Source organism: Hevea brasiliensis, chromosome 1 (genome assembly GCF_030052815.1).
Source record: "Hevea brasiliensis isolate MT/VB/25A 57/8 chromosome 1, ASM3005281v1, whole genome shotgun sequence".
NCBI lineage: Eukaryota > Viridiplantae > Streptophyta > Magnoliopsida > Malpighiales > Euphorbiaceae > Hevea > Hevea brasiliensis.
This window is the reverse complement of record NC_079493.1, coordinates 119,016,310-119,087,905: the sequence shown is the minus strand read 5'-3', so window position 1 is coordinate 119,087,905 and position 71,596 is coordinate 119,016,310. Positions and strand designations below refer to the sequence as shown.

Below are 71,596 nucleotides of genomic sequence, written 5' to 3'. Positions count from 1 at the left end.
TATTTTTATTTTTTTCAAGATCATGCCACGGAATTAATAATTCAGCTCCATGCCTCCAATTACATCTTACAGTCATATAATTTTTCATCATCGGGTTTCCCACGGCCTCAATGCACATGCTCATCACAAAATAAGGGTCTACAGTTTGCCCCCCACTTTGGCGAAAGTTGAAATCAATGCGAAAGCATTGCTCAAGTTTCGTCAAAGTGAAACTCAAATTTCTAATAACTATGAAACATTGGCTATGAGGATCAAGTATATCTTGCTCGGTCGACATACTCTATGTTATGAGACTAGCTACGGTCTCATAATAGTAATAATTGTGTCATGTGAAAAACGAGTGTATCTTGCTCTGTCGATACACTCTGCGTCATGAGACTAGCTACGGTCTCATAACAGTGATAACTGTGTCATGTGAAAATTGAGTGCATCTTGCTCTGTCGATACACTCTGTGTTATGAGACTAGCTACGGTCTCATAACAGTGATAACTTTGTAATGTGAAAATCGAATGCATCTTACTCTGTCGATACACTCTGCATCATGAGACTAGCTACGGTCTCATGATAATGGAAACTCTGTGTTTTGAAATGTTGTGGATTCGTATTTAGGATCGCAGTCCTAAACTACCTACGTATCTCCCTCGCTATCCTGAGGAACAATCAGACCCACTCGTAGTTCGACACTTGAAACTGTGGTGATGCATGTTCTTCTACGCCTTACACACCTACAGGTGACATGTTGATGCATGTTCTTCTACGCCTTACACAACTATGCCATGTGCCCTAAACAACGTTTAAGGACTTACCAAAAAACATCTATCATGAAATGTTGTGGGTTCGTATTTAGGACCACGATCCTAAACTACCTCGTATCCCCTCGCTATCCCGAGGAAGAATCGGATCCTCGTAGTTCGACACTTGAAAGCGTGGTGATGCATGTTCTTCTCGCCTTACACACCTACAGTGACATGTTGATGCGTGTTCTTCTACGCCTTACACAACTATGTCGTGCGCCCTAAACAACGTCTAAGGACTTACCAAAAAATATCTAATTCGTGATTTGAAAAAAGTTGGGATAAATTGGTCTCAAAATTCTCTCTGATTTTTGTGCTTCCTGTATGCTATTTCCTATCATGAGAATGCAAATTTTATTGGAGATTCTATAAAAAACATAGTCCTCTGAGGGATCTCTTTTGCAAAAACTTTCTTTTAGCCTTAAAATTTTTGAGAAAAACCATTCACTAAAAAGACTTCCTTAAGGTCACAATACAATTTCCCTCTGATTTTTCTTTTTCTTCTCTCCCCCTATGGTTTCTTCCTTGACTCATTTCTCTTCCATGAACTCCATTCTCTGTGCCCTAACTTTTGCCTGAAATGCCTTTTTCGGTTTTCATCTCAGCAGGCTTGCTCTAACTTTTGCCTAAGCGGCCCTTTCGGGTTTTCCACTTAGCGAGCTCTCTTTTTTCTTTTCTTTTTCTTGTTCTTTTTCTCTTTTTTTTTTCTTTGAAATTAGACAATCATCAGGATATTCATATCAAGCACCTATTCTATCATGCTCACAAGACAATAGGTTAAATCAAAACAATGCAGTTCAATTACTTAATCTTTTGATGTATCCCTCAAGACACAAACATTCACAATCATAATTAAATAAAACCTATTCCTGGTTAATGCAATAAAAACTTCTTTATTTATTCAGGTACACCATTACTCCCTCTTACATTTAGTTTTGCTAAATTTCTAACCTTCAAAGTTAGAAATAAGCTTTATAACTCTTTGAATGGCCTTTTCAGGTTTTCCATCCAGATCTTCTCTCATCTCTCCTTTTGCCTAGACTGCCTTTTGCAGGTTTTCGATCTAGCATTTTTTCTTTTCTTTTCTCTTTTTTTTTTCTTTTTCTTTTTTTTTTGTTCTTTTTTCTTTGACCCTTACTTTTGCCTAGACCGCCTTTTGTAGGTTTTCAGCCTAGCGGGCCTGTCTCACACAAAGTACCATTTGAGCCTGTCTAAATTGACTAGTTCTTGAAATTCATTCCCATCCAGGTCTGATATTCTTACAGTAGCAAGATCTTTTTTACTATGTATGGACCATCCTAGCTTGGGTTAAACTTTCCTCTTAAATCAAAAGGGACGGGCCAAGCTTGTTTCAAAACCATGTCTCCCTCTTTGATCTTTCTTTGCTTCACCTTCCTCTGATAAGCCTGCATATGATACAAGGCTCATATCCTCTTTTCATCAATCAAAGCTAGTTCTTCATATCTCTTCTAGGCCCTACTCATTTTCTAGGATCTTAGCTTTTAGCATCACTCTTAAGGATCTGACCTCTTACTTAATGGATAACATTACTTTAGTCCCATACACTAAAGAGAATAGGGTTGCCCTCATGGATGTCCTTGTAGTACTACGATAACCTTAAATAACATTAAGGAGTTTTTCAGGCCAATCCTTATATGTTTCGAACATTTTTTTCCAACTAGAACATTTCCATTCATATGGGGACCACACATTTCCTGCAAGTATTTCTTTCATTATTTGCTCAGCCTATTTTTCTATCACACATAATAGTTTGTAGAATTGCCCCCCAGCTAAAGTAGGTTGAGTGGCTAATCCATGAATTGTTGCTCTATCTCTTTTGTAGGCTTATTGCGAGTATTCTCTCACTTCCAGAGACCTCCTTATGTCTTCATATCATTTTCCTTCTCCCTCTAGGTCCACATGTGTTACTATTAATCCTTCATAGCATGAAATTTTACTCCTCATTAGGATAACTAGCTAAGTCAACTTTTGATCACTCTTTTCCTATGGGGACACCAGCGTGGCTTGGGAATCGGCCATCTGATTTTAAGCTCAAGGCATGTGCTTCTTGGTACTTTGTTAACAAGGCTATAAATTTATCTCTTTCTTTTTGGGTTAAATCTTCAGCTAACTTAATGTCTTTAGGATTATTTGGTGTACCCAAATTAATAGAGATCGATTTTGATGCATTAACAAAAATAGATTCTAAATGATTATGAATGCCATGCATATGCCCATTAGAATAAACATCAAACAAGTAAGCAGAAGGACTGCGAATGTTATTGATCTTTGTCTCGAAATCTTTATCAAGTACATCAGAATTGGAAACATCAATATCACTACTGTGAGCATTACAAAAGATAGACTCAAACATAGGGGATTAGCTTTAGGTGTTTGGCTTTTCATGCAGTCCTTAGATCAATGGTGCTGATTTTCTGCTTTAGCTCTTTCACATGTGGTAATCCCTAATCATATGTCCAGGTAATTTCCCATCTCTTTCAAGAACTTAGGAGGTTTTGACTCTTTTTCCTCTTTAGTTGGCTTATAGCGTAAACCATACCTTGTGATCTACCCCTTCATCTCAAGAAAAGTCACCAGACCATCTATACTTTCTCCTAGGCCTATGCTAAGAAAAAACTTCATCCCTTTCTTCATAGTAGCCACCTTTAGATCCATCTAGTTTTTATAGATCCCAACAACTTGAAAATCAAACACTAGTGGAACTAAACCATCTAGTTGTAATGCAACTACCTCCTCATCAGAATTAGTCCAGACATCCAAAGGACCCTCATCATAGCTAGAATTATCACCAATGTCAACAACCATTATAGACTGAGGTTCATTAGGCTTTTGGATGGGTTGGATAGGTTCATTGGGCTTTTGGATGGGTTGGATAAAGTCAATAATTCTATTAGGGTTATTTGGGGAGATGAAGATCATGTAGAGACCTAGTGTAGGTGAAAATTTTGGTTAGGCATGGGGCTTTTTGGTTGATTTTCTGGGTCAATTGTTCTTTTGGCATCAATTAGGTCTTTGATATCATGCTTAAGTTGAAAGCATCGATCGGTGTCATGATTGTGAGCTTGGTAGAACCGATAGCATTGGTTGATATCATAGCTAGGTGGGAGTGGATTTGGTAGTGGTGCAGGTGCTAAGAGCTGTAGGAGGTCTTTAGCTTTAAGATGCTCCAAAACTTGAGATAAAGGTTGGTGAATTGGAATAATCTCCTTGGGGTGTGAGACACAATTTGAACCTCAATAACTTTAATGCCACTTAATTGGCCTACCTCGGGGCCTCTTTCTAAAGTTGACTACAATTGTCTCTTCTAGCTCAAACATCTTGGCATTTAATATTTCATCAAGCATGGCCATAGTCTCTTCTATCTTAAGTAGTGCAGGTGAAATCCTTACTAGTTTCTGCCCTTCCCTAACTCAAGTGACCTAATTGAAAGTCTCTTTGGTGTGTTTCGAGGCTATGTTTGCTAAAAAAAAAAAGGATTTAAAAGTTAACCTAAACATGCCATGTACATGAATGCAGTGCATGAATAGACCATTTTTTCTTTACTTTTACAAAACCAAAATCGAACCATACCACTAGAACCAAAACTAAATCAAAACCAGACCATATAAACTGAACTAAAATCGGACCAAAGACTGAATCAAAACCGAAAAAAAAATCTCCAGAACTGAATCTTCGCCCCCTTATACCTTCAACTCTCACGTGCAGGGTAAGAAAAAACTTTATCCTAGGCTATGGTACACTGGACACACCAACAAGGGGTGGTCCAGGACAACCTTTCCTCTATAAACAAATGATTTGTATCCTTAAAGTTTAACCATAAGTAAGCATCCTCTTGCTTAACATGGGTTTTAAAATGGACTTGGGCCTATACACACATTGGGTTTATGCATAGGCCTAGGTTCATCTCAACTACCGCTATGACTTATGGTTTGAATAGTGAGGATACAAATCCAGCACAACAAAAATATACAGAGTACCTAGGGTTGAAATCTATGGCTCATGGGCTTTATTGGGTAGGAAAAGGGTCACCCATGCGAGAGCTTGTCCATTAAGCACAACGGCCGGAGCTGTGGCTCTTTTATATACTCGAAGGTACGGGCATGGGGTGCTAGCATTCACCAATTCGTCATAGCTCGAGTAAAACCATGGTCTCCTTGGCTAGTACTAACGGGGCTAAAAGGGTAAGGGTGATCCGTGTGATAGTGTAGTGCAATGCAAAAAGTTTAACAGAGGAATAATATTAGACTAATAGAAACATGTTGGAGTAACTATCCATTTAGTCCCCAGTGGAGTCGCCAAACTGTAGGGGTGAGGGGGGTGAGGCGAAATATCATCCATTAGAATTATATAAAATGCACCAGGTAATGCCCAGGAAAGATGGTGGAGTCACAATAGTCTCACTTAAGTACCACCTCCTTAGACAGCATTTCCTAAACATGCACTTCATACAATCCTAATAGAATCAAACCACTGGTAAGTACCGTCTTCCCATAACACTACCACGGTACTAAGGATTTATGCCACAAAGGCATAGATAGACAGGAGTCGCCACCCGGGTAATAACCGAGACATATTCAGTGTTTCTTCCGAGGGTCATGGATGGCAACTTACTCCTTGCAGAGTTTCCACAACCGTCATTACCATAGCCCAATGTCTAGGTTCGGGATAGTGGGTACGTAAGGGGAAGGTGTTAGGCACCCCTTACGCCTGGTCTAACCTCGTTAATTCGAGTGCCAGTCCTCTACTAATGTTTCTAGAAGTCTTGTTTATTATTCCTTTATTAAACTTTATCCTAAAAATGCAATTCTAATCCTACACACGCAAGTAATTCACAAAAGGATTGTTGTTTACACACAATTTTCATGCACAAGTAATTCCTATCTATGGGGTTGCTAATTATTTAAATGATATTTACCAGATGACTAAAATTAATTTATTATTGAGAATTTAATTCACAAACAAATTCAATTTCAAATAACCCTACGTTTCTATTTAACATAATTAATTAATTTTCACCAAGTTACCCTAAGGATAATTAAACTAAGTTAATTATGTACATGTGTAATTTATTCTAATATCACATAAGGCCCAAACAATCACAACCTAATAAAGATTTCTAACATGCAAATTTATTTTACAATTACCAAGTATTAAATTAAATTTATTTACATGCCAATGTTAGTTTAATTTACAAACAAGATTAATTTTAATTTACAAAATATTTATTTAAATTAATTACATGCAAAAGTCAGTTAAATTAAAAATAAAGTTAATTTTAATTTACCAAATAAAAGTTCTATTATTACTACAATTTCATGCCAATGGTTATTCGAGAAGTTTAGAGCTACTTACCTGTTGGTAAATCCAGTTGCCATTGGGGCAAGCTACCCTTAAAAAAGGGTCTTCTCTTCTAGTATGGCAATGATATCCCTGGCTTACTCCCGTTTAGCTCCATATAAGCTCCACACAAATGCCCTCTTTGGTACTTACCTTAGGGCTACTTACCAATTTTGTTTGTAATAAAAAATAAAGGAACTAAAGAAAATAAAAGAAATAAAGAAAATATTAATAACAATTTACATTGGATTCTAACTCTAGTCTCCTAAAGGGTTAAGATTCCTAATTAGTTACAACTACCTAATGGTCTAAGTCTTCTAACATGATCCAAACACTTTATAACACTTCTTAAATTAAAAGAATACATAAAATAGATCAAATATCAATTAAAACCTAAGAAAATACAAGAACATGCATAAATATACAATTTTCAAATTCTGGCAGATTAACAGTAGCAAGAAATTCGATTTTTTAAAAATAGTTAAACATGCTTAAAAATCATAAAAAAATTACAGAAGATAGCCTACATATCATACAATAACATAAAATTTATAAATCAAACAAAACCCTAGCCGAATGATCTACATAAATCGTAACTCTTCTAAGTGACAGAATCGTACTACTTTTTTGTAAAATTCATAACTCATTAACCACAAAAGATATGAATGCAAAACCAATTGGAAAAGATTCATAAGATTCTGAAGTTAATTTTAGACACTAGATTTGCACAAAAATATTAAGTAACAAGGAGATATGGGCTCCACAAGTCGGATATCCTGCAAATCAGATTTTACAGGAACCCTAACTTCAAACAGCCATAACTTACAAAATATTAAAGCTTTTTTAGTGATTCTTGAGCCTAAAATTAATGGAATTTCGTGTAGAATATGAATATAATTTTTACAAATTTTTTACAGATTCAGAAAATAAAGAAAAATAATAAAAATACGAGAGACAGAAACTAAACATGTGCAGAGTTGTGTATCCCCTCAAATTAAACATGATTACATGATCAATATGAATGTATAAAATAAATTGAAGACAAAGAGCATAGAATTAAAATATTGTGTGGCATAGATCTTGAATCTTGAAAAGAAAACAACAAAAACTGACCTTCCAGAAATCTTGTATGAAAATCTTCTTGAAGAAAAGAAAAAATAAGGAAAAACTCAAAGAGTCTTGAATATCTCCAAATTTCCTGTAGCTCTGAATTTTCTCTTCCTCTTTCCTTTCATCCCTTTTTTCCCTTCTCTAGTAGGGTATTTATAGGGTTTTGGGAGAGAGGTGTGATAGGGTTTGGAGTCTTAGGATGATAAAGTTTAGATGACTTAAACAACTACAATTCTGAGTCGAATAAGGCGGGATATGGGTGAGGTGTTTCAACCAATAGGAAGACAGAAAAAAATGGAAGGCACCAATAGGGAATGAGGAAGAGGTGTGGTAGGATTTGGAGTCTTAGGGTGATAAAGTTTAGATGACTTAAACAACTGCGATTGCAGAATTCGAATAAGGCGGGATATGGGTGAGGTGTTTCAACCAATAGGAAGACAGAAAAAATGGAAGGCACCAATAGGGAGTGAGGAAGAGAGTGGGGTTAAGGAGGAGAGAGATATTTTGTTATTTTAATTTTTAGAAAATAATTAAATGGGTCCCATTTAAAATTCATAACTAGGCTTTCTTAGGCCCATAGAGCCCAATTAAACTTAATTAGATCCATTTAAGAACTACCCATATTAAATTTAAACAAAATAAAATTTTATTTAAATTTAATTAAATTAATTTCCCCAAAATTTTATTATTATTTTTATTTTTTTCAAGATCATGCCACGGAATTAATAATTCAGCTCCATGCCTCCAATTACATCTTACAGTCATATAATTTTTCATCATCGGGTTTCCCACGGCCTCAATGCACATGCTCATCACAAAATAAGGGTCTACAGTTTGCCCCCCACTTTGGCGAAAGTTGAAATCAATGCGAAAGCATTGCTCAAGTTTCGTCAAAGTGAAACTCAAATTTCTAATAACTATGAAACATTGGCTATGAGGATCAAGTATATCTTGCTCGGTCGACATACTCTATGTTATGAGACTAGCTACGGTCTCATAATAGTAATAATTATGTCATGTGAAAAACAAGTGTATCTTGCTCTGTCGATACACTCTGCGTCATGAGACTAGCTACGGTCTCATAACTGTGATAACTGTGTCATGTGAAAATTGAGTGCATCTTGCTCTGTCGATACACTCTGTGTTATGAGACTAGCTACGGTCTCATAACAGTGATAACTTTGTAATGTGAAAATCGAATGCATCTTACTCTGTCGATACACTCTGCATCATGAGACTAGCTACGGTCTCATGATAATGGAAACTCTGTGTTTTGAAATGTTGTGGATTCGTATTTAGGATCGCAGTCCTAAACTACCTACGTATCTCCCTCGCTATCCTGAGGAAGAATCAGACCCACTCGTAGTTCGACACTTGAAACTGTGGTGATGCATGTTCTTCTACGCCTTACACACCTACAGGTGACATGTTGATGCATGTTCTTCTACGCCTTACACAACTATGCCATGTGCCCTAAACAACGTTTAAGGACTTACCAAAAAACATCTATCATGAAATGTTGTGGGTTCGTATTTAGGACCACGATCCTAAACTACCTACGTATCCCCCTCGCTATCCTGAGGAAGAATCAGATCCCCTCGTAGTTCGACACTTGAAACTGTGGTGATGCATGTTCTTCTACGCCTTACACACCTACAGGTGACATGTTGATGCGTGTTCTTCTACGCCTTACACAACTATGTCGTGCGCCCTAAACAACGTCTAAGGACTTACCAAAAAATATCTAATTCGTGATTTGAAAAAAGTTGGGATAAATTGGTCTCAAAATTCTCTCTGATTTTTGTGATTACTGTATGCTATTTCCTATCATGAGAATGCAAATTTTATTGGAGATTCTATAAAAAACATAGTCCTCTGAGGGATCTCTTTTGCAAAAACTTTCTTTTAGCCTTAAAATTTTTGAGAAAAACCATTCACTAAAAAGACTTCCTTAAGGTCACAATACAATTTCCCTCTGATTTTTCTTTTTCTTCTCTCCCCCTATGGTTTCTTCCTTGACTCATTTCTCTTCCATGAACTCCATTCTCTGTGCCCTAACTTTTGCCTGAAATGCCTTTTTCGGTTTTCATCTCAGCAGGCTTGCTCTAACTTTTGCCTAAGCGGCCCTTTCGGGTTTTCCACTTAGCGAGCTCTCTTTTTTCTTTTCTTTTTCTTGTTCTTTTTCTCTTTTTTTTTTCTTTGAAATTAGACAATCATCAGGATATTCATATCAAGCACCTATTCTATCATGCTCACAAGACAATAGGTTAAATCAAAACAATGCAGTTCAATTACTTAATCTTTTGATGTATCCCTCAAGACACAAACATTCACAATCATAATTAAATAAAACCTATTCCTGGTTAATGCAATAAAAACTTCTTTATTTATTCAGGTACACCATTACTCCCTCTTACATTTAGTTTTGCTAAATTTCTAACCTTCCAAAGTTAGAAATAAGCTTTATAACTTTTGAATGGCCTTTTCAGTTTTCCATCCGGATCTTCTCTCATCTCTCCTTTTGCCTAGACGCCTTTTGCGAGGTTTTCGATCTAGCATTTTTCTTTTCTCTTTTTTTTTTTCTTTTTCTTTTTTTTTTTTGTTCTTTTTTCTTTGACCCTTACTTTTGCCTAGACCGCCTTTTGTAGGTTTTCAGCCTAGCGGGCCTGTCTCACACAAAGTACCATTTGAGCCTGTCTAAATTGACTAGTTCTTGAAATTCATTCCCATCCAGGTCTGATATTCTTACAGTAGCAAGATCTTTTTTACTATGTATGGACCATCCTAGCTTGGGTTAAACTTTCCTCTTAAATCAAAAGGGACGGGCCAAGCTTGTTTCAAAACCATGTCTCCCTCTTTGATCTTTCTTTGCTTCACCTTCCTCTGATAAGCCTGCATATGATACAAGGCTCATATCCTCTTTTCATCAATCAAAGCTAGTTCTTCATATCTCTTCTAGGCCCTACTCATTTTCTAGGATCTTAGCTTTTAGCATCACTCTTAAGGATCTGACCTCTTACTTAATGGATAACATTACTTTAGTCCCATACACTAAAGAGAATAGGGTTGCCCTCATGGATGTCCTTGTAGTACTACGATAACCTTAAATAACATTAAGGAGTTTTTCAGGCCAATCCTTATATGTTTCGAACATTTTTTTCCAACTAGAACATTTCCATTCATATGGGGACCACACATTTCCTGCAAGTATTTCTTTCATTATTTGCTCAGCCTATTTTTCTATCACACATAATAGTTTGTAGAATTGCCCCCCAGCTAAAGTAGGTTGAGTGGCTAATCCATGAATTGTTGCTCTATCTCTTTTGTAGGCTTATTGCGAGTATTCTCTCACTTCCAGAGACCTCCTTATGTCTTCATATCATTTTCCTTCTCCCTCTAGGTCCACATGTGTTACTATTAATCCTTCATAGCATGAAATTTTACTCCTCATTAGGATAACTAGCTAAGTCAACTTTTGATCACTCTTTTCCTATGGGGACACCAGCGTGGCTTGGGAATCGGCCATCTGATTTTAAGCTCAAGGCATGTGCTTCTTGGTACTTTGTTAACAAGGCTATAAATTTATCTCTTTCTTTTTGGGTTAAATCTTCAGCTAACTTAATGTCTTTAGGATTATTTGGTGTACCCAAATTAATAGAGATCGATTTTGATGCATTAACAAAAATAGATTCTAAATGATTATGAATGCCATGCATATGCCCATTAGAATAAACATCAAACAAGTAAGCAGAAGGACTGCGAATGTTATTGATCTTTGTCTCGAAATCTTTATCAAGTACATCGAATTGGAAACATCAATATCACTACTGTGAGCATTACAAAAGATAGACTCAAACATAGGGGATTAGCTTTAGGTGTTTGGCTTTTCATGCAGTCCTTAGATCAATGGTGCTGATTTTCTGCTTTAGCTCTTTCACATGTGGTAATCCCTAATCATATGTCCAGGTAATTTCCCATCTCTTTCAAGAACTTAGGAGGTTTTGACTCTTTTTCCTCTTTAGTTGGCTTATAGCGTAAACCATACCTTGTGATCTACCCCTTCATCTCAAGAAAAGTCACCAGACCATCTATACTTTCTCCTAGGCCTATGCTAAGAAAAAACTTCATCCCTTTCTTCATAGTAGCCACCTTTAGATCCATCTAGTTTTTATAGATCCCAACAACTTGAAAATCAAACACTAGTGGAACTAAACCATCTAGTTGTAATGCAACTACCTCCTCATCAGAATTAGTCCAGACATCCAAAGGACCCTCATCATAGCTAGAATTATCACCAATGTCAACAACCATTATAGACTGAGGTTCATTAGGCTTTTGGATGGGTTGGATAGGTTCATTGGGCTTTTGGATGGGTTGGATAAAGTCAATAATTCTATTAGGGTTATTTGGGGAGATGAAGATCATGTAGAGACCTAGTGTAGGTGAAAATTTTGGTTAGGCATGGGGCTTTTTGGTTGATTTTCTGGGTCAATTGTTCTTTTGGCATCAATTAGGTCTTTGATATCATGCTTAAGTTGAAAGCATCAGTCGGTGTCATGACTGTGAGCTTGGTAGAACCGATAGCATTGGTTGATATCATAGCTAGGTGGGAGTGGATTTGGTAGTGGTCTGGGTGCTAAGAGCTGTAGGAGGTCTTTAGCTTTAAGATGCTCCAAAACTTCAGATAAAGGTTGGCTGAATTGGAATAATCTCCTTGGGGTGTGAGACACAATTTGAACCTCAATAACTTTAATGCCACTTAATTGGCCTACCTCGGGGCCTCTTTCTAAAGTTGACTACAATTGTCTCTTCTAGCTCAAACATCTTGGCATTCAATATTTCATCAAGCACAGCCATAGTTTCTTCCATCTTAAGTAGTATAGGTGAAATCCTTACTAGTTTCTTCCCTTCCCTAACCCAAGTGACCTGATTGGAAGTCTCTTTGGTGTATTTTGAGGCTATGTTTGCTAAAAAAAAAAAGGATTTAAGGGTTAACCTAAGCATGCTATGTACATGAATGCAATGCATGAATGGACCATTTTTTTTTTTTTTTTACTTTTACAAAACCAAAATCGAACCATACCACTAGAACCAAAACTAAATCAAAACTAGACCATATAAACTGAACTAAAATCGGACCAAAGACTGAATCAAAACCGAAAAAAAAATCTCCAGAACTGAATCTTCGCCCCCTTATACCTTCAACTCTCACGTGCAGGGTAAGAAAAAACTTTATCCTAGGCTATGGTACACTAGACACACCAACAAGGGGTGGTCCAGGACGACCTTTCCTCTATAAACAAATGATTTGTATCCTTAAAGTTTAACCATAAGTAAGCATCCTCTTGCTTAACATGGGTTTTAAAATGGACTTGGGCCTATACACACATTGGGTTTATGCATAGGCCTAGGTTCATATCAACTACCACTAGAACTTATGGTTTGAACAGTAAGGATACGAATCCAGCACAACAAAAATCTACGGGGTACCTAGGGTTGAAATCTATGGCTCATGGGCTTTATTGGGTAGGAAAAGGGTCACCCATGCGAGAGCTTGTCCATTAAGCACAACGGCCGGAGCTGTGGCTCTTTTATATACTCGAAGGTACGGGCATGGGGTGCTAGCATTCACCAATTCGTCATAGCTCGAGTAAAACCATGGTCTCCTTGGCTAGTACTAACGGGGCTAAAAGGGTAAGGGTGATCCGTGTGATAGTGTAGTGCAATGCAAAAAGTTTAACAGAGGAATAATATTAGACTAATAGAAACATGTTGGAGTAACTATCCATTTAGTCCCCAGTGGAGTCGCCAAACTGTAGGGGTGAGGGGGGTGAGGCGAAATATCATCCATTAGAATTATATAAAATGCACCAGGTAATGCCCAGGAAAGATGGTGGAGTCACAATAGTCTCACTTAAGTACCACCTCCTTAGACAAAGATTTCCTAAACATGCACTTCATACAATCCTAATAGAATCAAACCACTGGTAAGTACCGTCTTCCCATAACACTACCACGGTACTAAGGATTTATGCCACAAAGGCATAGATAGACAGGAGTCGCCACCCGGGTAATAACCGAGACATATTCAGTGTTTCTTCCGAGGGTCATGGATGGCAACTTACTCCTTGCAGAGTTTCCACAACCGTCATTACCATAGCCCAATGTCTAGGTTCGGGATAGTGGGTACGTAAGGGGAAGGTGTTAAGCACCCCTTACGCCTAGTCTAACCTCGTTGATTCGAGTGTCAGTCCTCTACTAATGTTTCTAGAAGTCTTGTTTATTATTCCTTTATTAAACTTTATCCTAAAAATGCAATTCTAATCCTACACACGCAAGTAATTCACAAAAGGATTGTTGTTTACACACAATTTTCATGCACAAGTAATTCCTATCTATGGGGTTGCTAATTATTTAAATGATATTTACCGGATGACTAAAATTAAGTTATTATTGAGAATTTAATTCACAAACAAATTCAATTTCAAATAACCCTACGTTTCTATTTAACATAATTAATTAATTTTCACCAAGTTACCCTAAGGATAATTAAACTAAGTTAATTATGTACATGTGTAATTTATTCTAATATCACATAAGGCCCAAACAATCACAACCTAATAAAGATTTCTAACATGCAAATTTATTTTACAATTACCAAGTATTAAATTAAATTTATTTACATGCCAATGTTAGTTTAATTTACAAACAAGATTAATTTTAATTTACAAAATATTTATTTAAATTAATTACATGCAAAAGTCAGTTAAATTAAAAATAAAGTTAATTTTAATTTACCAAATAAAAGTTCTATTATTACTACAATTTCATGCCAATGGTTATTCGAGAAGTTTAGAGCTACTTACCTGTTGGTAAATCCAGTTGCCATTGGGGCAAGCTACCCTTAAAAAAGGGTCTTCTCTTCTAGTATGGCAATGATATCCCTGACTTACTCCCGTTTAGCTCCATATAAGCTCCACACAAATGCCCTCTTTGGTACTTACCTTAGGGCTACTTACCAATTTTGTTTGTAATAAAAAATAAAGGAACTAAAGAAAATAAAAGAAATAAAGAAAATATTAATAACAATTTACATTGGATTCTAACTCTAGTCTCCTAAAGGGTTAAGATTCCTAATTAGTTACAACTACCTAATGGTCTAAGTCTTCTAACATGATCCAAACACTTTATAACACTTCTTAAATTAAAAGAATACATAAAATAGATCAAATATCAATTAAAACCTAAGAAAATACAAGAACATGCATAAATATACAATTTTCAAATTCTGGCAGATTAACAGTAGCAAGAAATTCGATTTTTTAAAAATAGTTAAACATGCTTAAAAATCATAAAAAAATTACAGAAGATAGCCTACATATCATACAATAACATAAAATTTATAAATCAAACAAAACCCTAGCCGAATGATCTACATAAATCGTAACTCTTCTAAGTGACAGAATCGTACTACTTTTTTGTAAAATTCATAACTCATTAACCACAAAAGATATGAATGCAAAACCAATTGGAAAAGATTCATAAGATTCTGAAGTTAATTTTAGACACTAGATTTGCACAAAAATATTAAGGAACAAGGGAGATATGGGCTCCACAAGTCGGATATCCTGCAAATCAGATTTTACAGGAACCCTAACTTCAAACAGCCATAACTTACAAAATATTAAAGCTTTTTTAGTGATTCTTGAGCCTAAAATTAATGGAATTTCGTGTAGAATATGAATATAATTTTTACAAATTTTTTACAGATTCAGAAAATAAAGAAAAATAATAAAAATACGAGAGACAGAAACTAAACATGTGCAGAGTTGTGTATCCTCAAATTAAACATGATTACATGATCAATATGAATGTATAAAATAAATTGAAGACAAAGAGCATAGAATTAAAATATTGTGTGGCATAGATCTTGAATCTTGAAAAGAAAACAACAAAAACTGACCTTCCAGAAATCTTGTATGAAAATCTTCTTGAAGAAAAGAAAAAATAAGGAAAAACTCAAAGAGTCTTGAATATCTCCAAATTTCCTGTAGCTCTGAATTTTCTCTTCCTCTTTCCTTTCATCCCTTTTTTCCCTTCTCTAGTAGGGTATTTATAGGGTTTTGGGAGAGAGGTGTGATAGGGTTTGGAGTCTTAGGATGATAAAGTTTAGATGACTTAAACAACTACAATTACAGAATTCGAATAAGACTGGGATATGGGTGAGGTGTTTCAACCAATAGGAAGACAGAAAAAAATGGAAGGCACCAATAGGGAATGAGGAAGAGGTGTGGTAGGATTTGGAGTCTTAGGGTGATAAAGTTTAGATGACTTAAACAACTGCGATTGCAGAATTCGAATAAGACTGGGATATGGGTGAGGTGTTTCAACCAATAGGAAGACAGAAAAAAATGGAAGGCACCAATAGGGAGTGAGGAAGAGAGTGGGGTTAAGGAGGAGAGAGATATTTTGTTATTTTAATTTTTAGAAAATAATTAAATGGGTCCCATTTAAAATTCCTAACTAGGCTTTCTTAGGCCCATAGAGCCCAATTAAACTTAATTAGATCCATTTAAGAACTACCCATATTAAATTTAAACAAAATAAAATTTTATTTAAATTTAATTAAATTAATTTCCCCAAAATTTTATTATTATTTTTATTTTTTTCAAGATCATGCCACGGAATTAATAATTCAGCTCCATGCCTCCAATTACATCTTACAGTCATATAATTTTTCATCATCGGGTTTCCCACGGCCTCAATGCACATGCTCATCACAAAATAAGGGTCTACAGTGAGCCTATTGGGCCTAGCAGGCTTCTCAAGCCCATCTCGTTTGGCTTGGCGCTGAGCTTGCTGGGTCACTTTCTTTTGGCCCAAATCCATTCATGATTTTATTTTTTCTCTCAACTATAAAAATTACATCATACATTACAGGATATGAAAAAGGTTTGATGGGAAATCTCATAGAATGATCATGTCAAAAGCAAAAAAACAAGAAAATGTGGTAATTCCTAAAAATTCCAGTTCTTGAATATCAGAAACAACACCATGCAATGCAATTCACAAATGTTTAACCTCATACAAAGCTTTGGAGGACTTGCAAAGGACATTCATTTTGACATTGAAAAAATAAATAAATAATCTGTCTCATCCCACAAATTCTGATAATTAACAATTAGGGAAAGATTACCAAATAGGCAAATACACATTAGAAACAATAACTTCAAATGACTATTGTGATTCATGTTGTTGAAATTTAAATATACATTCAGCCAATTAAATAAAAAAAAATTGAAAAGAAAAATTAAGGAAAAATAGGAATAAGATGTGGTAACTTGGTAAATCAAAAGATAAACAAATAAATTCTAGATTATACATTTCTTTCATGCCATTTAGTCCTTTACAACATCTTGACATCAATGAAGGAAAACATATCTAGAAGGAGAAAAAAGAGACTAAATCAAGTCAGCTGACAAGAAGACTATTAGCTGGTAACAAATTTCTTAGCACCATCAAGTGCTCATCATCTGAAATATGAAGCATTTGCCGTAGATTTGTCAATTTTGCTTCATCTTCCCAACGCAAAGGCCCCAAAGCATACAAATCCTGAATAGCAGAACAATATGTAGACAATTCTGACCTATGGAGTTCTACTCCCATTCGAGCATCTGAAGAAAGTAAACGTCCTTCTTTCGCATAATCCACTCCTGAAGATGATTCAGCATCACAATAGCAATCCTCTATCTTGTTACTGTGTGGTATAGAAAATCTAAAGGAAAGGTTTTGATAATCATCGCCCATAGAACTGCAACTACCAACAGAGGATGTACAACTATTAGTATGCGCAGGTCTTGAGGGCTTTACAAGAAAACTATCACTTCCCCCACTTTCATCCACTCTAGAAAACTCAGCTGTTGATACATTAAAGGAAGAGAGAACATGATTTCTGCCCATTATTTCATCTGGGTAAACAACCATATCCTTTTCAAGAGTTGGACATGGATGAATTGTACAAATTCGATGATGGCTACCTTCTTTTCCAATCAGTCTCTTCTTTTGAGCAGTTACTGGATGAGCTTCAAGATCATACAAGCCAAGTGGTGATCCTCTCTTCAATGTTCTTGTTCTTTTTTCAACAGGACAGTAATCATCTCCAGCATAGTGATTTAACAGCGTATTTGGCTGTCCTTTACCCATAGGCGTGCCACTGATCTCCAAACCCTGTTTTAAACGCCAACAGAGAGTGATAATTAGGTAACGTAAGTTGAACAGAGGATAATAAATAATTAAACGGATATAATTCTCCAGACGAACAAGTGTAGAATTAGAAAAATTACCCTTCCAACTACAATCCATTTACCATCTTGCCAGCACTGTCGAACCCTTAAATGAGATTTATGGATCCGCAAACCTTCAGACATGCCAAGCATTCTAACCAAAACGTTGTTCTTGCCCATAACCATCACTATCCTTGCTGTTTTCCAAGAGAGGTTGTGAAAAACCTCAACAAGATCACCAGAAACCCAATGATCGACCCCTTGCACAGGAGGTGGGCAGGGCCTAATTGCCTTCCTTGGCACCCTTTCCACAACTGGTTTGTCAGTCGATGGAAACCAGCCATATTTCACACTATATGTATGCCCATTCCCAGAGATCACTTCAGCACAAAGCCAAGCGCCAGTACAGACCTCTTTCTTGCTAAATACCTCCACCTTACTGCCTTTCTTGAATCTCGTGATTGCCATTATTAATGCATAAACAAGAGGTTTGTTCAGAACGAGAATTTGATTTGAGTGAATGAAGTGATCAAGAGGCTTTTTTGAGTCGAATTTAAGTAAATGTTTACGACGATCGGACGATTATCATGTGATCTCATGCAAGCAGGCGGTTTATCTAACGGTGTCTGCTGAACTAATAAGGCCGACTGCAAGAGCAAGTACCCTATTGCTATTGGTGCTTATGCTTAGATTTGTAAATTGTTTAGAAGTTCTAAATTGTTTAGGACTTCAATTTATTATTTTAAATTTAATCCTAATGTATTTAGGACTTGTATTTAATTTATAAAATATCTACAAATTAATTTAATCTTTCAAATAAAATCATATAGAAAAAGGTATTATTAAAATTTAACAATAAAATATTTATTTTAACTAAAATTAAAAATAATAGTGAATGTCTAAAATTTTTTATTATTTAATTATCCATAATTTATAAATGTACGAACGATATAGCGAACTTTTGAACACGCTTTAATATCTCCAATTACTAATTAACTTAAAATATTAAAAATAATTCTTATTCACTTATAATTCTATGATAATACCAAAAATATAGCTATAATTTATAGAGTATAGTGCTGGAATGGTTGCCAAAGTGACCTACTTACATTGCCATTATAATCAAATTTCATCGAAGGTTTTGTTGGAAAATTATACATTTAATATAATTACTTAATTTAATTATTATTGTTACAAATTTATTAATTAATTAATTAATATAGAAATCTTATCAAATAATTTTAAAAAAATTAATATAATAAAAAATCTATTAATATTAGGAATGACAATAAAAAATTAATTAAAATAAAAAAATTAAAAGCTAAATAAAAGTCAAACTAACATAATCTTCCATAAGAAAAATCTAAAGGTCACTTTTATTACATGGTTAGGTAAAGGTAAATTAATGTATTAATTAAATAAGTAAAATTAAAGTAAATACGCAAAAAGTATAAATCATAATAAAAATTTTCATACAACAAAACTATTTTTCATAATTGAAAAAAATTGACATCGTAAAAATGGAATTACAAAGGTTAGAACTTATTTTATTACTTTAACATGATTTTAATTAAATTTTAATAATAATTGAGCAAAAAATTATATCAAATGTACTAAATAAAAAAGAATGAAGCAAAAATATTTGTATAAATTTATTTGTCATATTTTATAGATACATTATATAATTTTTATGTAATCATATGTTTATACACAATTAAATATGTAATACATAGTATATTTATAATAATAAATTATATACATTTTAATATTATATTTCATTTCTTTAATTTGATATATGTGCACTGTTAAAGCTAAGTATTTGATTCAAATCGAACCAAATCGAATCGAATTAATCGAATTATTATATTTTAAAAACTGAACCGAACCAAAATGAATGAAAAATCAAATTAGACCGAACTACTCTATTTCAATTCAATTCAGTTTGAACATATTGATTTTTGAGTTTGGATATTTTTTAATTTAGAATTGATTTTCAAGTTATTTGGTCTGACTTTGACTTGAGTTTGAACCTAATAACCATTAATCAATGAAATTAAATAATTTATATATATAATTAAATATAATTCATAAATTTCCTATAAAAATAAATTAATTTAAAAATCAATAAAGTAATTTAATTCGGTTTGGTTCGGCTCAATCAATTTTTCTTTCTCCAAAACTGAACCGAACCGAAATAATTAAAGTTCTTAAAATGCAAAATCGAATCGAACTGAATTACATAATTAAGGCAGTTTAATTCGATTTATTTAGTTCAAACTGAATAGTGTTTACCCTTATGCAACGCATGTGCTTTAAAGTCTAGTTTATATATAAAGTATGGAGGTTTTTCCTTACTATTGTTATATAGCATTCTAAATTTTAATACTACCATGTAGCATTATAAAGTAAGAATATTTCTATTTTTTCTTACTATTACCACATGACATTCTAAATTTTAGTGCTACCAACATTTACTATATAGAAATTATTATATTTAATAATTATAATAATAAGTAATTATTACTATTACAATTAAATATATTTACTATTACTATTATTACTACCATTTTTATGGCTAACTAATTAAAAATACAATATATATTTTAATAATTTTATAAATTTCTCATTTAAAAATTTTTAAATTTTTAATTATTTTATTTAATTATAAAAGTTTAAAAATTATATATCTTAAAATTAATAAAATAATTTAAAATTATAATATAAAAGTAATCACATAGAGTTAAATATTTTGTCTTCTCTCCCTTTTTATATATTTAATAAATTTTAATTTACTTTAATATTATTTTATTTTTATTTATCTTCTTTTAATATGCATTTAATAAAGACATATTTTCAATTATATATTAAATATTATATATATATATATAATGAATTATAAAAAAATAAATAAAATTTTATTTTTATAATTATGTTAAATAAGAAATTTATATTAATATTTAATTTTTATTATTTTTTGATATTTTTTATAATATAATTAATAAATAATAATTATTATTACTTTAGTTAATATTAATCATATTATATTATTTTATTATTATTTAGAAACTTTTTTAATATATATATATATGCCAATTAATTTCATTAAATTATCTCTATTTTTTATTAATTAATTATATGATTTCTTTAAATAATAATTAAGTTATTAATTCTATAAATTACAAATTATTTAATTATTACACATTAATATTATAATAAATTATTATTTTTATTATTATTGAACTAAATTACATAATTAAGGCAATTTAATTTGGTTTATTTAATTCAAACCGAATAGTGCTCACCCCTATGCAACGCATATGCTTTAAAGCATAGTCTATATATAAAGCATGGAGATTTTTTCTTACTATTGTTATGTGGCATTCTAAATCTTAATACTACCATGTAGCATTATAAAATAAGAAAAATATTTCCCCTTACTACTATCACATGACATTCTAAATTTTAGTACTGTCAATATTTATCATATAGAAATTATTATATTTAATAATTATAATAATTAATGTAAATTATTATTACTGTTACTATTATTCTTAAAACTAATAAAATAATTTAAAATTATAATATAAAAGTAATCATATAGAGTTAAATACTTTACACTATCTCTTTTTATATATTTAATAAATTTTAATTTACTTTAATGTTATTTTATTTTTATTTATCTTCTTTTAATATGCATTTAATAAAAAAATACTTTCAATTATATATTAAATATTATATATATAATGAATTATGAAAAAATAAATAAAATTATATTTTCATAATTATGATAAATAATAAATTTATATTAATATTTAATTTTTATTATTTTTTCGATATTTTTTATAATATAATTAATGAATAATTATTATTATTATTACTTTAATTAATATTAATCATATTATATTGTTTTATTATTATTTAGAAATTTTTTTAATATATATATGTGTCAAGTAATTTTATTAAATTCTCTCTATTTTTTATTAATTAATTGTATAATTTATTTAAATAGTAATTAAGTTATTAATTCTATAAATTATAAATTATTTAATTATTACACATTAATATTATAATAAATAGTTATTATTATTATTATTATTATTATTACTATTAATGCCTAAAAAATTTAATTCAACTAGAGATAAAAAAAATTAAAAATTAATTAGATTAATTTTTAATTATATCCAATAAATATATATACTAATTTTATATATATATTCCATCATATCTTCCTGATGAATAAGTTATCTAGATTTTTGCAAATAAGTTATCTAGATTTTTGCAAAGAGAATATAGGATTTAAAATTTTTCACATTTGTACCGAGTAGCGATTTTTGATTAAATTTATTGATGATAAATTTTTATTTATTTTTTAAATAGTTGTAATATATAATTATTATATATTTTAATTTTTTAAATATAATTTTTAATTATTTTGATATTCTAAATTTAAATAATAAAAAATTATTGATTACTATCACGAGGTTTCATAATTTTTAATTTAAAAACATCAATGACAGTTACTTTGAAGGAAAGTAAAATATTTTTAAATATATTTACTGTAATTAAATTTAGGGGCGTTTAGTTTATCTGTTGCGTGTAGCTGATGGCTGATAAACACCTAAATAGGTGAAGTAGAGTATTTGACAAGCTTAAAAAAATAAAGTTCATAGCTGATGGGCAACTGATATAATACCCATCAGCTGCAGTTTGTATCAGCTATATTTTTAGAACTGTTTCTTATCAGCTGATAGCTAATTTGATTTTATTTTTTATTTTGATTATATTATTATTTTTTATTTAATTTAAAAATTAATATTATTAATACTTTTATCTTTTTTATTTATAATTTTAACATTTTAATTAACGTATTTCAACTTTGTTAAAATATTTTTTATTAATAATATAAAATATAAAATATTTATTTATATCTAAATACTTAAAATTAATTATAAATTTTTTTATTAACAATAATAATTACTTTATTATTTTATCTATATTTTTAAAATTATTTAATTTTTTTTAAATAATTATTTTCTTATTTCAATAATAAAATAAATGATATTATACGATAGATTAATAATTATATATTTATTTTAATAATATAATAAATGATATAATATATTAATTTAATAATTATATATTTAATTTAATAATAAAATAAATAATATAATATAATAAATTTATAATTTTATATTTATTTAAATAATAAAATAAATTATATGATATATATCCTTATTTATCATTTCACATATCAACAGCAACAGCTACATATAGTTTTACCAAATACTTAATATAAATCAGCTATCAGTTAACAGCTATCAGCTAAATATAGTTTTATCAAACATTTAACATAAATCAGCTATCAGCTAACAGTAACAGTTATCAGCTAACAACTATCAGTTGTATTCAACAGTTAAACCAAAACATGTTTTTAGTGTTTAATTGTTGATAATTTGACAACTCAAGACATTTAATTTTAAAATTCAATGAATATTATCATAATTATCCAATTATTACTATAATTGAAAGTTAATTTCTTTCAAAATATCTATTCCAAATTAGAACAGAGAATATTTAAATTTTTGTAAGAAATTAATAATTGGATTTTCTTTTAAACATATATAATTATTAAAGGTAATACTTATCAATTAATTTTTAATTTTTTTTTAAAAGAGACAAGTTAAAATTAAGTTATTTTTATATTTTATAAATAGCTATAATATAAAATTACTAAATATAATTATCACACGTTATTATATTTTCTAATTTTTAATTTAAAAACATAAATAATAGTAAAATTAAAATTGATATTTACTTTGAAGGAAAATAAACATTTAAAAAATTTCTTTCTCCCTCTTATATATTTAATAAATTTTAATTTATTTAAATATTATTTTATTTTTATTATTTTAAGATGATTTAATAATAATAATAATAATAATAATTATTATTATATATATAAAGAGTAAATTATGACCATTAAAAAAGATTTATGGCTATTAAAGTAATCAATTTATTTGATCAAAATTTATTACTAATGTTTTAAAAATAATAAAAAAATAGAGTAAATAAAAAAAATTTAAAAGCACTTAAGTGAAATAAAAATATTTATTAAGAGTCTCTCTTTTATACATTTAATAAATTTTAATTTATTTTAATATTATTTTTATTATTTTAAAATAATTTAATTATTATTATTATTATTATTATTATTTTATATAAAGAATAATTTGTAACTATTAAAAAAAATCTTATAGCTATTAAGGTTATTTATTTGAGAGTAACTGTCAACTTATTTAATAAGAATTTATTGTTAATATTTTAAAATTTTAATATTTTAAATAATAATATTAAAAATTTTTTAATTAAAAATAATTTTTTTAATTAATATTAATTTAATAACCTAATTTTCTTTATATATATATAACACCAGTATTCAGCTAGTAAAATTATAACAAAAAAAAAATATTTATAATTTTATAATGCGCAGACGTTTCAAATCTTTTACCTTCAAGTTCGACCACACAAGTTATCGTCCAACGTCTTGCACTTTTAAACGCACAACGTGGCGCCTTGTTAACCGCTTCAATGACTGCCCTTCCCTCCCAAATTTCACTAAACATTCATTGATCCCTCTCGCGATCATCTCTTTACCGCCCCTACGCGTATGCCATTGCCATTCTCTCTCTCTACGCCTCTGTATCGCAACCCATTAAACATGGCGTCCGGGTCGTCTTCTCTCATTTGGTTTCGGAAGGGCCTTCGGATCCACGACAACCCGGCTCTGGAGTATGCTTCCAAAGGGTCCAATTTTCTTTACCCAGTCTTTGTTATTGACCCGCATTACATGGAGCCTGATCCCAAAGCTTTCTCTCTTGGTTCGACCCGTGCGGGCATAAACCGTATCAGGTTCTTGTTGGAGAGTCTAGTGGATCTCGATTTGAGCCTCAAAAAGCTTGGCTCGAGGTTGCTGGTCTTCAAGGGAGAGCCTAGTCAGGTTTTGATTCGGTGCTTGAAGGAAGTGAGAGCCTCTCTCTCTCTCTCTCTCTCTATCTCAAGAATTGAGCCCGTTCACTTATCTTCTTGTTGTTCTTGCAGTGGGATGTGAAAAAACTTTGCTTTGAATATGATACAGATCCATATTACCAAGCTTTAGATATTAAAGTGAAGGTAAGCCCCAAAGTAACTTTCCCTTCATTAACCTCTTTCTATGCATGCCTTTGTTAGTATTAGATAAAAACAGTTTAGTTATCGTTTGTAAGAATGTGATCATTGTAGTTGAGTATTAGCTGGTAGTGAGATAGAGCTTGTTTTGTCAGGATTATGCCTCTTCAGCTGGAATTGAAGTTTTCTCTCCAGTGAGTCATACCCTTTTCAATCCTCAGGATATCATACAAAAGGTAAGGGAAAGTAACAATCTTAAATTCATTTGTGTTCCTACTTTCCCCCTCCCCACCACCACCCTCCCTTTTACATTATTTTGGAAGCGTTTTTGTTTCTTGCATGTAAACTAGTCCTGGGAAGTTTAATATCAAGTCTCCGGTTTTTGCTATGCTAATATTGGCTAGTTTGTTATATTGCAACGATTTCTGTCCAAAAGAATGGAGGAAAGCCGCCTCTGAGTTACCAATCATTTGTAAAGGTTGCTGGACAACCCTCATGGGCATCATCACCAATTTCAACCACAATTTCCTCTCTTCCTTGTGTTGGGGAAATTGGAAGCTGTGAGATTTCAAAAGTTCCAACAGTAGAAGAGCTTGGCTATGAAGACATTGAGCAAGTATGAAATTACCGATGTACTGAAAAATTTGCTTTTTTTTTGAACTTAGTGCTAATATGAGATTTGTTTGCAGTATGAATGGACTCCTTTTAGAGGTGGTGAATCAGAAGCATTGAAGAGGTTAAGAGAATCAATCAATAACAAGGTATGGTATTTGTTATATCATTTAGTGAATTCTCTTTTGATTCCCACATGTAGCTGATGATTGCAAAAATAAATGGTTGATGCCTTTCATTTTCCTGCAAAGGTTCATTTGTTCTCTGATGTGTTGTAGCGCAGATATTTTTTTAAATAATAATTTTTTTATCCAGTAATCGGATATGATTCTTTATCTGTACGATTAATTCTGAGATCTTCCAGTAGTTAGTACCATGAATGGTTTATATCTATGGTATTAGCTCATGACTTAGGTATTAACATTAACTTTTGGGTGAGATGTGATGTACGACCTGTGTGTTTAAGCTTTTTCTTCTATTTGTACATGGCATGGCTCCTGGAACAGTATGGGTTGGCTTGGTCAAATTGGTAATTGTTGGGGTTTGTAAAGTTTTGTGTTGGGTTAAGAGGGTCATCCCATGATCTCCCTTTCATGGGCAAGTGATGCATGACTCTATTTGTGTAGTGGGAACTCATTCAAAAAGAATCACATTGGATGTACTAGATATTGTTCTTATATATTCCTTGTGTGGTTTTCAACAGGTGACATGACTTTTTGGCTGCCTTTTGTCTGTCAAACTTTAATCTGATTTTGAATTTCACATTCACCTCACTTACTTAATTTTGTGTGTTTAACTTGAAGGGTCTTCAATTTCCCTTTTGTAGGACGTGGAAGTGGCAATTATGCAGCTTACTTTTTCTTGATATTGCAGGAGTGGGTGGCAAATTTTGAGAAACCTAAGGGTGACCCTTCAGCGTTTGTGAAACCAGCAACTACTGTGCTATCTCCATACTTGAAAGTGAGTTACAAACACAATGGTTTGTATAATTTGCTAAAATCTCTAGTCAAAAACAGAATAATTTATATTGGTTGTTAGCATCTCTTACAGTTGATGCAAGGATTATAACATGCACACTGGAAGGATTTAGCAACTTGATCATGTGCTATTAATTCTTTGATCATTTCTTCATTTTCCTTGCCAATTTTGCAATATGTTTGTAGTTTGGCTGTCTCTCTTCCAGATATTTCTACCAATGTCTTCAAGATGTCTATAAAAATGTCCGAAAGCACACTTCACCACCAGTTTCTCTTGTTGGCCAGGTCAGTTTTAATTTCATTATCTTAGATGATACTGATCGCAGATACCACTAAACTAAAGTCTGGCCTCAAACCTTGGCAGTTGTTGTGGCGAGATTTCTTTTACACTGTGGCTTTTGGCACTCCTAACTTTGATCAGATGAGGGGAAATAGAATATGCAAGCAGGTAAGTACAAATAGCACTTGCACATTGTTTCCTTAGACAACATGCATAATTTTATTCGAGTAACTTCTTTTTCCATCTGTAAATTTTGGCAGAAATTCTGTCTCTCTGTATGTGTGTTTGTGTGTGTGTGTCTATATATACTAGCCTGTAGTTGTGATAGGATGATAAAAGATCATCTATACTGGCAAGGATTTTCTTCCTTTGTGAAGCATGTTACTCTTCAGCCTTTTCATTAATACCATTGGAACTTCCCACCATCTACAAGCTATGTTGCAATATCAAATGAATCAGTTTACTTATTTAATTTTGTAAAGAAGATCACAGCTCTTTCTAAGGGGTTCGAGCAGAATCAATAATACTTTGTCAATTGGTTGATACATGGTTTTTACCAAAGAAGGTTTGACTAGAGCTATGTGAACTAGAAATGTGAACTAGTAGCAAACTTTAAAATAGTTTTGTTAACTACTAATATGAGAGGCTAATTCTTAGTTTATTCTTATTTCTTGTGCGCTTATCTTGAATTGCCAGTTACATTTTCCCCATTTCTACTTTTTTTTTTTTTTTTGGCTTTTCTCCTGCATGGGTTCCTTACATGGAGCCTCAGTGAACTAACTATATTGCAATGTAGATACCTTGGAATGATGACAATGAATTGCTAGCAGCTTGGAGGGAAGCTAGAACAGGATATCCTTGGATTGATGCAATCATGGTTCAGGTTAGGTCTGTGACTAAACTACTAAATCATTTTTTAATGTCAAGTTTAGTTTGCAGTTACATATATTAAATGGGCAGCTTATTTGAAACTTAGATATTTGCTCTTGTAGCTTCGCAAGTGGGGTTGGATGCACCATCTAGCACGGCATTGTGTTGCTTGTTTTCTAACTCGTGGTGATCTGGTATATGGCCAGCATATCATTCTCTTTCTTTTTCATAATCTCTTCCTTAGTTGACATGGATTTTTCTGCTGATAGTTTGTGCATTGGGAAAAAGGGCGCGATGTTTTTGAGAGACTTTTGATTGATTCAGATTGGGCAATTAATAATGGGAATTGGCTATGGCTGTCATGTTCATCATTCTTTTACCAGGTACAAATCATTTGTGCATACAATTTTCATTATACTGTTGCAATTTGTTGGTACTTTGTGGTAACTGGCATCCCAGCCTTTAAACCTTAGTCTGGATCTATTGCACCACTGTTGCATGAATTATTAATGTTTAACATTCCCCTTAAACAAAGGATGAACTCCTATCAGGATGTTAAGTTTGTAATAATCTTGTTTACTGATTTTGAATAATTTTATGCAGTTAACCCACTTGGCTTCATTCCTTAGATTCAACAGATTTCCTTACATGATAAAATAAGTTGATCTCAATTAAGCAGAAAGTAAAAGATGTTTTCGTCCATATTTTTTTATCTGCCACCTGCTTGTACAAAAAGTGAGGTTCTTGTTGCGCTACCAAGAATCAAGCTTTTGCTTTGAAATATTACTACTTTGTGTTGCAATTGAATGGATTTCAGCTGAGATCTTCTAAGATTAAATGGTGTTTGTGCTGACCAGTATAATCGTATCTACTCGCCTTTATCTTTTGGGAAGAAGTATGACCCAAATGGTAATTACATAAGGCATTTTCTTCCGGTATTGAAAGGTAATTCAGGCTTCTTCACATATCATCTTCTTGTTTTGGCTCTGTTTACCTTGTTATATATAATCGAATTTTAATAATCAGACATGCCAAAGGAGTATATCTATGAGCCATGGACAGCACCACTAAGTGTTCAAACTAAAGCAAAGTGCATAATTGGAAGAGATTATCCAAAACCAGGTCAGTTATCTAGCTGCATTCCTAGTCTTGATTTGCTCTACGTTTAGTGTGAGATATAACTGATTGTAGGGATTTGGTCTTTTTCTGATCAAGGGACCTACAATTGGATTTATTTTTTCACTCAGTAGTAGTGCCTAAAGACAATGTAATATATATTGCTATATAAAGAAATAAATCATACAAAAATAAGATATTCTATGCAGTAGAACCATTAATTGCAGGGCTGCCACCTCTGCTACCAAATGCCCAAAGTAGGAGCAACCGAGCAACCATCCAAAGACTTCCTCTTGGTTGCCTTCTTTTATAATTTGTTTTTTCCAGTTGATCTGCCATGACTTCACCTATGTTTGGTGGTTTATTTATTCTATATTTTGCTCCAGTGATTTCTCATGATTCTGCGAGCAAGGAGTGCAAGAGAAAGTTAGCAGAGGCTTATGCATTAAACCAAAAACTGAATGGCCAGCTGAGTGAAGAAGATTTGGGGAACTTAAAAAGAAAGCTGGAGCAAGATCAAGATCAAGAGCCCAAAAGTAGACCTCAGAGACAACAGAAGTTAATGACCTGAGCCAAGATATATTGCAGATTATCAATTTATATTTTTAGATTGCTGAAAAGGTGGAAAGGGGATTTGCAGTTGAGGAGTAATCAATTCAATTGTAGGCAACTGGCTGACTTTCTCACTTTGTCTGATTATGCTAATCATATTTTGTATGGAAGTCTTATGTGGTTATATTATGGCAATTTACGAAATCGTTGGCTAATTTGCTTAACTTCGGAGTTTGCTAAACAGGAAAGTTTGAATCACCTCTTCAAATTACTGGGTTCATTGATGCCTGTCGTTTGCGTGAAAATGCTGCAATTGAAATTTTGCAGGTGTCTACTGTGCGCTATAGTGAACGGGTCTAATAAAAAATCTTTAGGTTGGGACTTGGGACATGGGTTCAATTTAGTGCTCTTGCATTAGCAACAATGTTTTCGAAATCGAATTGGTTTGTAAACTAGCATGTTGATCAATTTATGGATTCAACAAGTTAAACTAGTTTAAAAATAATTCTTTTAGTAAATTTAAAGTGAAAAAAAAATTAAAATAAAATGTGAATTGGAATTAATTTATGCAATATTATGGAATTTCCAGGTGAGGTTAATTATTGGATTAAGAAAAAAAAAAAAGAATTTAACTGATATTTACGATTTCTCAAAAAAAAAAAAAAACAAGAATTCTCAATTTCGCACGTGCCAAGTCAATCCCCATATTTGGCTTTTCTCTCCATTTCCCATTTTCCCTGAAATTATTGTTAAGAGTCTACAGAGAGAAAGCTAAAGATCAGATAGAAACCAGAGATACATACAGGGTGTGACCTTTAGTCACAAGAGAACACAGAATCTAAATCCACCAAAACGACGAAGATGTGGAGAAGAGCACTTTCTTCACAGCTCAAAACCCTAGCCTCCTCCTATCGATCTGCTTCCGCCGTCTCCCGATTTGCTTCCTCTAATCGATTCTTCATTTCCCCATCGCCTTCCGCTTCTCTCTCCAATCGCTACTTCAGTATCGATTCAGGTTATACTTCAGATCTTCACTTCACTTTCATATTTGTATATCTGTATAGCTATATTATCTTTTCGTATATTCTGTTCGATTTATTTGGCCTTTGTATCGCTATGGCGGGAAATAAGTGCATTTATGCTTCCATGATTATGGTATGTGTGGTTATGTATGGAAATAAATGCATTTATGCTTCCATGATTATAGTTAGTTATGTATCAGGGGAGAATATCCTAAATTGCGTCTGTTAACTCATTTTGGTAGAAAATGATTAGTTATAAGCATACACAGGCAAATTTGTCTATGTACCATTTGAAAAATGGGCGTATTCTTTTATTTTTATGTATAGGCATATAAGAAATTTGAGTTGGGGTAGATTTAAGGTGAGCAATGTAATAGTGGGCATGTTTGTTCAAATGCACGTGTCTATATGTAATGAATTAACTATTTTTAAGCAGATGGTGCTGTGAAAAAGAGGATTGAGGATGTAATGCCTATTGCTACTGGACATGAGCGCGAGGAGCTTGAAGCTGAGCTTCAGGTAGTTATTCTTGGTTTACGGAATACAAAAAGGATTAAAGTATTGTTTTAACGCTAAAGAACTAATAAATTGGCAAGCGCGTGAATTTTATTTTATTGGTTTTCGGGTAATGGAAAATTAAATGCCATCACGAGTAGTAGTTTTAGTTGCATTTAGGGCCTGTTTGTATCTCCAAAAATAACTTATATATGGAAAATATTTTTCATGAAAATTATTTTTTAAGAAAATGTTTTCCATAAAGATATTTTCCATTATTAGGTTGTAATATTAAACTAATGCTATGTGTTTTTATCATGCATGTATAAGTTTTTTTACATTTTAATAAGATTGTCAAAGTCCAGAAAATGACTTAGTTTTCCATTTGGCCAAGAAAATATTTTCCATTGACCCATTTCCCGATTATTCCAAATGTTAGAAAATGTGAAAAATGTTTTGAGGAAAATATTTTCCGCAAAACAAAAGGAGCCTTAGTTGGATATTTTGTTTACTTTGGAGCAAATTATGAAAATTTATTCATCATGCATATGCATTCTCTTCTTAACCAAATGTTATTTTGGTTCCCTTGTTTGATTCTTTAAATCAATGGATTTTTGTCACTAATTGAAGTATTACCCTTGCTTTGTTTGTTTGTTTTGAATAGGGGAAGGATGTTCTTGAAATTAACCATCCTGTTGGTCCTTTTGGCACAAAGGTTAGTGGTTTCCAATTTCAACAATAAATATGTGTTTTATTTTATGCTGTATTGCATAACTAAGATTGATCTCCACTAAAGTGATTTAATAGATGGTTGCCTATAGTCTATCAGTGTCCCATAGAAGCTTATTTTTCATTGAAATCTCATATCTCCTAAATATTTTTTAACTTAGCATGAGGAATGATCTACTTATATGGTATGAGGTCTGTTTTTAACAATTGATGCTTGCTCAAAAAATGGGTGAAAAAAAGAGAGAGATTTCTAGTATGTAACTACCTTATTATTATTTAAAAAAAAAAAATCTCTTTTGCCTTAATGTGGTTATTCCAGGATGTATATACCTGATATTTCCTAAATATTACTTTATTCTATTTTTCTTGTGGATGATTGCAGTGGATTGTATGATTGAGGAGGTGACTAAACATGGATTTAAAGCAAAATTCAGCATATCTTATTTATCTGTTGTTAAGTTTGGCAGCAAAGTGCAAACAAACAATCACTGCTTTGAAGAAAGCAAAACTGTATTACTGATACTTGTACCATTTTACTAGTAATTGGTAGAGGTGGAAATTGATTTTGGTTAGATGGATTTGCATCACATTTCAGGTCAAACCTAACCCTTGGGCTTTGGGTCAGGTTGGGTCACTTTTTTTTTGTTGTCATTGCAGTTTTCCCCCATTGGCAGTTATTTTTGCATTTTTCAATTTTAAAATAGAAGGGTAAATTGCTAAAATTCCCCTAACGTTTAGTATTGTTAACAAGTTAGTCATCCTTTTCGAAAATCCAATTAAGTTGTCATTGGAATTTGGTTCCATTAATGAAATAGTCGTGTCCAAAAATTACTTTTTAGCCAGCTAAGTGTATAGAAAAAGACCAAGCTGTGTGCATCTACAATTGTGTTAGTTTTTCTTTTAACAGGGGTAGCCCATACATGTTCTAAAAGTTGGTTGTCATTAAGCGGAACAAAGGTTACCAAAACAATTTTACCACCTGATGATGTTAGACAACCACCTTTTGGACTTATCCTCACCTAGCATCTTTTACCCTCCTCTTCGAGCCACCTTTCCTTTCTTAATTCTATATGATACTAATAATGGTGTGAACTTAGAAGTCAATAGCCCAAACTTGATAAGCCTACCACCATTTAGCCACCATCCTCCTCATCCTCGGCCTCAAAACCTAGGTCCCAAGTGTTCTTTGATTATGAAATTTAATAGACATTTTTACCATAAGATTTATATGTTTTTTATGGTTAGCCTTTAAAGTTGGCATGAGGGCCACAGCATGCTTGCTAATGATTTCTCAGTGTTGTGCTCCTCTACATGTTAAAATGTGATAATGAGTAAGCCATATTCTTCATCTGGGGGTTTGATTAATGGTAAGCTAATTTATTCTTTATTTGTCTTGTCACAATGAGCTGTTCTAACTATGATTTTTGTTTAAGTATTGCCCCCAACACAAACTAGAAGGAAGCATGTCTTCTATCTCTCTTCTAAAATAAGAGCCTCTCTGGCCTTTTGAAGATCATTATCACAAGTTCTATTGTTGAGTTCTTCTGTATTTATTAAGTAACTTGACCTTTATAAAGATGTAATGTAGGTTTGCAGTTGCTAAATTATATTTTATTAGCCAAACTAAACACTATAATAGGCCTAATGAAATTTTTAGTCTGGGTTACTTCAGTTTTGTGTGGTCTTGTTGGTCTATAATGAACTGAAGCAAGATGATAATACCTTTTCTTTCAAAAAAAAAAAAAAAAAAAAGGAAAAAGATGATAGTCCCTTCCATATACAAATGTAATCTATTTTTCTCTAATATTTTATTTTGTGAACTGGATTTCTATTGGAATTTTATGTTTGTTTTAGGTTTATTTTAGAGGGATACGGATTCACATTTATCTGTTCTGAGTTTTAAGCACAATTCTACTAAAGTTTTGCTTCGGCTGTCAATAATTCAATGGTAATAGTTTCCCATTGACCAACTCCTAGGATTAAGGCTAGAGATTTGAACATCAACCAATAACCAATTTTGTTCAGGATTTTTTTTGTATGAATCATCATCTAATGTTCACCTTAAATTGTGAACTACATATTATCTACTTATTATTTTGTTTAATCTGCGCTTGTTTGCCTTCAGTTTGTAAAATGTCTCTTGCTAGAACTGCATTATTATTATTATTATTATTATTATTATTATTTTGCAATAAAAATTTAACATGTGTATATTTGGTGCGCTTTTTCAGGAAGCTCCGGCTGTTGTCAAGTCATACTATGACAAGAGAATTGTTGGTTGCCCTGGAGGTGAAGGAGGTGGGTTTTATTTTTTTCTTGTTCTCTCTCTCTCCCTACTGCTGCTGCTGCTGCTGCTGTGGCTGTTGATTCATTGAATTAAATCAACATAATTATGCATATCATGAAAATCAATTTGACACAGTTTGCATGTTTTTTAACTACAGAGGATGAGCATGACGTTGTTTGGTTTTGGCTGGAGAAAGGCAAGCCTCATGAATGTCCAGTTTGCTCGCAGTACTTTGTGGTGAGTAGGAGATCAGAACTGATATTACTCGAAGTTTGTAGTGTTTATTATTTTGCTTCTACTTTGTATTGCGCTAGATCTGGATTTAGATAGAGATCTATAACCACTGTGGTTGGCCAATTGATTGTCATAATAGATGGTTTCACTGTATACTTAATTGACATGGTGTGAATGATCAACCAATATTCACATGACAAATTACTCCATGACCATGAGGTATATATTTATGATATATTTTTATCACTGATAAGAATAGATGTCTTGATCATTATCAAATTAAAAGTGGGGCAAAATCATATGCTTTGCTACCTTTAATTAATCATATATTGACTAAGATAAAATTATTCATTGTTTAATATTTTATTTAGACTGTATTTTGATTGTTTAGTTTGGCTAGGTTCTGATTGGAATTTATACTATAATGCATCATGTCATATAAAATATTTAACTTCAGCAGAATTGAATGAGCTTAATGTTTAAGCAAATGTTCATTTATCATCTTTCCCTGAAAGATGCTTGGATTTGGATGAATGTATCAAATGTTTCGGTCAACTGTCTCTACTGCACTTCCACGCCAGATATTCTAGGTTTTTTTTCGAATTGTAGAAATTTCCTGATTATTCTGTTGGTGATTTAACAGCTGGAAGTAGTGGGCCCTGGAGGACCTCCTGATGGGCATGGAGACGATGAAGATCATCACTAATTACAGCATTTTTCAGTTTTCCTCTTGGAATAAAATTCAGGAAGATGATGAGACAATTTCCAGGATACGATGAAGCATTGAAGTTCAGAAACTGAATGTCTTGTTTGTTTGTTTTCAATTAGTCTTTTAATCTTTTGTGGCTGTTGCTTTTGCAACTGATGGGACGGTATCTTTTTGGTGATAATGTAGACAAAGATTGGTCATCTGTTGGAATCATGGATCTCGTTAGGTTTCCTTTAATGCATTGCCAAATAATTGATGGCTACACTTCTATTCTTTCATGAAACTTAAAAGTTAGTGTGAAAGAGTATCATACAACTTTTACCTTGGTATTTGCCATGTCACATTCTTCTATTGCAACACCATGTGTTGTTCATTTGCTTCATCACAGGCATATTAAGGAGTACGGAGTTTGTGGTTGTAATGTGATGCCTAGCTCCATTTAGAGGATAATAAGTATCTTGTTGACATTGATGTGATGAAGCAGAACAGCCATGGGTTGGTTTTCTCATGAGGGGGATATTCTAATTACACTTCCAGTTCTTTTATCTTCAAGAATCAAATTTGTAACATTTTAATTTTTCATGTGCAAGGAATATTTTTGTATTTTCATCAACTTGCTGTTGTGTTGAATGGAAGATACCTAGCAGGGTATCAACATAGGAGATCAAACAGAAAGTTCCAATGGAATAAGGATCAATTTGGAAAGGGAATTCATTTGCCTAACGTTTTATTATTCTCTCTCTCTCTCTCTCTCTCTCTCTCTCTTTGTAACTGCATAAAAGGGGCTTCTGTTCGGCTCTAGATTATTGGACGAGCATTATCGTCCATAATTTAAGTCACTGCTACGAGGTGCATCAAACTCTCAAATTTATGTTTATGCAGCCAGGAAATATTGAGCTTGAATAAAAAACGTGAGTGCATGTAGCCAAGCCGCCACCTTGGGTTGAGGTGATAACATAAACCTACCATTGGTATTGGATAGGTTGTTTGAGTTAAGAAATTTAAATTTTAATAAATTGTAAAAATATTTTGAGAGTCAATAAATTAAAATGATAAATATAGAATATTCAATGAGATATTTTCTCACTATTAAGTTGATTAATCTCACAAAAATTAGATAAAGAAATTCGAATTCAAAATATTTTTCATTTCCTATTCGTTCCCAACATCTTAATATTAAATAAATACCAATCAAATAGAGAATTGAGTGGAGTGCCCTCAGTCTTGAAAATTACAATGAATTAAATATTTATGAGTATTTAATGAGTATTTAATTTGATCGAATTTTAATATGACAAATATGAGTAATATATAATTAGATTTAGATTTGAGGAATGATATCTATATCATATTCATGTCGGATTTAAATTTTGCATATTGAGTATCAATTATTCAAATTCGTTTATATAAATAATTAATTAAATAATATTTTTTATAATAATATTATAAATTTTCATATATTATATTTTAAATAAATAGAATTTTTAAAATTTATAAAATTATTAGATTTTTAAATATAAATTATTAATTAAAAAGATATTTTTATGTAAGTTATTAATTAAAGTATATTTAATAATTTAAGTATTTTTTAAATAATAATAATTGATTTTGAAATGAGTTTAGTATTTGAGAATAAATTTAAAATAAATTTAAGATAAATTTTAATAATAAAAATATTAATTAAATTCGAATACGACAACTTTCTCAAAGATTTTCAAAGCCACAAAATATTAATCATAGTAGACCAACGAATTTTCAATTACATAATTGAGATTAATTTTAAAATAAATTGTAAGGCGGTTCTTATAATATTAAAATTATATAATATATATAAAACTTTTTCTTAACTGGCAATTTCGCAGCACAAGATACCTATAAATAAATGCAAAATTAGTAAGTTGTTGAAGAATGGCATGAGAAGGAATCAAATCAGGAATGGATTCAAAATTCTGTACTGACAATCTGACCAAATATAAACGAAAATGGCAGAATAGATAGGAAGGAAAGCATTAGCAACAAACATCAACTTCTATATAATATTCCTTTTGCAATTTAAATAATGGGCAGAGGAGAGATCATGGAGAAGGATTTTGATATTTTGGCAACCACTTTTTCTATTATTATTATTGGAATTTGTAGATGAATCTCACATTTCCTCCTATTTCATAACTTGTCCAATCCATCTATTCCAAACTCCCTTGCCCACCGTATCATATTCCTATGCCCATCAAATTTTTAAATTTGAAAATAAGTAATTGTGAGCTATCATGATGGTTGAGGGATTTTAAACTAATTCACATCGTGGATTTTATTCATAATTCGATTTTCGTAAATAAAGAAAATATTTATTGAGAGCGCTTTATTTCTTAATAGATCGATTCGATATATTAAATTAGAAACACCTATGAAATATTTAAAAAAATTATTAAAAGTGAATCTCATATTTATATAAATGAAAAGCATCTCTAGTATATTCTAAAATTTACCACTTGATAGCATTGGAACAAGGGATTTAAGCAAAAATTGAATAGCAGAACAAAATCTATCTCCTCACAAAATCCCACTAATTATTCTTCAAGATTGAACCTTTCCACCCTGTATTGTAAAATGATCAAAATAACAAATGGTCTTTTTCTCCTAGCCTAACATAATTCTTCCCTACCTATCCTACAAGCCTCCATAAATTATTTTTTTAGCTTACTTCTTTAATTCACATTCACTAATTAGTTTATTTTCAGTTTAATACATAAAAATGCAGGATATAGGTAAACCTAAGCTATTCTTGTTTTGGTTCACAAATGTCTAGTCAGTAAGTGAGCACCAGCTTCTTACCTTGAAAACATTATGCCTTTTCACTTTATTCACAATGTTGAAATTAGAACCTTGATGTCTCCTATAGAGTGTTAGCTATAATTTATTTCATTTGGAAGCCAGCTTATGAGCAACCAAAACAGAACTATAATTAATTAATTAATAACCCAATTAATTTTTCAATTACTTGAAAGGTTCCAACTTGTTGCCCCATTATTATTATTATTATTATTATTATTCTGAATTTTTTTGTCTCGATCCGATTCATTATAGATTCAAGACACAGAATATATAAGAAATTCACCTATTAAATATATGAATTTCACATATTTGTATTTTAAATTCACGATGGATCGAATCTCCCCTTGTAGAAATAGCCAACTTGAGTAATTTATATCCACTAATGAATCCACATTGTACTAGTGCCAACAGCATCTGTTGTCTCTACTGTTAGATAAATCCATAAGTTTAGTATAATCCCATTTTGTAATTGAGATTGATTCTTCCCACATTGAGTGTGGGCCAAGGAATAGGGGTGTGCAAATGGTCGGTTTAGTTTTGAACTGAACCGAACCGATAAAACCGAAAATCAAAAATAAAAAATTTTAAAAACCAAACCAAACCGATTAATAAGAGAAAATCGAACCGAATCGAACTGATAAATATCGGTTTGGTTCGGTTTTAAATCGATCAAATCAAAATTTATAAAATTTCATATTTTAACATTAAATCTAAATAATAAAACATAAAAACAAAAAAAAAATAGAAATCAAAACTCAAAAATCTTAAGGTTCGGTTCGGTTTTCTTTGATTTCATTTTGGTTCAATTTGATTTGGTTCGATTTTCTTTGATTTCTGATATATATTAATAATTTCGGTTCAGTTTGGTTCGATTTTTTTTTTTTTTATGAAAATAACCGAACCTAACTTATTAACCGAAATTATCAAAATTATAAACCGAACCGTATCGATTGAATTTTAAAATCAAACCGATTGAATCGAATTGAATCGGTTCGGTTCAGTTTTTTGGTTTAAACCGAAAACTGCTCTCCCCTAGCAAGGAAGGAAAGGGTTGACAAAACATAAAGTAGCACCAATTTTTTTTTTCCCCACAAAGGAGGGAAAATTGCCCTAATCTAAATATTGATTGACTTAGTAGGGAAATTTGATGCCACCATTTACTGTGGTAACTAATTGCGATTCGCCATGTCAGCAATCTTATTCCAAGTGTTTAATCAACTAGTTAAGTAATGTCTTTAGAACCTAAACATGTATTGGCAGCTTAAAAAAACCCTAGAAACTCAGTGGGACATTAGTGTATGTCTAGTTATAAAGCTATGATTCTTAGTAGAATCAAGAAAGATTGGAAACATAGAAAGAAATGGTTGCATTATAGGAAAGGTTATGTTTCAAACAGGGATTTGATGGGATGCAATTTTTGTCTGCATTAAAAACAGAAGTTTCTTCCACTAGTTCCTGCTGCAGCAATAAGGCTGCATCCTATAGGAGACCTACATTGTGATATATGATGAAGGGAGAGCTGGAACCATTGAAAATTTCAATCTGTAGTCCATTGAAACACTTGATGTTTGGTGGGTTCCATATGCCAAGACTTATCTTGCACAAGATAGGATATGTGCCACTGACCTTGGATTGTAAATTTAGCATAACCAATCAAGAAGAGCAGCCCTTATTCCAATTTTCACTGTTCTTGGTGTTTTGTGCTGAATTTAGATTGAAAATTGTAGTATACACAGAGAATTCTGCTTAGTGAAGTTAGGATTTAAACCTTTTTGAATAGTAAGTGATGTTCATTGAAATGACACCCATGAAAAGATTCCTCTAGCATTTCATAAAATAAAATAAGATTAGAATGGAATGAAGTGAGAGGAAAATGGACAAATGAGTTCTTAAAGCTTTTAACAATTTGAGTAAATTTTAATAAAGAATCTCCAATGCTTTGCAAATTTTGCAAAAGTAAGATTGGCATCCAACATTTGACTTGGCTATTGGAAATATTACAACCTAAAAATAAAAAATAAAAAAAAATCAGATATAGAAAATGGGAAGAGTTTACATTGGTTTACAAAAGTTCCCTCTAATCCATCTTATGGGTAAGTTGGATTTGGTATGTATAGTGTGAAATAATCTGTTTACTCCTAATTTTAACTTCCATATATATATATATATATATATATATACACCTCTTAGACATTTCAATGAGAACAACTGAGTTTAAGAAATGTTTACCTAAGAACCTTTATGTAGAACAGTTAATGGGTATATACAAGAACATTTACTTTAACAAAAAGATAGAAATGATAACATAATGCCACTTGTCACATAATAATCATTATAGAGGCTTAATTTGACTTGATTTAGATCATGTTCAGCAATAGCTTATAAGTAATATTTAGTGTTCAATAATACAATGTTTATATTAATATTTAAAAATTAAGAGGATGATTCATGAAAAATTATTATTAATTTTTAAAAATTAAAAAAATATTTTCACTAAAATTAATAAATAATAATATTATTTTATATTTAATAATTATTAAAATAATTAATATTACCGAATATAATCTTAATAATCGGAGGCATGTAACTCATTTGATAAAGTCAAAATCAAGCCCTCATTCTCTTAATCTTCTAATTGAAAAAAAAAAAAAAAAATCTGAGGAGGCTTAATTTTGGACTTATTATGTGCTTGTGGTGCCTACCCTCATGAGTATAAACAAACAAAACTTTTTATTGGTGGGGACTTGAGCTAAGCAAACAAACAAATATTAATATTAGTGGCAAGCAGAAAAGCAAGGAGGACAGAAGGAGAGAAAAAAGTTCACATGCTTTTCTTTCCTTTCTTTTCTTCACTAAAACAAAAAACAAAAATCAAGTTGCTAAAATATTCACACAAATGTTCATGTCAATAAATCAAAATACACTTGTAAGAGAAATTTTATATATTAATATTATTAATGAAGAAATTAGTTGAGACTTTATTTAAAATTTTAATTATAATTAATTTTTCTTTATTGTTTGAAATATTTAGACTAATAATCTTTGATTTTATAATAATTTATTTAATTTTTTTTTCTTTATTGGGTTATGAGAATGCCTCATTCTTAAATTCTAGCTAAGATGATAAAATAAACATATAAAAAGCTCACTAAAATTTTGAAAGTTTCTGGTTACTAAATTTCAAATTGGGCTTTCAAAGAACTTTCAATCTTTGAGAAAATAAATAAATAACACACACACACCCTAAAACCCTAATTCTCATGATTTCCTCCGGTCCATGAATACATCATTACATCAGATTTTTTTTATTTTTTGTGAGTGATAAATTGGAGGCTTGAAACATACTGTAGCTTTGTGGTTAATGGGTACCTGTCAATCATGACAAATTCATAAACAAATGATTGAGAAAAGATTTTTTCTTTTACTTATTCTTTCTAGTTTTCAGAAATATTCTTGAGAGCTGTCGTTGATTGTTGTTTTTGTTGTTGATAGATGGGATTGCTTTATTTTTTTATTTTTTTTGGCTACTGCCCATGAGCATAGATTCTCTCTATGTTGCAAATCTCACAGCCTCCCCTCTCTCCTAGCTGGGTGGCTGTGGAACGGATGATCGTGCTCTTCTCTGCTTGGATTCTCTCTGGTCTTGAAAAGATTTCCTGCTTTTTTTGTCCTTGTCTTTTTTACCCTCTCCTTTTAATGGATGCCTCCCCCTTTCTCAGTTTCTACGTGGTTTCAGGCTTTAATATATAGCTGGTGTACACACTACACCTAAATTACTAGGGAAAGATATGCATATTCACCTGTTTTATTCCTTTTCCACACTATAAATAGCCATCATCTTTCTGGGTTTTCTTCATTGCAGCAGCTCCTCTTCAGTCATTCACTGACCATAGGTGAGGCGTTCAGTTGCATCACCAAAATGAGCTACCAACAACATCCTTCTATGGGTTCTGGTTTGTTTCTTTTCATCCTTTTTGTGGTTTTTGCTCTTTTCAACTGAATATGGTATGGAATCCTATTAGTTATATACATTATTTTCATGGATCTTAATTCATTGTTTCCTGTATTTTAATATAACCACCCAACTCAATGAATTGGGTTTTATTCCTTATCTTCTTCAAATGAATATTCATTTTTCCTGGTTGATACACAAGATTTATGCCTATTATTGTTTTAATCCTTTGAACTTCATGTTATTTAATAAGTAAATCTATTGTTTCAATTTCTAGGTAGTAGAACTGCCAGAAGAACTTTTGAGTTTGGGAGGACTTACGTGGTGAGGCCTAAAGGGAAACATCAAGCCACTATAGTCTGGTTACATGGTCTTGGTGACAATGGTTCAAGGTATTGCAGCTAATTTTTTTTTTCCTACATCATTTTCCTTTATTGCCTAGTTGTTCTTATTCCTTCAATGCCTGCTTTAGACTCTGAACTCTTCCTGTTCCAAAGCCAAGTAAAATCCTATTACTCTAGATTTACACCTGAGTTTCATATAATTTGTTGTTCATTGTGAAGTCCATATAATTGGAGTATTTTGGGTCTATCTATTTATGTCTATGTTATAACCAAGCTGTTGATTATTGTTTCTGTTAACTTCATTTGATAAACAGTGTAACTGGGCTAGTGGAAACTGGGAACTACATGATTAATGTCAGCATGTGATATTTGTCCACTGACTTGCCAATTTTATTCTCTTGCTTTTTTGTTAAGTACAAATTCTTGTGTTGGAATGGTCTTTTGGCTCCAAGGACAAGAAAAAAAATAAAAAAGACTTGGCAAATGTCAACATAATAGCAAGAGCTAAATTGGAGGGGTCCATATGATGTCGTCTTCTTCCAATTCTTATTTTGATGTTGAGCTTCTTTCATTGATATTCTCGTTCTAATAAATTCAAAGGGGAGAGTGGCGGCCCCATGAATTATATATACACTTTTCCTATGATCGTCTCATTGGATGCCAAGTTCCATTTGGATAGACTTTTATTTGGGGAAAAAAAAGTACATCCATATTCATGAATAGGGATCACTAGTTCACTTAACTTTGGCAACTAAACAACCATAGAAGGTGCTTAGTGAAGGATATTTACACATATGCAAGTAACTATGAATTATTTCTAGAAATGTTTTATATCTGAATCCCAAAATGATGGTGCAGTGCATACAAATCCCCAATCCAATAAAAATTGGCTCTGTTCTTTTCATTATTGAGTGTCTGCAATATTACTTGCACCTTTGGGATGCTGCCTTTGCTCAATACTGTATTCCCAATGTTTGAAGAATGCAATGGTTGTCAAATTATGAGTCACAAGAGCTTCCATCTGTAACGGCATTCTTATGTTTGCCAGATAGAGTAATAGTATAGGAAATATAAGCTAAAGCCAGAAATGTTTCTCATTCTACTCTTTGGTTGTTTGCAGCTGGTCCCAGCTCCTGGAAAGCCTTCCTCTTCCGAATGTAAGCATGCACATGTTTAATAATTTGCTATCTTGTTAATTGTCATGCATTTATATATTACCACTGCATCACCAGTGGTGAAATACGTCTATTCATATTTCTCCTTAATTACATTTTGACTGTTGAATCTATGATACAGATTAAATGGATTTGTCCAACTGCTCCTACACGTCCTGTTGCACTTCTGGGTGGATTTCCTTGCACTGCATGTAAGACTTGTTTTCATCACCTTCTACGTATAATGCACTACACTTCCAATTTCAATTATGTGATGATTAAAGTAAACTTTTCATTGCTCTTATCCTGATAGGAAATCACCTAAAATAGTTGTGTAATTTATGCAGGGTTTGATGTGGGTGAGATTTCAGAAAATAGTCCAGATGACTGTGAAGGTTTAGATGCCTCAGCAGCACATATTGCAAATTTACTGTCAACAGAGCCTGCTGATGGTACTTTCAAGGCTTAACCTTTTGCAAACATCTGTTTTATTTGCTCACAATTTTTTGTCCTGCTGTAAGTTTTATAAAAATGCGTATTTATTATACTATAATTGTCAAGGAACAAGTAAATTTCAGTTCATAGTAAAAGTTGAATGATATTCTGTTTTATGAAATTATGGCTTTAGTGTTTGCCAGTTTATAACTAGTCTTATCTTGAATTCAAAGGTGAGAACTCTTTTGTTGTACTACTAAGTGCTTTGCATTTATCAGCTTTCAAGTTGAACTTCTCAACTTTTTACTGTTTACAAATCTAAGTAGTATTTAGGTATTGGGATGGATATTTTTCTGGCTTAGACATCTTACAATTTTTTGTAACAGTTAAAGTTGGTATTGGAGGCTTCAGTATGGGTGCCGCAACAGCGCTCTACTCTGCAACTTGTGCTGCACTGGGACGATATGGAAATGGCAATCTGTACCCTATCAATCTCAGAGCAGTTGTTGGACTGAGTGGATGGCTTCCAGGTTCAAGGTATGATGATTCTGAGATTTCCTTATCGAATAAAACGTTCAGTCCTAGAGCTATTATATTAACCCCTAAAGTCCTAAACTTCATTTGATGAATGCCAATTGAGTATTCTATATGACTTGATGACCATAAAGTATCTTTTGATGGCTTTTGCTAATACTATATGCGTTATTCTTTAGCTAAGTACATATCAATAATAATAAGTGCCAATATTATGTTATCAGAAGAGGTATATGTGTTCATAATGTATGGATGAGGGACTAGTTCATCCACTTGTTATACAAAAAAATCCAGTTGCCATTTTGTATCTAGAGAACATTCCATATTTGTTAGTTAAGAGTTTGTCAACATGCAGGGGCTTAAAGAACAAAATAGAAGGATCCCATGAGGCTGCAAGGCGTGCAGCATCCTTGCCCATTTTGCTTTGTCATGGATCAAGTATGTATCTTTCTCCAATTCATCTTTAAAATGTTTATGAAGTTTGTTCCATGTACCACATGGAAAACACTATTGCCTAAAGGGCTGACAGTTCCTAGAGGCACAGTCGTCAAGCTGATGTGGAACATTATAAGAACAGTATCACAATATAAAGGAAAATGGCATACCATGTTTTCACTACCATCAATAATAAGAATCTGATCATTACTGAACAACTGGTATGAGCAATGTAGACCCTGCCCCAATATTTACTTTGCCTATAAGGCTATAACCTTACCATAGCATGGAATGTGTAGAAATTAACTCTGCACTTTCACCTTGTGAAACAATTAGTTTTGCTAATTTTGTTATGAGCAATTCATGGCATATGACATGCTAGTGAAGCTGCATTGTAGTCTATAAAATATGCTACCTTCTATTCTAGTTTAATCGTTTATGCAATATGACCCCTCTTGTTAATCCAATGCAGGTGATGACGTAGTCTCCTACAACTATGGAGAGAAATCTGCCCACACCTTAAATTCAGCTGGCTTTCGACATCTCACATTTAAACCATATGATGGGTAAATATTCAGCATCTTCTTTAACCAGCATTTAACTAATCACTGCCTAATGGAAATTAAAGCAAATTATCTTGCATCTTAATATAACTCTACAGGCTTGGGCATTACACAGTGCCTAAAGAAATGGATGAGGTTCGCAATTGGCTTGCTGCAAAACTGGGCCTTGAGGGATCACGCACATAACTCCTAGTGAGAACTAGTGATGAGGAACAACGGGGAACAATAACAAGATAAGGGAAAGAAACGGATTTGTATAAGTAGGTAGTAAATAGAATGGGTATATGGTATAGATAAATTAACTCTCCTAATTCCCTTTTGTCTTCTTTCCTGTCCTGAAAAATAAAGCTTTGAATGTGTTTTTCTTTTATTTAGCTTGTAGAATGTAGCAATTAGCAGTAATGGTTGTAGTCAACTCTGCTCACCATTTTGTTTTCTTAAATTTAATGTTCAGTGTACCAGTTTGGTCATATGATCCTTCCTCTGTCTTTCTCTGTCTCTCTGCCTGCTTGCATAGAATTTCAAATGGCATCAGATAATCAGGAAAGGTAACTGAAATCTCTTCATAAAATACCTTTACTGCTATTCTGAAGAGTAGAAATAGTGTAGTTACCTTCTCAGCTTTGTAGATGCAACTTCATAGTTATCCATTGATGATAATATTAACAGCATTTATGCCCAATGGAAGGCATCTTGGTTCATATCTATCAGTAAAGAAACAAATTGCCAAATTCATTCTATAGACACAAGCTCAAAAGAGCTATTACCAATCACTATGAACACTTATTTGCAACCAACATTTACATATGCACCCTCACTAAACTGTCAACAACATTAACCTAACGCTACAAAAGTATGTATTAGGTCAAAATTTAATGTCATCGCGGAAATGATTCTTGTTGGATGTCTTGGAGAAAATGGCTGAGCTTGTCAACAGTTGCCAGAATGTCCTAGGAAAGTACCATCCTACTTAGTTATGCCTTCAAACAAAAGCTCAAAATCCACAAAATTGCAATGTATTTAAAACAACGAAATAATCACATACCACAACTTAAGATGTGCCCGTCACTGGCAGCTAGTACCATCTTTACTATCACCATGGCTTCCTTGAATTCCATCTTTTAACTTGCTATAGGGAGTTAGAGGAGGGAAAGATGGCACGGCCGGCAAAATGAATTTGCGCCCGCTTCTCAACCCCTGCGAACTGCTTGATCTCAACTCTTGTGATCGAATTTGTGGAGGAGACACACGTTTCTGATTCGGTGAACTAACTTTCACTGATTTTGTTGCTGCCAAAGCATTCTCGAGTATCTTTCGTGTATCATCCTCCAATATGTCATAGAGAAGGTTGTCTGAACTAATATCAGGCAGGACCTTACTTCTATATAGATTTGTTGTAGGACTAACGGGTGAATGGTGACTATGAGGGTAACCAGCAGATGACTGGAGGGTCCTTTCCTGATATGCATGAGCTTGGGAAACTTTTGAACCGTCCCCTATATTGAGAGAAGCTGAAGTTGCCACAGCCCCTGAATGACAATGTGACAGTGGAGTCAGATGGCTCATATCAGCAAGTTCTTCCCACGTTGAAGATAACTGATGAGCTCTCCCTGATTTGATGAAATCATCTTGGGTCTCCATAGTGCCCAGTTGCTCATGAGATGGATTCTTCCATTTTTCAGCTCTTCTATATATTGATTCTGCAATTCCATGGTTATAAAACAGTCAGTCTCCTTTCATCTTTGGAAAAAGGAATAGAAAAATAATATCTAGCTTCCAAGTTTTGATGAAAGATAGCCAACTTTAATAGCTTCTCAATTATCATCAACGTTGAGTTTATAAATCAGACAATTCTTAAAGGTGCATGATCCTGCACTAGTTCCACAGTGTATTCTTCTTATCGGGGAATGTCCACTGCGTAGAGATCATGAATTTTCAGACATTAATCATCACTGTTTCAGAAAAAAGCAGATCCAGAAGGTACTTAAACAGTCAAGGCAATAAGATCCGCAGTTACAAGGCAAACGTACATAAGAAGGCCACATTTATTTCAAAGAAGCATTTCAGAGATTAAACATCCACTGTGAACTCATGCTTTGCAAGCTCAGATATAATAAGATGTGTGATTATCACAGAAAGAATGCAACATATCATAACAATGAATATCAGATATAGCAATTAAAAGCACCTCTTGAAGGTAACATGAGGTAAGAGTTTCCTGGCATCATCATCCTGGGTTTGGATGCAAGAATTTCTCTATGAAATAGAGTTTCAAAGCTCAGGAAAAAAATTCATTTGTTTCATCCAAGGCCACTGACAATCAATCCTAGATTAGAGAGTAGGGCCTTTAGTTTTCTCACCTGGTCAGTGGACAAAACTGAAAAAAGCTTAACATATCATGTGCATGTCAAATGCAACCATAATTCTCAAGGCTTTTATGGGGAAATGTAAGCATTGCCAGTTTTATATTAACTTTATTTCTGATGGCAAGAATGGAATTCAGTATACAGTCAAACAAACTTGAAATAACAAAGTGCTAGAATTGAATTCTCACCTATCTTTTTGCCAAAAGAATTGTTACAACCTTCACATCGGCATCCATTAGAACATCCGACTCTTGCCTTGAAATAAAGCAAAATGTTTAGTCAGAATAGATCAAAAGATAAGAATTTTATGCTATCTGCCTTCTTATCCCTACCTCACATCTAAAGGGATAAGGTATATTGATTTTCCTTATTATCCTAAAGAAGACTAATCAGACATGATGCTAATGTTGAAGTGCTTTGTCACGCCATCAGAAAGTTGTGATATTGCAGTAGGAAAAAAAAACGGAAAAACCGACATTTAAGGATTTTTGCAGCAATATTGCCAACAATGCTCACAAACCTGATAACATTCACAGTATTTCTTAAGACACTTCGACTTCTTGCAATTGCATCCTCTTTTGTGCCTGGCCGATGATGGTGTTGTCCAATTCCCTTCTTCCTGAATATTATTCTCATCTTAATAATACTTCTTGTCAAGGCTGGAGAACAAGATAAGTTACTTAAGAAAGAAAGATTACCACAATATTTGCAGGAGAGTCCATGGCATGCTTAACAACCTTCGGAGCAAAAGCAAGTGGATTACGGGCTTCAATTAGTTGTCGTGTATCAAGAACTGTGTCCTCGTAATCAGGCCTGTTAAAGCAGTTATTGCATGCACAACTGTCCAGACAATAAACTCCAGCTGCAAAGCACTCACAATAACTGCATAGTGACAAAAATCACAGCTAACACAAATTGCAAAATAACAGTATAGTTTGAATTCGCTATTTTCCAAAGTTTCTGTTTCATAGCTTATTGTATACAGAACATTTCTTTTCTGTTTCCGTTAGGAAGGTCTAAATGGATTGCCAAAGTTGCTTTTAACTGTGCTCTAAAAAATTGCAAATAAAAATTCAACACTTCTCAAGATTATATAACCGTTGGCCAATATAAAAACGTGCAAGTCATCCCACAAGTGTTGGGGCAAGGAGAACTCAGATAATTAGTTGCCACTCTTGTAGAGCACTATTCATTATTATTGAGTTATATATAACAATAATACCCAATATATATATAGAGAGACAATTTCCATAATACAGCAAAATAGCCCTCAAAACATGTTCATTAGAAGAATCTTCTAGAAATTTGCTTCATGCAAGGCAATGGTCACTTACAGTTTCAAGCATTTTGATCTCTTACAATTGCAACGTTTGCAGCCCTCACTTTCATTGATGCATTTTGTCCTTTTCCTAAATACATAACAAACCATTACTGGAGTAAGCAATGGAAAAAATAGCACAGATTAATAACTGTCAAAATGTTCAAATCGAAAGAACGAAATGTTCACTTACCTATTTCGCTTAGGACTCGCTTGGTCTTCGACCATGTTGGCGTTTTGTGAAGTGAGTGTCCTCCCATCATATGGAACTACCTGCTGCTCACAAGATGTCAAATGAAGAGCAACACATGGAGACTGCATACTGTTAAAATTATAAGCTGCGGAACTTACTGTTGTAGCAGCCTGAGTTTCCTGCTGATCATCTTCCACTTGAGCATAAATTTCCCCGGCAACAGATGAGACTAAGATACTATCCAAATCCTTTGATGAACTATGATTCCTAACAGCTATTTGCTTCTCCTCTCGTGCATGCAGTTTGTCAACCAACTTTTGGCTTGCATTTGAATCTAAGCCCATTGAGTCAGATCTGATGACGCCAATTGAAGGCAATGCTAAATCAGATGGAGTACAAGCTGATATATTATGGTTTCCACAATTTTCAGCTGGTATAACAGATTGAGATGGGCAGGAGGAGGACAGGAAAGTTACAGTCTGGGCACGACTGCCCGCCCCCCAACTGTTGGAGATCCCACTTGGTTCAGTGTGATATGAAACCAGACTCCCAAAGTGTGTAAGGCCTTCAGGTAGGCTTAAATTGTTGGTATCATGATTCTCATTGCCAGTATCCTTGCAGGACATTGTCACCCCAAATTGAAGATGTCTTCGTATACCACGTTGATGCTGATCAGCATCCTATACATTTGAAGATAAAACTTATCTATTGTTAGAAACTCTGAAAATTAGGAAAAAGAAGAAGATTCCTTTTGGCAGTGGTTACACGGTACAGAAAAAAAAAGTGATTCTTTCACAAGTAAAATTAAGAAAATTTACCTGAATAAGTTTCTGTACTAAATCAAATAATGAAGGACATAGGTATTACCGTATTAAAAAGTTGTTTCGAACAGAACTTAAGAACAAGTACTCTGTGCAGTAATATTAAATCATTGATTTAATCCATAAGATTAGTCTAACATTACCAAACCAAGTAACAAGTATTAGAACAAGGAACTTTAAATCAAAATTCAGCACCACATAGAGACCATAACGATGTAAAATAAAGCAAGTGGAAAATGTAGCACTACCTTTCACTGTATAGGGGGGTATAAATTTTGACACAACCACCCAACACAGGTGATACCATTATCCAAATGATGATGATAGACTATAATTTTTACCTTAGCTGCTACTCTCAAAGCTGACCTTGAACTATCAACAAAATCATTATATGTCTCAATGCTCTGCAAAGATTGAGGAAGTGACTGAGAACAATCAACAACTTTATTATCTTGAACATATGCAGTCCGCAATCCAAATATTCTGGGGAACTTACAACATAATAAACCAATTCAAATATGTAGATGATGAAACTACATTCATTTATTCACCTGAGGCAAAAATTTCTCATGATGTTGTGATCCAGAAAAAGAGCCTAGAAACATATGGGAATCAACATGATTGTAGTCTTTGTTGATGGTATCTTTGTGACTAGTGAACCGTTCCAAGATCATGGGCTTATCATTCCTTGATTGTGCGCACAGATCAGATGATTTTGTAGTGTCTTCCATATCCACAAGATCAGCCAGATATTCATCAATGCATCCTGAAGGACTGCAAGACTGATCTTCTTTTTGAAAGCAATGAATCGGCTCAGGCTTCAGATGGGTATCACCTTGTCGATAGAGGTCAGAACCTGCTGCATCTATTTCTCCTCTGTCAATATCAAACTCTTCAGTTGAAAGAAATCAATTTTATGCACTTCAATAGAAAATTACAATAATTTCTCAAACCTGAAACTTGTCTCTCGCTGCGGATCTATACGGGGTGATGTGAACACCGGCGGCGGTGGGATAGCAAAGTTAGTTTGTGAAAAACTATGTACGTATCTTGCTGCCTTCGCGGACCTTATAGGAGAGAGATTGCTAATGTAATTGAAAAAAGGGGATCCCTACAATCGAAAGAAGCAAAACCACCGAATTCAACTCTGAATGTAATGAGTTGGTACAAAAATAATTATTGAACTTGTGGGAATTTTCCATTGCCTCCAACAATGGAAAATTGAGTGAAACCACAAACATGCTCATACAAAAGCTTTCTTTAATTAAACACAAAAGATTTCTGTTAACAATCGCCTCATTCTAACTATAAAACCCCTTAAAAACTCCCCAAAATACCGAAATTTCGATTCATTTTCTTTTCCTTTCCCCTGTTTTCTCAGCCACCAAACACACATAAAGATAATCTGATCAAAGCCGCAAACACACCCATGAAAACGAAATTACAGTCCAAGACAAAACATAACGAGGCAACGATCAGTGAAGTGAAATCACCGAGTACGAGATTGTGGAAAACGGACACTTACTTGGACAGCCGGAGATGGTGACGACTTGGCAGGGATGCGATTGCTTTCAGGAGAATCCATTTTTGAGAAAACCTATGACGCTAGGGTTATCATCTACCAACAACATGATAAGTACCCGCATAAAACGAGGGAAAACGGCTCAACGACAGGATCTTTGTGTCCGATTCTCCCAGCTTATGATATATCGTTTTGAAGCATGTTTTTTTAAACCTCGTAGCGAGCGGGAACGGCGAAGGTTGTTACTTAAAAAAAAAAGAAAAAAAAAATATATATATATATATATATCTTTTTATTGCCCTTTCTATTTTTAGCCCATTGGGCTCAAACAAACGCATTACTGATAATCTCTCCTGATAAACCCTAAGATGAATAAACCCTCAGTTTTTTGTTCCTACTGATGAGCTCAAGCTTGCCACTTTGAAGAGGTTCTTTACTTGGTCGCTTATTCTTCTGTTTCCTTTACTTTCCCGGCATCCAATCGGTGATCAATAGTGTAGTATTGTAAAAAAATGAATTATAGATTCCAAAATTTGCTAGGAGCTCCCTACAGAGGTGGCAACGCTATAATCACCCCAAACACCCAATTAGTCTCTCCGGTTGGTAACCGTGTTTCCATCACTGACCTCGTAAAATCGCAAACCATAACCCTTCCTGTCCAATCATCCTCTAACATCCGCCGCCTCGCTGTCTCCCCTGGCGGGAACTTTCTTCTTACCGTTGACGAGAACAACCGTTGCCATTTCATTAATATTTCTAGGCGCGTGGTCCTTCACCGTATAAATTCAAAAAATGGGTCAATGCTATAAGGTTCAGCCCTGACGGCAAGTTCATTGCGGTTGGCACTGGAAAATTGGTCCAACTATGGCAATCCCCCGGGTTCAAGAAGGAATTTTTTGCCTTCGAGTTGGTTAGAACTCTTGCAGACTGTGAGGATGCGGTTACGGCTTTGGATTGGAGTTTAGATTATAAGTATTGCTAGTAGGGTCCAAGGACTTAACTACGAGACTTTTTTGCATTGAGAAATTGCAGGAAGGGATTTTGAATAAGCCATTTTTGTTTTTAGGGCATAGATGCAGTTGTTGGTTGTTTCTTTGGATATGATAAGAAAACAAACAATGTTGATAAGGTTTATACAATTGCCCGTGACGATTGTATTTTTAGCTGGAGTTATAGTGGCAATGATGGTGAATTCAGCAACGGTGATGAGAAAGATTCAGAGCCACCCTCCCAGGGACACCAAAGCGTGATGCGGAAGGGAATTTGGATGATAGAAGTAAGAGTAATTTGAAAAAAAGAAAGGATTTTGATGGGAAGGATGGCAATATGAGTGTAAAAGAGGTTTATTTGCATAATGGGACATGGGAATTGTTAAGGAAAGATGGGTTTATGCAATCTCAAACAAAATTGACTGCTTTTGATTACCATAGGTTGCTTGATATGGTGGTAGTAGGGTTTTCTAATGGTGTCTTTGGGTTATACCAAATGCCGGATTTTGTTTGCATCCATTTGTTGTCAATTTCGGGGGAAAAGATTACTATTGCTGTGTTTAATGAGACTGGTAATTGGTTAACGTTTGGTTGTGCAAAGTTAGGGCAACTGCTTGTGTGGGAATGGCAGTCAGAGAGTTATATATTGAAGCAACAAGGGCATTACTTTGATGTAAATTGCTTGGCTTTTTCACCATATTCACAATTGTTGGCTACTGGGGCTGATGATAACAAAGTGAAGGTAGAATTTAGTAGATGTTTTGGAAGTTATGGTGATTGATGTGCTTTTCTTATATTGAATGAGTTTGTTAAATTCTCATATGATGTGATTGGTCGCATTTTCAGTGATTTAATTTAGCTGTTTGTGCTATTGCATGCATGTCCTACTGTTATATTGAATATGTCTGTTAAATGCTTATATGATGAAATTGGTTGTATTGTTAGTGATTTCATTAAACTGATTGTGCTGTTGGATGCATGTCCTGTACAAAACAAATGAGTTCATGTGTTGATTGGTGCAATATATAATATTTGTCTTGAGCATGTCTTAATATTTTTTTTATGCAAGTAGGCATATTTAGTTGTTATGCATCTGTTTCTGTGATCAACTTATTTGACTGTATTCAGTTGATTCTCCTGTTGCTTAAACAACTTATGAAAGAGTTTTATATGTTTCTTTATAATGTCATTGTTGCAATTAGTTGAATATTTAAATTTTTATTTTTTGTGAACTCTGTTCATGGTCCTGCAAATTTTCAATTCATCCATTTATTTTTAAACTGTAAACTGTTTGTCATTAAATTGTTGGTCATCTTAAGGTTATAAAATCTGATTTGGTATTTCTCATCTTGACTGTACATTAGGTCTATGTTAAAGTATTTCATAGCACACATTATATTGGAAATTGGATGTTATGTTAATAATTTTAAATGTCATTCATTGCCTTGAAGGTCTCTTTCTGATTGTTCTATATCTATGTTTATTTTCTGAAGATTGTCCTTCAAATCTTCTGAATGTCATCTAAATGTGCTATTGCATGCATTGTTGCAGGTCTGGATTCTGTCATCAAGCTTTTTTTTTGTAACATTCTCAGAGCAAACTAATGCAGTTACTGCACTCCATTTTATGGCTAATAACCATTGTCTCTTGAGTGCATCTTTGGATGGGACAGTTCATGCATGGGATTTGTTCCGCTATCGAAATTTTAGGACATTTACCACCCCTTCTTCTAGGCAGTTTGTTTCTTTGGCAGCAGACCAAAGTGGTGAAGTAATTTGTGCAGGAACTTTAGATTCTTTCGAGGTACTTATGCACTTTGCTCATGGATTTTGGCACTCAGCCACTTTCATCAGTTACTTATCCTGACACTTTGCTTAATGTTCATATGCATAGATATTTGTTTGTTCAATGAAGATTGGCTGTTTGTTGGATGTCCTTAGTGGACATGAAGGTCCCGTGCATGGATTGGTGTTTTCTCCTTCAAATGTGAGTTATCTTTTGATAATTCTTTTTGTTCTATGCAGTCGTGCATTTCCTATTTCATGGTATTCGACTGATTTTTAATTATTTTTTGAAGTAATTTATTTTCATGAAAAATTTTTTTTATATGACCCAATACCTCCTTTTGTTTCTCCTAATTATGATGCTTATCATGGATTATGTGTACTTAATTATTGTCAAACAAATTTTAGGTTGTCCACCTAAAGTTTTTATTACCTATTGATTCATGGGAAACTAATAAACTCCCATCACAAATATAGGCAGTGTTAGCTTCATCGTCATGGGACAAAACTGTTCATTTATGGGATGCTTTTGAAGGAAAAGGTGCTGTTGAAACATTTTCTCACACACATGATGTTCTTACAGTAGTTTATCGCCCAGATAGAAGGCAATTCGCTTGCAGCACATTAGATGGGCAGATTCATTCCTGGGACCCTATTGATGGCTTGCTAATGTACACCATTGAGGGCTGTAGGGATATTGCTGGTGGGGGCCTCATGACTTATCGTAGATCAGCAGCTAATTCAACTGCAGGAAAGTGCTTCACAACTTTATGCTCTTCTGCGGATGGGAGTTACATACTAGCTGGTGGAAGTAGCAAATACATCTGTATGTATGACATTGCTGATCAGGTTTGTTCAAGTGCTTCCATGAAACTCATGCTTATTATCTAACATCTACAAATTAAGTTGTTTTTGGATACTTAAAAATATGCTGTTATTCAGATCCTATTGCAGTATATATTGAAGGATTGCAAAATTGTATCATGTGCAAAAAATATTCAATGGAAAAAAGTAAATTGGGAACAATTTAGATAAGAGATCTTGAGATGTAAATAATGTTGGAAATTTATGTCTCTTCTTCTGCCAGCCAAGGGCTTTTGACAACAAGGCAAATATATTCTGAAACTCATTTTAGGCCAAGTAACTTTAATACTTGCTTGTATCTCTTTTGTTCACCCAAGGAATAACTTCTCTGTTTGAAATTTTCTACATAGTTTCTATGAAGCTTTTAATTTCAAAAGATGGTGTTCAACTGCTCTTTTAACTTAAACTGCATTATTTATAATGTAGATCACATATTTTGATGAGACATCTTATCATTTTTTTTCCTCAGCCAAAAGAAAGAGAGAAAAAAGTATTGAAAATGCACCTCTTTATCTAAAATTTTCGATTTTATCATGCCATTTTGTACTACTTGTGTGTGGTTAAGTTACTCAATTAATAGCCTTAGTTATTGGCATATGCTATAAGTATTGATAGTTTCACATTTATTGAGATTGTTTCCCAACCCTCTGTCCTTTCTCATAAACTTCTTCATATGTACCTGCCTTGCAGATTCATGCATATTCATAATTGTTTGTTGCACTATGTTTAGTACATCTTTGCTTCTTCATTATATGTCTTGTTTTACTTGTAGTCAATCTATTTATGCATTTTTTTCACAGGTTCTTCTACGCCGTTTTCAAATAACCCACAATCTATCACTAGATGGAGTGCTAGATTTCTTGAACTCAAAGAAAATGACAGGTGCTGGTCCACTTGATTTAATTGATGATGATGACACTGATACAGAAGAAGGTGTTGATAAACAAGTTCAAGGGAAGTTGGGTTACGATTTACCAGGATTCATGCCCAATCATGGAAGGCCTATTGTTAGAACAAAATACCTGAGAATTGCACCTACTGGCCGGAGCTTTTCTGTAGCAACAACAGAAGGGGTTCTAGTTTATTCAGTCGATGAATCTTTTATCCTTGATCCCACGAATCTTGACATAGATGTTACACCAGAGGTATTTCACTCTCTTAAATTCCATGGCATTTTGATACAATGCTAATGCTTCTGATAAAGGCTCTTTAGTTTATGTATGGATAGTGAGGACTCAGAACACGATCTTTATGTTGAGTTTAAAAAGTATTTGAATGAGGTTTAAATTACTTTGATCGTTTTATTTCTTTCTGAAAGCATTAAGATTTGGTTGAAGAGTTTATTCTCCTTGCTTGTGTCCAAATGAAAGGTATTTGAGGGAGGTTTAAATCATGTTGATTGTTTTATTTCTTTCTGAAATTATTAAGATTTGGTTGAAGAGCTTATTCTCCTTGCTTATGCATCCAAATATTTTATTATAAAAGTCCTTATGCAGATACAACTTAAAGAAAAATCAAAATGGTTATCTTTAATCTTTTTCAAGCCCCTTGCCAATGGAGAATTTGTCCAAAGGATTAGATGCATGGTAGGGAATACTGGAAGTTAGCTTTTTGCTGATTTATAGCATATCCTTCAGCTGATTTTAATTTTGTTTCAATGGCCACGTGTTGCACAGGCAGTTGACGAAGCACTAAATGAGGATCAACCCAACAGAGCTTTGATTCTCAGCCTTCGCCTGAATGAGGATTCATTAATAAAGAAATGCATTTTTGCTGTCAATCCATTAGATATACCAGCTATTGCTTCCTCAGTTCCCTACAGATATCTGCAAAGGTTAATAGAGGCACTTGCTTATCTTTTGGAAAGCTGTCCACACTTGGAGTTCATACTTCGTTGGTGTCAGGTACTTTCCTGGATATTCAACTTCTGTAAATCCGAATTGTTACTGGTATCCATATCTAACTTACAGGAGCTATGCAAAGCTCATGGTAACTCTATCCAACAGAATTCCAGAAATCTTCTTCCTTATTTAAAATCTTTGCACAAGGCAATTACCCGAATACATCAGGATTTGGCAGATACTTGTTCTTCGAATGAATATTTGCTCCGATATTTATGCTCTGCGAGCAATAAGAAATGATGGGCACATTACAATATTGGTAAAGAGTAACTTTGACACCTGTTCGTTAGCATCTAGTGTCTGTGGCTTCACATGACATAACTTCTACAGAAGGTTCAATTCATTGGGAAGAACATACGGCAAGCTCTTTCTTTTTTTTCTATTGCATATGTTGGCAATGCTGAATTGCTGATGGCTCCGAAAGTGCTGTTAAAGTGATTTTGTTACTGGAAACATCCAAATTATAAGCGTTCCTGTATAATATGCTGTTGTATATATGGAAATTTTGATTATCCTTTTCCCTTTTTTTCATTTCTTCTTAAGAAAATACTTCATTTAGTGGCTGTATTTCTGTTTCAAGAATAGATTACAAAATTATGTATTGCAGTTTGAGTCTAAAAAAAATTGAAAAAAAAAAAACACCTTTATTTCTAAAAGCAGGTTCTTTTTCCAAAAGCAGCTGCCTGCAGCTAATGTTATGAATTCCCCTGAAAAGCAGCAATTTCTTAAAAGCGAGCAAGTGCAATCAGAATGCCAGATGGAGCCTATATACCATAGGCATGAAAACAGAAATGTCTGAAGAATTGGATACAACTGAAAATGGGATTATACGCTTTTCAATATAGGTAGACCACTGGTCTATTTGAATGAAAAACTACTATTAGGGTTTTTATTGTACAAACAGAAAAATGCCCTCCACAAATACTTTTCATGGAACAGATGGTGAAAGCTGCAGGTAAAATTGACGCGCAATTCATTTCCATGACAAAAGAAAATTTCCCAAGTTGTTTCCTAGGTAGTTCTAGTTTCTTCTAAACCATAAATTTTGTCGCCTGGTGGTTTCAAGTTCAACTATGTGTTCATGTAGCACAAGCAAAATCTACTCTTTTATTCAATGTGAGAACTATTCAGACTTCTGATTGGCTGCAACATCTTGGAGCTTTTCTTTCAGTTCACCACTCTGCAAAGGGCCAAAGAATCAAATCAGGAGCTTACATATTTTATGATTATCAAACCAAGGCCTCCAGAAGCAGCAGGAAAAAAGAAAAGAAGGAAGAAGCGTCTTCTTTTCATTGTAAATAAGGATGCAAAGCTGCAAACTAACCTGGTGCATGTTCATAATTATATCTGATCCACCAATAAACTCTCCCTTGATAAAAATCTGTGGAAATGTGGGCCAATTGCTGCACAGAATTTAGGATTTGAGAAACTAACAGACAACAAACATATCGTTTTCTTTCAAACCAATCAATAATTTAAGAATCCAAAAACATCTTTAAAGTGAAATCACAACAAACAGTTCCATGTCTAGATCAACTTTGGGGCTTGCTGGAGGTGACTGATCCATGTGATGGTAATACTACCATCCATGCACAGAAACTTGGGAAAATTGATAGCAAGGAAAAATTAAACCCAAACCCACGGTCATGGCATCAACACCTAAAAATTCATCCTTTAACACTAATGCATCAAACAAGATTCTAAATCATACACACCTGGCATAACAAAATAAATTCCCAGACCTTTGTGTGAGAAAAAGCATGATTGTGGGGTTAAGACAGGCACATCATTGTCATTGTTTAGCGCCAATTATAACCCGAACAATATCAATAATATAGTGAGTAAAAAAGCTACGAAAATAAAAGAGAAACAAACCATTTACTAAAGCCAGCCTATAGGAAGGCCATTAGTGGGAAAAGAAATTGATCTTAAATCCCACAATGAAATAAGCAAACAATCATGATTTGCTGTACAGTGGACTAAGGCATGAAAGATGAGGAGAAAAGTTTGAATCAAAGAAGAAATAGGTAAAGATTTTGTGGTTTGAATAGCATTTGAATCAGGTGAAATTTAAAGGTGAAGAGATGTTCTGTGACTATATAAGACTGGGAAATTTTTCAAGCTCCCAAATCTGAGATATTTTGACGTTATTTTGATAGGACATTGATGCAAATGGATTAGGAATTTTTGTGGTAATTAGCATTTCTATGCAGACTGGATGTTTGCAGTTGGGTGAGGACTGAGTATAGAACTATAGATGGCATCCATATGGCAGTAAGTACTACCCAAAAATAATATAGCATCAAATTTTGTTAACAAATTTGTAGAAGTTTCTAATTCTCACTGGGGAAGAATACCTTTAACTGCAGATCATATAGTCATAATTCACCAACAGCATACCAAAAAAAAAAGGTAGAACATAGGTACCCTTAAATGGGAAGTTCCTAACTAAATCTCAGGTTAGACGGAAAGCGTGTCCTAGAAAGTCCAAACTTGACTCAAACTACCTAAATATCCAATATTTTAAGGACAATATCAGAAATTACAATTCTGCCAGTGCTTATGAGTTATGAATTTGCCCATCATCCATAATTGATATCGACTCCTATTCCAAATTGTGCAAATGGTCCCATATTTAAAAAATGTAAAAAAAAGAAAAAAGAAAAAACTAAGAGAATCAAAATTATGTAAATTAAAGAACAACTAATCCCAAGACCATGTCACTCTTTTCAGAGAGGTGGCAAATATCATTCTTTTGCACCAAAGCAAGTCAGATCTGTGTAGAATAATTGTCATATTCAGACAGTATTATGTGAAATATCAAAAAAAAAGATATGCTCATAATTCAGATACATTACTTTCAATAAATACTGGGAATTTCAGTTGATTAAAAAAAATAAATAAACAAATAAAAACAAAATGTTATTCCTTTTAGGTAGCATGAAGTGCCAGAACTAGTTAATTTTCAAACAGCTAACTAAAGGACAAAGGAAACAAATACCATTCTGTGTCACCACTAAGAATTTATTTGGAACAAAACCAATTATTTTCCTGATAAAGTCCATCAGCAATCAAGAAGCAGAAAAGACATCTGATTCTGAAGCGTAAGCCTCAAGTAAAAAATTAATTTTCTGTTAACTAAAAGAAATTGACTGTCCTAGGCCAGACCAAGAATAATGGCCTCCAATAAGCGTGACCTGTTTTATTAACAAATGTCTATAGAGTACTTGGAGAAAGCATAATGCTGTTAAATATGGGAGTCCAATAAACGCACCGAAGAAATTTACACTAGAGATTCTAATAGTAGTTTATATCAAAACTCAACCACAGAGCACAAGACCGCTGAATATAACTTACCTAAATGATTTTACAGCACTTTTCAGATCAGGATCCTCCAAAATGTTTCTTGCACTCAAGGGAATATCTGCACGGGCGATACAATTGTAAGAATATCATAGTAGCCAGATATATTTGCAAAGCAAAAACTAAAAATTAAACCAGGATGAGTATGAAACTTGCGTAAAAAATAATAAAAAAAATAATAAGAACAATTGCACCAGATAATTTTACAAATGCAAGTAAAGTAAATGAGAATGCAGAGTGATCAAACTGATTAATGAATTACCAAAAATACTCCAGTTTGAAGTAACCAAAAGATGCTTAGTTAAAGCCACACCTTTTCTAAAAAGAATATTTAAGAAAGAAATTGAGCCACTTCAGAAAGTTGTTATTTCCAAACCCTTAGTCATAAGTGATGCATGCATTTTATATCATCATTTAGGTATAATTTTTGCACATAATTTACCCTTGTTTATAGCTATTACTATAGATATTAGCATATATTTAGTTAATTTTGCTTTTTTACACTTCTTAATTTAATTTTAGGAACTTGTTTATTTTGTAGGTTAAATTTGGAGAATTTTGATGTATTTTGATCAGAGCAGCCATTTGGAAGAAATTAAAGTTGAATTGTAAAATTTTGAAGTTGAATTAAAGAAACAGAAAGTTGCACATTCTATGACATAGCTTGTGTCACGGGTTGTGTCGTTGTCAGATATAAAGTTTTTCTCGGGCAGAAAGTTACACAATTTGCAACACAAGGCGCAACACAACCTACTCAGCTTATGACATTTTAATGAAAATTGCTGATGTGGCACTTTTGTCCCTCTGATTTAATACATCATTTTCTCCAGAATCTTTTGTCTTTTTAACCCATTCTAGAGCAGACCTTTGCACCATATATAAACACATTTTTCTCTTTCTTTCCACAAGGAGAAAAAGTAGGAGATTTTGCAAGAGAGAAAGAGAGGAAGAGGAGCACGTGATATCAGTTTTTCGCAGCAGCAAAGGACGACTTCTACAACACTCCAGCAGCAGATTCTTCATCATTTTACTGGGTTTTTCTTTCCCTTAGCTTAGATTTTCATTATTTCTTCATTTTTATATTTAGGTTTGTCTTGAAACCATGATTTGTGAGTAGATCTTTGAGATTCTTGAGATGGGTTTGTAAATATTGCTTTTTATTGTGATTTTTGAACTGATTTAGTACCGTGAAAACATGATTTGATTTGATGAATACCAACTTTGAAATGCTTGAAAAAGGTTTCAAAGAACTAAGAATTGATTTCCCTCAAAATTTCAATTATCATGTGTTTGGCTAAATTGGGGATAAACAACATGCAAACAATATTAAAAACCCTATCTCTAGAATCACTTTAATTTTTATTGAATTTAGATTTAATTCCTCCCAATTTCATAAATAGCCATTTCAATTTAAGTTTTGATAATCTAGTTTAATTAATTTAATTAATTATTTGATTTTGCTTAAATTTCTCAAATACCAATTTTAATTTTAAATTTCATTTTTATTATCTTTAAATTTTAGCACTCTAATTAGCTTATTCCTTTAATTCCAATTTAAGCACAATTCCCTGTGAGAACGATATTTTTTTTAAACTATACTACTGTGACCCATACACTTGCCAAAGCTATTTCACAGCAAATCATGTAGAGTGAGTACGATGTGATTGAACAATTAAAAAAGACACCTGCTCGAATCTCCTTGCTGTCATTAATACTGAGCTCCGAAGTGCATCGCGACGCCTTACAAAAGGTTCTGGACCAGGCCTTTGTAACCCCGGACATCACACTGTGGCAATTTGAAAAGATAGCTGGACAAATTCAGGCACCCAATTTCATCACTTTCTCAGAAGACGAAATAGACCCAGCTAGCTTGAAGCACATCAAGGCTCTGCTTGTGACAGTTAAGTGTAAAGGCTGACAGTTAAGTGTAAAGGATGTTTGGTTGCTAAAGTTCTAATTGACAATGGCTCAGCACTCAATGTCTTGCCCCAATGCAACCCTGGCAAGGCTCCCAGTAGACCCATCTGGAGTACGTCAAAGTTCCATGATTGTGAGGGCATTCAACGGCACGAAAAGAGATGTATTAGGAGACATTGACTTGCCTCTCCAAATTGGGGTATATACTTTCAATGTAACATTCCAGGTAATGGATATTGAACCAGCATACACTATGCTGTTGGGAAGGCCCTAGATTCATTCAGCAAATGCAGTGCCTTCAACTCTGCACCAGAGGATCAAATATGTCATGAACAGCAAAATCATCAAAGTGAGAGGAGAAGAAGCTATGCTAGTCACTAAGCCACAATCAGTTCCTTATGTGGAAACAACTGAACGATCCCTAGAAAGCTCATTTTCAAGCTTTAGAGTTACAAGGAACTGCTCTATGAGACGGGGAAGCTGCAGGCATGGTAGCAAAAGTAATGCTGAAAAATGGCTATGAAAAGGGCAAGGGATTGGGTATCACCCTGCAAGGAATTGTCGAGCCCGTGTCAGCCGCTCAGAGGAATGGTCGCTCAGGGTTGGGATATAATGAAGATGCTTTGACTGATAGAAGGTTCAAGATGAGAAACCTACTCAGGAATCACAGATTCGACAAACCTCTCAAAATGAAGAAAAGCGTCCCGAAAATCTCAGACGTTTTTACCAGACCAATAATTGAGAACTAAGAAGAAGAGGATGGAGAATCTCCCTCAAAATCATCTATCAATGTCCTGCACCTGGATTCCATGTCCGAAATACTGATCTCACCAACCACTGAAGAATAAGAGCTTGACAATTGAGAAGCCGAGGATATTCCTATGCTTTATTTCGAGTAAAGTATATTTTATTACCAGCACTTAATTACTTTGTCCATGATGTCAAATGTAATTCTGTAAATGAACCTCTTTTTATGATTAAGCAATTAATAAATTAATAGCTCATTTTCTCAAACTTTGTGTCAATATTTTCTTTTAAAAAGTTCACTGTAAAAATCCAATCTTTAATATAATCCAGTTTCACTTCTTCAGGACCATTGACCCACCCAGCCATAATAATCCAATCAACTCTGAAATCCCTTCTGTTAACTTTGAGAGTCCCATAATTGCCATCGATACATGTGATCCTGAAGAAGAGCCTGTGAAAGAGTCGAGAGAAGCAGATGAACCCACTCTAGTACCTTGTGGAGATGAAATGAGTACCTTGAATTTGGGGATAGAGGAAAATAAAAGGGAACTCAAAATCATGAAATGAAGAATTAGAAGACATGATCCAACTGCTAAAGGAATTCATCGACGTATTCGCTTGGGGCTAGGATGACATGCCGGGACTAGATCCTCAGATAGTCACGCATAAGATTCCTTTGATCCCGGGAACAGTCCCAATTAAACAAAAATTGAGGAGGATGAACCCTGACATATTGCTTAAAGTCAGGGATGGAGTTAAAAAGCAATATGATGCTGGGTTCCTAGAAGTAGTAAAATACCCAGAATGGGTAGCTAACGTTGTCCCCATAATGAAGAATGATGGCAGAGTAGGGGTATGCGTTGACTACAGGGATCTCAATAAGGCAAGTCTAAAAGATGATTTCCCTCTCCCGCATATAGAAGTACTGGTAGACAATGCTACAGGATTGGGGAGATGCTCATGCATTGACGAAGCCTCGGGGTATAACCAGATTTTGATGGACAATGACGACAAAGAAAAGACTGCCTTTATCACCCAGTGGGAAGTCTTTTGTTCTTGGGTGATGCCCTTTGGGCTAAAGAATGTAGGGGCTACTTACCAACGTGCCATGGTCACATTATTTCATAAAATGATGCATAAAAAATGAAAGTTTATGTACATGACATGAGCATTAAATCTAGAGGGACTGAAAGCCATGTACGGGTATTAAGAAAAGTGTTCGAAAGGCTCAGAAAGTATCAGCTGAAGCTGAATTCGGCTAAATGTGTGTTTGGGGCAAGATCAGGAAAGCTGTTGGGATTTATAGTAAGTGAGAAGGGAATAGAGGTGGATCCAGACAAAATTCGAGCCATCCAAGAGATGCCTTCCCCAAAAACTAAAAAAGAAGTGCGTAGTTTCCTAGAAAAATTGAACTATATTTCAAGATTCATCTCTAATCTCACTGCCAATGCTGAACCCATTTTCAAGCTACTTAAGAAGAATAATACCACCAAGTGAGACCAAACTTGTCAAGAGGCTTTCGAAAGGATTAAGCAGTACTTGTCAAATTCGCCAGTATTAGTTCCTCCGGTGACGGGTAGGCCATTAATTCTGTATATGGCAGTTCAGTAGAGCTCGATGGGTTGCGTTCTGGGACAGCATGATAACTCTGGAAGGAAAGAAAGGGCCATTTACTATTTGAGCAAGAAATTCAACAACTGTGAGTCAAGATACTCTTTCCTAGAAAAAAACCTGTTGTGCGTTGGCTTAGACAACGAATCCACTCCAACATTACATGTTGAATCATAAAACATGGCTCATCTCCAGGATGGATCCAATCAAGTATGTATTTGAAAGCCCTTTCGTACCTGGGAGATTAGCAAAATGGCAGGTCATACCTTCTCAGTATGAGATAGTCTACATGACAAGAAAAACAGTAAAAGGGAGTGTGATAGCTGACCTCCTGGCTGAGAACCTAATCAATGATTACGAAGTCCTGGATTTTGAATTCCCAGACGAATATATTAACGCAGTGAGCGATGATGTTGAGGGTCCAAATGATATATGGGAAATGTATTTTGATGGAGCATTCAATTTAACCGGTAATGGGATTGGAGCAGTGCTTGTTGCCCCAGCTAGGAGACATTTCCCAATAGCTGTTAAGCTGAGGTTCGGCTGCACAAACAACCTAGCAGAGTATGAAGCCTGCGTAAGTGGCTTACAGGCAGCCATTGAAATGAAGATAAAGAAATTAGAGGTGTATGGGAATTCAGCTTTGATCATTTACCAAGTCAAAGGGGAATGGCAAACTAAAGACCCAAAACTGATCCATATCAAAAATATCTCCTTGAACTAATAAAGGAATTTGTAGAGATTTCTTTCACTCACCTAAGCCAGGACAAGAACCAATTTGCTAACGCCTAAGCTACTATGGCGGTGATTACTCAGATGGAGGAAGGGCAAATAACGCAGTTATTGCAAATCAAAGCAAGAAATGAGCTGGCATACTGCTTTATAATCGAAGAAGAAACAGATGACAAACCCTGGTATCATAATGTCCAAGTTTACATCAAAAATAGGGAATATCCTCCTGTGGCAAATAAAAACGAAAGAAGAATGATCAGAAGATTAACAATGGGATACTTCCTCAGTAGAGAAATCTTGTACAAGAGAAGCTCTAATGGTGGGTTGTTGAGGTGCGTAAACGCCAACGAAGCAAGAAGAATTCTATTCGAAACCCATGAGGGGAACTGCGCTACTCATAGCAATGGGTATATGATGGCAAAGCAGATCTTAAAGCGGGGTTACTTCTGGACCACCTTGGAAAATGATTGCATGGAGTACTTCCTGAAGTGTCACAAATGCCAAATTTATGCTAATCAGATAAATGTCCCGCCTCATCAGCTCTACAATTTCGTCTCACCATGGCCTTTTGCAATGTGAGGTATCGATGTAATCGGTCCGATTAACCCAAAAGCATCCAATGGGCACAGATTCATTTTAGTAGCCATCGACTACTTCACTAAATAGGTGGAAGCAACTTCATATGCCCACATCACTCAGAACACCTTTCTGAAATTTTTTAAGAATAATAATCTGCCAGTATGGTCTTTCTTGGGAATTTGTCACTGATAATGCCAAAAATGTGAATGGTTCAAAGATTCAGAAGTTGAGTGATCAATATAAGATTCAGCATCTCAATTCATCGTCATATCGGCCCCAGATAAATGGAGTTGTAGAAGCTGCCAATAAAAATCTCAAGCGGATAATTGAAAAAAATGACAGTCACTTATAAAGATTGGCATGATATGCTTTCCTTTGCGCTTCATGCCTATCGAACTACAGTACGAACGTCAACCGGAGCAACTCCATATTCGCTGATCTACGAGATAGAAGCTGTTCTGCCAATTGAGACAGAAATTCCTTCTTTAAGAATTCTAAAAGAGGCAGAACTAGATGAGACAGAATGGGTTCAATCAAGGTTAGATCAGTTGAATTTGATAGGTGAGAAAAGACTAACGGCAGTATGCCACGGTCGGCTATACCAAAGAAGGATGGCCAGAGCATTCGATAAGAACATACGCCTACGCGAATTCCAATCAGGAGATCTAGTTCTAAAGAAGATCCTCTCAAATCAAAGTGATTCCCGGGGCAAGTGGTCACGAACTTATGAAGAGCCTTATGTGGTTAAAAAAATATTTTCTGGTGGTGCGCTCATCTTAACTCACATGGATGGGGAAGAATTGCCGAGGTTGGTGAATGTAGATGTTGTAAAAAGATATTACGCAAAAAAAAAAAGGTAGGAGTGAAAACCCGAAAGGGCGCTCCTAGCAAAACAAAAGAAAGAAGACAAAAACCTGAAAGGGCGCTTTCTGAAAAATGAGCGAATGGTGAAAATCCGAAAAGATGCCCCGGAAAAGAGAGTAAAAAAAAAAAAAAAGGAGCTAGGAGTGAAAACCTGAAAGGGCACTTCTAGTAGAAGACAATGAAGAAACAAGGAGGACTCCAAGATCAAAGGACAGTAAAATACACAGCACGCTTTTTAGAAGGTCACTTGAAACGATGGCAATTGAGAGACTTCAAAATTAACTGAGGAAATTTGTGAGATTTTATTTCTGTATTCTTAGCCACAAAATTGTACCTTTGCTCTTTTGATAATTATCTTCTTACACCATGAATAAATTTGTGTATATCTCGTCTACTTTGGTTTATGCGCTATTAATTTGTTGAAAACTTTCTTATAAGATGAAAATCTAAATGCAGGTAACTTCATATACTTTACTTTGAAATTTGCAGGAGGGTAAAGAATCATCAGGCAACTGGTACATCTAAGAGGCGAAAACTTGCAAGGGCGCTTCCCGCAAAGCCGACTAAAAAAAAAAAAAAGGTAGAAATTGAAACCCAAAAGGGCGCTCCTAGCAAAATGAGAGAAAAAAGGCGAAAACCTGAAAAAGCGCTTTATGAAAAATGAGCGAAGAATGAAAATCCAAAAGGACGCCCCAGAAAAGAGAGTCAATATAAAAAATAAAAATAAAAATAAAAAAAAACTATGAGTGAAAACCCAAAAAAGCACTTCTAGTCAGAAATGGTAAAAGCCAAAAGGATGCTGGAGAAAATCATGGGCCAAGCCTCATACTCATTCTAACCTTTTTCCATCGATCGTTTATCCTTGGGATCTTATTAAGTAAACTTTGTTTGGAATAACACACTATATCAGATTTGCTTTGCGGGCATTTGAGGTATATACACAAAACTTATCTACGATAGTTAGCTAAGTTAGCTCCAAGTTGATTTTAATTTTTAACACTTTAATTTCCTGTTATATTGCTCTGGGTTCAAGATCCAAGTTGATTTTAATTTCCTGTTATCAACCTCTGGATTCAATATTCAAATTGATTTTAATTTCCTGTTATCAACTTCTGGCTTCAAGATTCAAGTTGATTTTAATTTCCAGCATTAATTTCCTGTTATCAATCTCTGGGTTCAAAATCCAAGTTGATTTTAATTTTCAGCACTTTAATTTCTTATTATCAACCTCTGGATTTAAGATCCAAGTTGATTTTAATTTCCTGTTATCAACCTCTGAGTTCAAGATCCAAGTTGACTTTAATTTTTAGCACTTTAACTTTTTATTATCAACCTCTGGGTTCGAGAACCAAGTTGATTTTAATTTCCTGTTATCAACCTCTGGATTCAAGATCCAAGTTGATTTTAATTTTCAGCATTTATTTCTGAAAAGCAGTAAAAGGGAGTGTGATAGCTGAACCAAAAGATGCTTAGTTGAAGCCACACCTTGTCTAAAAAGAATATTTAAGAAAGAAATTGAGCCACTTCAGAAAGTTGTTATTTCCAAACCCTTAGTCATAAGCTGCTATATGAATTGGAAATCCAAGTGCTATTCTATAATTAAGAATGAATACGCATTTTAATTTGCAAAAAACATCAAATGAAGTAATAGTAGTATGGGATGCTAAAAAAATAAACTAAAAAAAAAAAAAAAAAAAAAAACTAACATCTAAACTTTGCACACTATATCCTACACTTTTAATTTTTCAATTTGATTAATAAGTTACTGATTTTGTTTTATCTATAGAATGGGTTAGGAATCTAGGGGTGTGTGCTTATGCTAACATTTTGTTGAAACCTAAGCCCCTCCCAATGATGGAGCCCTCCTAAGCCGTAATAACTGTGAAACAATGGTGTTTTGCAAATATGGAAGTCAAAAAAGCAAGTTTAAGCAAATTTAATGAAGAGAATATTTCACTTGAATTAGCCTACTAAACAGTTAATTCTAATTACACCATAAGTTTAATGAGAAAATTTTGTGCCGTGCGCCCATGCCATAAAGTGTTCCTATCTTTATGTCAAATCATTTCATTATTTTTTCCCTTTTAGACTACTACCTTTGGTCTTATTCTTTAATCTTTTTGAAAAAACTTCATGGTATTTAATGCTCATTTCCTGCCAAAAAAGATCATGAACCATGAAAGACACTATCAAAACAATAAATATTATAAATAGTTGACCGCAGTACAACTTCACATAACACAACCATTAATTAGAAGGGTGACCATCCTTCCCATTTGCAAGAGAAAAATTTCCTGCCATTTTAATACATAATAATCTCCTCACCATTCACCTCCCTATTGTATATCTTCCTATTCTAGGTCACAAGCACTCTCGGATTACCAGTAATAAGAAGGATTTAGCCCAAGATCATTTGTATTTTAGGTATTTACAAATGTCTAAGTTCAACATGATATGAACTATCAAGAAAAATAATACCACCAAAACAAAATTTAAACACTTACTGTACTGTTTCAGCACTCTTACTGCCAGGGCACTGAATCCACATTGAGGAAGATCAGGCACCCCCTTCATGTAAATCATCACTGGATTGTCCTTTACATCCTACACCAGAAACAATCATATCAGGTAAAGTGGTTACTGAATTAAAAATTGCCATTGGCTAACAAAAGATGATAAGGTCAGAAAATGATTTCAGAGGGCATATTCACCTGTTCAACAATATCTTTCAAAGACATTCCAGAACTCTCAAGCTTATTATTTGGCCGAAAATCTTCATGTGTATCAGGATCACTGGGGACAGTAGTTGAATATCTCATTCCATTGCAACTAAAGGATCCAAAAACCTATGAATGGTCCAAAGCGAAATGTGAGGTGTATTATGGCCATAATCCTCATGAACACACTAATGCAAATAAGGAGATGAATCCAGCATTGACCAATATTCTATCACTCAATAATTCAAAGTTCAAACATGAGGTGATCACTCAGGCACAGTTAAGCTCCCAATTTGAGCAACACCTGTTTCAGAGTAAAGTGAACTCCAACTTCACCAGAAGTCAGATAATATAAAATGCAGTTAGTCCGGCACTAAAACAAAAGCAATTTCGCTTTTTTTTTTTCCAATGTTAGAGTATAGAAACAACCATAAAAACTCTAAGTTTCAGTATGCCTAGTATGGGCATAATTTGTATACAAAATTCTCAAATGACCCAAACCCCAACTATAAGTTGAAATTTCAAACCACAGCTTCAACAAGATGGTTTCTAGTTCCAGACTAGTCTTGCAGGTCTCATATGATAATGTTAAGTGTCAAATTGATTATCCGTGAATAAGCTTCCATTACCTTTCCTTTTTGCATTTTCCTCACAAATCTATAATAACCCTTCCCTACTTGTATCATTAAGCACTTTTAACTACTTCATGTTTCATATGATGATGCTATGGTCAAAACGATTTATCCACAAATAAGCTTCCTTTCCATTATACAAACGAAGCAAAAAGTGATGGCTCTTACAGTTCTAGTAGACCGCACTGCAGAGAGACCTGCAATGCCCTTCAACATTATATTTGACAAAGGCCTCGCCATGTAAATACCTATGCCATATCAACAAGCCAGAATTTTTTAAAACAATGAGAAAAAAAATGACATACTATCAGAAATATAGCATCTAATCAAAGTTAAAATAAGAATTAAGTAAACAAAAACATTAGAATTCCAAACTCTGCTAAGTATTTCATTCAAGGGTCTATCTTTATCTTTCATTCTCTAAAAACATAAACAAGTATAGTAAAATGAGAAACAAAAAGAGAAACCAATATAAACCCTAGGAGAAAGAGAGAGCTCGGTCAATACCAGTGGAGAGATAAAAGGAGAGTCGGTCCTGAGAGAGAGAGAGAGCTGTAGCGAGAGAGCAGCCGACTGCAGAGCGAGGGAGATACTCGCGTTGGCTTTGACAGAACCCTGAAATTGTAGACTCGAATAAATATTTTCAAAAATAAATATATAAAAGATAATTATATTAATAATTCTAAAATTTTTAAAATATAGTTTAATATTTTAATTTTTTTATAAATATTTAAAATTATTTCAATTAAATACGTACAACCGAATTTTATTCGTCAAAATATTAAAATTGTCGAATTTACCTCACAGATTAAAATATTTCCATCTCTATGCCTTATTCATGTATCCGACTTTTTATATTTCTTTTCTTTGTTTTCTTAATAAAAATTTAAAATTTTATTTTGCCTTTATTAATATAAAAATAAATATTTAATAATTTAATTACTTCTTTTACATTTTTTTTAATTTTATTATCCAATCACATTTAAATTCACATTTTTTAATCTTTAAAAAAATTCACATTTTTGTTTTAAATTTGAAACAAATGTGGGTTACATTTTTTCTCAATGACTGAAAAATCTTGAATTTTACAATTTTTAATTTATTTTTCGATTTATCAATTTTAATGAAAAGTACGTTAATAGTGACAATAATTATAATTAAACTTATTAGCTAAAGGCCATTAAAATATAATTTTAAATTAAATTTTACATGTTACAGTGATAAGAATTTCAAAATGTCTAATATTAATAATAATTTTAATTCATGTTGATTTAACATTATTATTTAAGCTACTGTTAAGAAAAATAAAACTTTAAACATATTAATTAAAGGTCATCAAATTAAATTCAAATTAAATTAAAATATATTATAATCATAAAAATTTAAAGAACAGCTTTTCAAATTATTTTTTCATATATTTTGTTAGCAAGTAAGTTAGAGGTAATGTAGGTAAACCATTGTTGGACAATATAACTTAAGGTCTAAATGTTTTTTGGACCAATTAAGACAATTAAAGTTCAAGGATAAAAAAATAATTTTTTAAAAAATTATTTTATATTATTAAAAAAATAGTTTGAAATTTTATGTTATTAATAAAAATATTATTTTTTTTTAAATAATATGTTTTGTTTTCTAATTATTAAAATAAATAATGATAAAAAAAATTTAAAATAAAGAAAAATATTTTAACATTCATTCAAATGAGTAAAAGGATTATTTTCTTTTACTAATTTGAATAAGAATTTCCATTCACATACTTTTAATTCAAAACAAAAAAAATCTAACATTGAACTCTTATATTTTAACAATTCCACACACCATTGACATATTTGTT

The 71,596-nt window shown here is 33.4% G+C and overlaps 6 protein-coding genes and 1 pseudogene across 7 annotated transcripts; 4 read left to right on the top strand and 3 right to left on the bottom strand.

Annotated features, from left to right (window-relative positions):
- Positions 1–16,734: 16,734 nt before the first annotated feature.
- On the bottom strand, positions 16,735–18,052 carry LOC131183781 (uncharacterized). The gene is made up of 2 exons (XM_058154367.1): positions 17,607–18,052; positions 16,735–17,490 (listed from the first exon to the last, which is right to left on the bottom strand). The coding sequence occupies exons 1-2, from the start codon at positions 18,012–18,014 to the stop codon at positions 16,735–16,737; spliced, it is 1,164 nt and encodes a 387-aa protein (XP_058010350.1). The 5' UTR covers positions 18,015–18,052.
- Positions 18,053–24,128: 6,076 nt separating this feature from the next.
- Positions 24,129–29,321, top strand: LOC110646968 ((6-4)DNA photolyase). Its single transcript, XM_021800592.2, has 14 exons — positions 24,129–24,567; positions 24,645–24,716; positions 24,866–24,946; positions 25,147–25,326; positions 25,400–25,471; positions 26,196–26,282; positions 26,486–26,584; positions 26,664–26,747; positions 27,376–27,462; positions 27,572–27,643; positions 27,719–27,832; positions 28,307–28,394; positions 28,476–28,571; positions 28,952–29,321. Exons 1-14 carry the CDS (start codon positions 24,214–24,216, stop codon positions 29,134–29,136), a joined length of 1,671 nt encoding a protein of 556 aa, XP_021656284.2. The 5' UTR covers positions 24,129–24,213; the 3' UTR covers positions 29,137–29,321.
- Positions 29,322–29,814: 493 nt separating this feature from the next.
- LOC110646969 (putative cytochrome c oxidase subunit 5b-like) lies at positions 29,815–34,922 on the top strand. Its single transcript, XM_021800594.2, has 6 exons — positions 29,815–30,132; positions 30,576–30,658; positions 31,299–31,349; positions 33,595–33,661; positions 33,808–33,887; positions 34,528–34,922. Exons 1-6 carry the CDS (start codon positions 29,979–29,981, stop codon positions 34,588–34,590), a joined length of 498 nt encoding a protein of 165 aa, XP_021656286.2. The 5' UTR covers positions 29,815–29,978; the 3' UTR covers positions 34,591–34,922.
- A 5,519-nt stretch (positions 34,923–40,441) lies between these two features.
- On the top strand, positions 40,442–45,312 carry LOC110646972 (uncharacterized). The gene is made up of 9 exons (XM_021800597.2): positions 40,442–41,378; positions 41,655–41,769; positions 42,842–42,878; positions 43,018–43,087; positions 43,223–43,327; positions 43,697–43,847; positions 44,200–44,282; positions 44,752–44,845; positions 44,941–45,312. Exons 1-9 carry the CDS (start codon positions 41,345–41,347, stop codon positions 45,026–45,028), a joined length of 777 nt encoding a protein of 258 aa, XP_021656289.2. The 5' UTR covers positions 40,442–41,344; the 3' UTR covers positions 45,029–45,312.
- Positions 45,313–45,565: 253 nt separating this feature from the next.
- LOC110646971 (protein tesmin/TSO1-like CXC 3) lies at positions 45,566–51,291 on the bottom strand. 2 transcript variants are annotated; one of them, XM_021800595.2, is made up of 12 exons: positions 51,066–51,291; positions 50,494–50,651; positions 50,092–50,416; positions 49,882–49,944; positions 48,878–49,399; positions 48,720–48,802; positions 48,543–48,617; positions 47,907–48,090; positions 47,729–47,827; positions 47,397–47,463; positions 45,888–46,542; positions 45,566–45,792 (listed from the first exon to the last, which is right to left on the bottom strand). In XM_021800595.2, the coding sequence occupies exons 1-11, from the start codon at positions 51,123–51,125 to the stop codon at positions 45,908–45,910; spliced, it is 2,271 nt and encodes a 756-aa protein (XP_021656287.2). In that variant the 5' UTR covers positions 51,126–51,291; the 3' UTR covers positions 45,566–45,792; positions 45,888–45,907. The 2 variants fall into 2 exon arrangements, with proteins under 2 accessions (XP_021656287.2, XP_021656288.2); XM_021800596.2 differs by having other exon boundaries at positions 48,720–48,799.
- Positions 51,292–51,379: 88 nt separating this feature from the next.
- LOC110646961 (periodic tryptophan protein 2-like) lies at positions 51,380–57,131 on the top strand (annotated as a pseudogene).
- A 277-nt stretch (positions 57,132–57,408) lies between these two features.
- LOC110646962 (monothiol glutaredoxin-S15, mitochondrial) lies at positions 57,409–70,418 on the bottom strand. The gene is made up of 7 exons (XM_021800585.2): positions 70,270–70,418; positions 69,931–70,010; positions 69,125–69,259; positions 68,918–69,017; positions 59,958–60,024; positions 57,925–58,003; positions 57,409–57,780 (listed from the first exon to the last, which is right to left on the bottom strand). Exons 2-7 carry the CDS (start codon positions 70,000–70,002, stop codon positions 57,724–57,726), a joined length of 510 nt encoding a protein of 169 aa, XP_021656277.2. The 5' UTR covers positions 70,003–70,010; positions 70,270–70,418; the 3' UTR covers positions 57,409–57,723.
- Between the last annotated feature and the right edge of the window lie 1,178 nt (positions 70,419–71,596).

Coding starts and splice junctions, on each gene's coding strand:
- LOC110646968 (XM_021800592.2), top strand. CDS start 24,214: ATGCCATTGCCATTCTCTCTCTCTACGCCTCTGTATCGCAACCCATTA. Junction 25,327..25,399: donor GCTATGAAGACATTGAGCAA/GTATGAAATTAC, acceptor ATTTGTTTGCAG/TATGAATGGACTCCTTTTAG. Junction 27,833..28,306: donor GTTCATCATTCTTTTACCAG/GTACAAATCATT, acceptor TGTGCTGACCAG/TATAATCGTATCTACTCGCC.
- LOC110646972 (XM_021800597.2), top strand. CDS start 41,345: ATGAGCTACCAACAACATCCTTCTATGGGTTCTG. Junction 41,770..42,841: donor CTTGGTGACAATGGTTCAAG/GTATTGCAGCTA, acceptor GGTTGTTTGCAG/CTGGTCCCAGCTCCTGGAAA. Junction 44,846..44,940: donor ACATTTAAACCATATGATGG/GTAAATATTCAG, acceptor ATAACTCTACAG/GCTTGGGCATTACACAGTGC.
- LOC131183781 (XM_058154367.1), bottom strand. CDS start 18,014: ATGGCAATCACGAGATTCAAGAAAGGCAGTAAGGTGGAGGTATTTAGC. Junction 17,491..17,606: donor AATGGATTGTAGTTGGAAGG/GTAATTTTTCTA, acceptor CGTTTAAAACAG/GGTTTGGAGATCAGTGGCAC.
- LOC110646971 (XM_021800595.2), bottom strand. CDS start 51,125: ATGGATTCTCCTGAAAGCAATCGCATCCCTGCCAAGTCGTCACCATCT. Junction 48,803..48,877: donor AAACTCAGGCTGCTACAACA/GTAAGTTCCGCA, acceptor TCTTGTGAGCAG/CAGGTAGTTCCATATGATGG. Junction 46,543..47,396: donor TTCTTTTGGCAAAAAGATAG/GTGAGAATTCAA, acceptor ATGGAATTGCAG/AATCAATATATAGAAGAGCT.
- LOC110646969 (XM_021800594.2), top strand. CDS start 29,979: ATGTGGAGAAGAGCACTTTCTTCACAGCTCAAAACCCTAGCCTCCTCC. Junction 30,659..31,298: donor AGCTTGAAGCTGAGCTTCAG/GTAGTTATTCTT, acceptor TGTTTTGAATAG/GGGAAGGATGTTCTTGAAAT. Junction 33,888..34,527: donor TTTGCTCGCAGTACTTTGTG/GTGAGTAGGAGA, acceptor GTGATTTAACAG/CTGGAAGTAGTGGGCCCTGG.
- LOC110646962 (XM_021800585.2), bottom strand. CDS start 70,002: ATGGCGAGGCCTTTGTCAAATATAATGTTGAAGGGCATTGCAGGTCTC. Junction 69,260..69,930: donor CAGTGCGGTCTACTAGAACT/GTAAGAGCCATC, acceptor GACCATTCATAG/GTTTTTGGATCCTTTAGTTG. Junction 57,781..57,924: donor TAATTATGAACATGCACCAG/GTTAGTTTGCAG, acceptor GGCCCTTTGCAG/AGTGGTGAACTGAAAGAAAA.